The sequence below is a fragment of the Coffea arabica genome, chromosome 7e (genome assembly GCF_036785885.1).
Source record: "Coffea arabica cultivar ET-39 chromosome 7e, Coffea Arabica ET-39 HiFi, whole genome shotgun sequence".
Lineage (NCBI taxonomy): Eukaryota > Viridiplantae > Streptophyta > Magnoliopsida > Gentianales > Rubiaceae > Coffea > Coffea arabica.
In genome coordinates this window covers 23,660,637-23,732,725 of record NC_092323.1, presented here as the reverse complement: position 1 = coordinate 23,732,725, position 72,089 = coordinate 23,660,637, and the positions used below count along the sequence as shown (strand labels likewise).

Here is a 72,089-nt window from a genome sequence, read left to right as displayed (position 1 = left end):
TTGGCGGGAGGTCCACTGAGGGCGCTGAAGCTTGATTCGAATGAATGATAGTTTATCTATCTCATTGAACTAAACTCTTTAGTCTTGGCTTCATTTTCCTTTCCTTTGATTATGTTTGCTCGGATTTGAAAGAGAAATTGACCAAATTCGTCCCTAAACTTTTTACTAATGCTGATTTAGTTTCTAATTTTTATTTCTGGCCAATTTGATAAGTGAATATATATTGTGGTTCTAATTAAGGACTTTTGCGGCGGCGTCACCACATAAAGCACTCGAACCTTTAATTGAATAGCTAAATAGGGGTATTTTGGGAACTTCAAGTATAGATGTTAATATAACCAAGTAATCGGAAAAAAAATCATTGGTTTTTGTGGTATTTTAATATTTAGAACTTTTTTGAGGTATTTTTAAAACTTTTATTTTAATTTCTTTCCTCTTCGCTTACCTTACCTCTCCCCCGTCCCTATCATCGTCACCACTCTCCTCTCTGCCACCGCCACTATCCTCATCTATTCCCTTTTCTCTTTCTTTACTACTCTCCATCTATCTCCTTGCTAATACTGCATCTCTTGATCTCGTTCCATCAAAGAAAAGTTCAAAAGATAAAAAGCCAAAGTTCCCAGATTAAAGGTAGAGAGAAAAGCTTTCAGAACTAGATCTTGCAAAAAAATCCCAAATTCAAGGAAGAGAGAAAAGCTTTCCATTCGAGCTCACTTCATAGGATAGGATTTCTATTCCAAAACTAGATCTTGCAATTCAAATAATTAAAAAGGTGACTACATAGAACATTTTGAAAGACCCAAGTTCAATATTAGAAGTTTTTGACTTTTCTCCTATGTTTCTAGACTCGAATCGAGTATCAACTTGGTCGATCTCAGCGGTCAAGGGTTAATGGGTTTGATCGGGATTGAACCGAATGAGGTCATAAATAAAAATTATTTAAAAATTAAAATATTGTATGTAAAATACCTAAGAACATGTTAATATTAATAAAGGTTTATTCATATATATTTAATGTTTCAAATATATTTAACAAGAAAACACAAAGAAATTAGAACAATCAAGTAGCAATTTATATTATTTAATGAACATTAACAAGTTTAGAATTAAAAGTATGGACTTGATTAAAAAATAACACCAAACTTTAGGACAACATTTATAAAGTATGACAGATTTGAGGTATATTGAAAATTTTTAACAACCTAGGGGTCAAAACATAATATTAAAAATGCTTTGACCTTTTAAAAAAAAAGAACTTTGACAGTTCTTCAGTTTTTTCCGATCAAATCCGGTCAAACCCGGTTTTTGACCTGATTTGACCTAGTTTTTATTTGTCCGGTTTTAATGATACTGGAACCGGACACTTGGTCGGTTCCCAATTCGAGCGGTCGAACCGGTTGATCTGGACCGAGTTTAAAAGCATAGCTTTTCTCCTCAGTTCACTAAACTCTTTCTCAATCTCAATGTAGTGGGATTTGTTGTTCATAGTATACTTCCAGTTATCTTTCTCATTGCTAGATTTCCTGATTGTCATCAAGTTGCATCATTTCCTCGGGCAATTGTCCTTCAAAAGAAAATTTTACTACTACTGCACTTCACTTCTCATGTCCCAAGGGAGAGGTGGGTGGCAAACAATGGAGTTTGGTGGTGGAGGAAGAAGATAACCCAAAAAAATCAAAGTACCCTTGTTTGTTCGGTCTATTAAGAACTAAATCGATGTTCTTGGTGGCGTTGTTGCCGAGGTCCTTAATTAGAGCCGCAATATAAGTTCACGTATCAAATTGGTCAGAAATAAAAATTCGGAACTAAACAGCACTAGAAAAAAGTTTAGAGATGAATTTGGCCATTTTCTCGATTTGAAATTATGAGTTGTTTTGGTGCTTACCAGGGCATCGGAGTTGTGGGATTATCTTAATTTAGCACTTAATATATACTTGTACCATTGTGGAAATTAAATTTTATCCATATCGGTTACTTTGGTGCTTTCATGCTGAACAAATATATGAATCCATATATACCATTGTGCCAAAATCCAGTGTTTCAAAGCAAATGCTTAGGATGAAGATTAGGATGGTTGAATGTGTTTGAGAAGAAATTTGACAGACTGTACTCGTGTCTAACCTCAAGATACTACATGTGAAAAACCCACGTTTTTTGCACCGGTGTTATTATTTTATTTTTCCAATTAATTAAAAAGATAAAATTACTAGGTAAAAGAAAAAAATAAAATAAAATAACCGTAGGATGGGATAAGGGTTCCTAATAAACTAAAACTCTTATCCAAACCACCTACTAGTGGGTAGTGCTAGGTTTAGGATTTTGTTGAAACCCTAGAAAGAAAAATAACACCACCCTTACCTTTCTTTCGTCTGCCTCCCTAGAGCAAGAGCCATCAGAGAGTAGAGAAGGAGAAGCACGTGACACCGTCAATCGATCAGACGACTAGACACCTAAACCTGTAAGTCCCGAGTTTACGCAAAACTTCTCTTTTAAAATTTAGTAGTTGCATTAATTGTCCTAGGGATTTTACGGATATGTATTGTTGCTATATATGTAGCTATATGTTTTTAGGAAGATTCATATGTGGATTCGTAGAAATAGGGTGTTAGATTTTAATCTTTGGTTAAGTAGGTTGCCCAAATCTGTTGGAGGAAAAAAAATATAAGAGAAGAGTAGCGGCTGCCGCTTTGTTTTGGCTAGGCATTGCAGAAGCAACTGCAACGCCACACAAAAAAAAAAAAAAGAAGGGAAGAGTGGGGGCCACCATCTTTTGCGGCAGAGAAAGGATTTGCAAAGGTTGGCCGAACCGAAATGAAATTTAAAAAAAAAATTTTGAAAGATGATGTCGCCAGCACTTGCTGGTGACAATGGACAAAAGTCATGGTTGGCCTTTTGGCCAATCAATGGAAACAAAGGGTTGCCAGACTTGCTGGCGACCATGGTCAAACAACTAGTTGGCCTTTTTGGCCAACCACGGGTTCAACCCGAGGACGGAGAAAATTTGACAATTATATTGGGACCAAAATATAATATAAAATGTAGTAAATGTTTAATAAATAAGTTTTAAGTATAATTTATAGTGTATCATGGGTGTTAAAATTTAGGACCCAATCTAAAGTAGTAGCTAGAATTGAAGGGTTAGTTATTTGAAATTTTACTTAATTGATTAAGTCTAAAGTACCTAAATAGAAATTTAAAACATCTTAATCTAACCTTATTAGGTTAATTTAGACAATGTAAGATAAATTCTAAGTTGTTAAACGAGATGCTTAAAATAATAATAATAATAATAGTAGTAGTAGCAGTAGTAAATAATAATACAGACGATAACACTAATAATAATAATAATAGTAAATAATAATTAATAAAACAATGATAGTAAGAATAATAATAATATGGACATGGAGGAAATAAATTAAGAATATAAACAAAAATAAAATATAAATACGAGTGAAACGAACTAAGACAATAACTATAATAAGTCAATATATATATATAGATGTATAAGTGTACATAAACGATAATAACACCTACACATGCATAAAAGTAGAAATAAGGTGAAAGATAATAGTAACCAATTACAAAGATGTATAAATGGTATAAAATAAGGTAGCGATAACAGAAACGATATTAATGATAATGAATAATTATAAATTATATATATGTAAAATAAGATAATGGTCAAGATAATAAACATGATTAGGAATAATTACTTTCTATTAAAATTATGAAACGTTACAAATAGTCAAACTTTCCAAATTAAAGAAACTTTCTAAAAATAGAAACTTTCCAATTTAGGAAACTTTCTAAAAATAGAAATCGTTCAATTTAGGAAAAGGCTGCTAGGGTTCATATAATTGTTTAGACATGAATTTTCGACTCGTTTAGAGTTTGTATATTTATGTATCTATAGAAAATATCAACTAATTAGGAAACCTGTGTATTTGATAGGTACGATACAAGTTTAAAAGACCTAAGGTAGCCCTACTCGAGCAACCAGACAAAAGTAGGTGGTACTTACCCTTCTGAAATTTCAAAGGTGCAAAATGAAATTTTTGTTGTCAATCCTATTTTGTTGTGTTGATTCAAAATGTATTTGATTAAATGCTTTACTTGGATATTTATGAAAGTTATATTTTTACTATACAAAAATGGACCATGTGACTTATTTGAAATGTTTTGATATGTTATTATATACCAAACGAGCTGAATCTTTTATGAAATCAAAGATCTATGTATGTGACATGTGGAATGAATTTTGACAAGTAAAGCTGAAAACGGTCATCGAATAGACGGTAGGGGCTATAGTCCTGTCTAATTGTCATGCTAGCCTGGTATAAAGTCCTGCCGATTGACAAGGTCATGACAGCCTGGTATAGAATTCGACTGATTGACAAGGTCATGGTAGTCTGGTATAACGTCCGGCCGATTGACCCATATATGAAAAGAGACCAATCAGTAGTCATAAAACCTATTGGTCGCCCACCTAGAAGGGGTTTAATCTCTTGGCTGAGTACTCAGTAACCGATCATTACATGCACTTGTTATGAGCTAATATGAAATGATTTATGAGTTAATATGGAATGATTTATGAACTGATCTGAAATGAGACATACGAATTGATTTATGAATTGATTTATGAGTAGATATGAAGAGACTTGTGAATTGAGATGAAATGATTTATGACTTTATGATTTTCCATGTTCATTTATCAATAAGGTGCTTTTAAATTGCTTGCCACTTGTTACTACTGATTGTTTTATAAACGACGTTACTTTCAAAATTACAGTTGTGATCGATGCGCAAATGGTTTGATTTGATTCTATATATATGTATCTGTAAAATTACGAGTACATGGTCCAACAGAGGGGTAGATATTACCTACTGAGCGTTTTGTCGCTCAACCCACTTTTTACCATCTTTGCAGATTTTGAGGAGTATGAGTTGGTTTACGTAGAAGACCCTGAGGACGACTTTTACTAGTTTTAAATGAATAGAAGTTGACAGGCTAGCTACTTCTAGTTGTTAGTCTTATTCATTTTCGTTTCCGCTGTTTCCATTAGAAAATAAATGTACGAACGTATTGGATATTCGTAGACTATCTTTTATATGAGATTTGTACCGCACTTTATTTTAGTTATATTATTTCGTACTTTTGAAGTTTAAACTAGTTAAATGTTGCCTTGTATTCTTGAGCGGTATTTGAGAATACGGCGGATGCCACGTGACGGGTACGTGCGGGCTCGGGGCGTAACAACATGTGTGCTACACTCTAGACTTTAGATAGCACCTAAAGATGCTAGTGGCTGGCTATTTAGCTTGACATGTAGAAAGAGAACTTTTAACTACCATAATCTCAAACCATATTGTTGAGGTAAAAGTTTTAATGCATGCTTAAACAATTACATCACCGAGGTTTTAAACTGATGGAAGTTGAAGTTTGTAAAACTGACTCTACAATTTTGTTTTCTGTTTTCAATTTTACCTGCTGATGTTTAGCAAATGTCGCATTGACAAAAAGCAGAAAAACCAGATGTATATAGTTTGGTAGGTACTTTTAATTTGAGATATAGGATTAGAACACGGCTGCTGTGGAGTTGAGTAACAGGAACTAATACTATTAGACATTAATTGCGCTGGTCTTCACTAATATAAAAAGGTTAATGAATCTATACAGAAGATTACGCTCATAAACGTGAGGTTAGCTTCCCTGAGCTGATAGAGAAGTCCAACGGGAAATTGGAAAAAGTAAAAGAATAAATCTTATATACACTCTTAGTGTATATACTATTACGGTTAGATAAATGACACGTGTCAAATTCAAAATTTACACTCTCAAATTCAAAATTTACACACGTTTCATATATTTAACAATGACAGTGTATATACTGAAAGTGTATACAAGATTAATCCAAAGAAAAATGGACATATAATGTAATCTTTCCTTGACTACCATCTTAATTTCAATAAGAATCATTGAATGACTTTTCATTCATCTCCAACTAAAACGAAGGCAGAATTCTCCGACGTTGGCCAGGAGTCTTTCTGATGAGAATATAGAGACCAAGGCCCATTCCATTCAAGCACATGGGGAATTGAAAGATTCAAGTAAAGACTAGTTCGCGGAGTACTAGCTTGTTAATTAGGTTTTTAGTTATCATTATTAGTTGTTTGTTAGCATTAAATAATTTCGGTCAATAACACTTTACCTTTGGCCGAATTCTGAGTCTTAGATTAGTTAATTAGTTGTTAGATATTTTCACCCTTAATGAAGGGCAAGGTCGTCCATTGGATCTTCTAGGGTTTGAGTCATGTAAGGCTATATATAGCCTAGGTTTTCATTCATTAGACGGTTTTCAGATTTTATAAAACATATGTGAGTTTATTCACTCTCTCTTGTCTCAAGAGAATTTCCTTTGAATACTTGAGAATTAATCTCAAGTTGTTCAACGAACTTATCAATCAAGTAGTCTCCTTGATTGTGGCGTTCTTCTATCTATACTTTTGGTTCACTAAAGTGGCTAGTCGTGGGTTAAGGAATCTCCTTAGTTCGTGGCTCGTGATTCTAGAAGGGTCAAAGTTCCGCAAAACATCCCAACTTGGTGTTCGTCTAGATCCGTCTCACATCAGTTGGTAATCAGAGCTAGTCGACAACCACCAGGTTATATCCTTCTTTTCTTTTGTGTTTCGAGTCACATACTCTTGTTCCAAATCAGTTTGTGTGTCAATTCAAAAAAAAAAAAAAAAAGGTACTGTAGCATCATACTGTTCATCGCTACTGTTCACCGCGCGGTACTGTAGCGATACTGTTCATCGCTACTGTAGCGACACTGTTCATCCCGAAAAAAAAATTGATTTTTCCATAACTTGTGTTTCTTTCTTATTTTGGTGTCTTGTTATATTGTTCTTGAAGTTTTGTGTTGGTTTATAAGAAAAAAAAAAAAAATCCAGCCGCTAGGGTTTTGTGCCGTCGTTGTGTTTCCTTGGGCGCAAGTTTCTTGCCAAATCTGTCCAAACTTTAGTTATTCCACCAAGTCGTTTTCATTAATTTCCTAAACTGATTTTTGTGGTTAAACTTGTTTGGGGTTGGAATCTTGAAGAGGGACTACCATAATCTAGGGTTTCATGAGTTTCTTGAAATTAATCTTGAAGTCTTGAAACTTTGATACATGTCTTGATCATTATTGGAGGATTGAAGGAGAGCATCGGTTTGACATTAGATTCTGGAATTTTTACCCAAAAACAGCGGAGTAATTGTGTGTTCTTAGAGTCAAAAAAAAAAACAGAAAAAAAAGGAAAAGAGAAAGGGCATTCGGGTAGCAAACAACAAAGAAGGAAGCCGCACTTTTATTTGCCAATTCTGTCTTGTTGCAATTGTTCCAACAAACCAGAAAATTACATCAAGAAAAGACTACTCAAAAGTTTTGACCAACCTCCTCTTGAAAATCTTGCACACCTTGAGCCTTGATCACTTGTATCACCCGTTGAGTTTTTTGAGGATCTTGACCATCTTGATTCTTGAAGATTTGCACCTCCCTACGTATAAACAGTTTCTTGTACGTCCTTGCATCCATACGGGGCTTTCTTGGCTTAGGAGTAAAACCTCTTGGGAGTTTCTTGAGCAGGCCGCTTGGGGTATTCTTGGGTGACGTTGCTTGTGTCATCTTGTGAAGCCATTGTTTAGCACCAAGCGTCAAAACTGTCCTTGTGTGGAGCAAAGAGGGGAGGGCCGAATTGTTGTTCTTGAGGGAGAGTAAGGGACGAAAATTTTGAGGGGATTCAAGAAGACAAGAAATCTGGAAATTTTTAAGCTACCAAATTCTGTTTTGCAGCCGACTTTGGAAGGTTTAAAAGGAGCAGAAATCTGGAAATTTTTTTTAGCTACCAACTTCTGATTTGTTATAGCCGACTTTAGGAAGGTTTTTGGAGAGGGAATCTGAAAAAAATTTTGGAAGGTTTTTGGAGAGGGAATCTGGAAAAAATTTTGGTAATAATTCTGTTGGTTAGCCGACCTTAAGGAAATTTCCAAATAAGTCCAACACCTAACTTGTTTCCAAAAAAATCAATTGAGCAATTAAGTAAAGCACTTGGGAACTCCATCATCGTACTTGGACTTTCTTTTTCTTTGTACATCAATTATTTCCTCTTCCATTCCTTATTCATTACTTGAGCTTTCCATTTCTACTTTTTGTTTCCTTGTTCCTTTGATACAGTTGGGAGCTACTTGATTCAAGTTTGATTGAATTTCCTTGAGAAATTTCTGAGTTCTTCAAAGGAAACAATCAATTGGCTTGAGGAGTGAATTGGTAAGAGCATTAGAGTGACATAAACACTTGAGTGAAAACACGAGAGGAGTGAAACACTTAAGGGAGCCAGTGAGACATTTTCTACTAACAATTTGTCAAGTTTTGCAGGTTTCACCATGTCTCAGGAAAATGAACTTACCATTGCTCAATTGTCACTTAAAATGGATAATATGTGGAAGGACATGCAGAGGAGATTTGACCAAAGGTTGGAAACAATCCATGAGCAAATTGATCAACTAAGTTCATCTAGGGCTTCTTCTAGGAAATCTAGGGGAAAATCCACCCTGGGGGAATCTAGTGACTCCAATGCCGATTCGGAACATGAGGCATACGAGCAAAGAAGACCAAAGCGACACTCAAGAGCAATCGGTGATGCCATCAAGGGGATTAAGATGAAGATTCCTCCTTTCCAAGGCAAATCTGATCCGGATACATACCTTGAATGGGAGAGTCGAGTAGAGTTAGTATTTGATTGTAACGACTACACCGATGCACAAAAATTGAGACTTGTCGTAGTAGAATTCACCGACTATGCCATAGTGTGGTGGGAACAAGTGGCTACAAGCAGGAGAAGGTGTGGAGACCCACCTATAACCACTTGGACTGAGCTCAAGAGACTGATGAAGAAGCGATTTGTACCAAGTCACTACCATAGAGACTTGTACCACAAACTTCAAACCTTGACACAAGGTCAACGCTCAGTCGAGGACTACTACAAGGACATGGAAATCTCCATGTTGAGAGCTGACATTCAAGAAGATAGAGAGGCTACAATGGCAAGATTTCTCAATGGTTTGAGGGTCGAAATAGCCGATCAACTGGAGCTTCAATACTATGTGGAGATCGAAGATATGGTGGAGAAGGCTATCAAGATTGAGCAAAGGCTCAAGAGGAGGGGTACAACCAGAAATTATACCCCTCATCCACAAACATTTACTCGACCATTCCAGCCTAGAAGGGAAGAGAGAGGTTCGAATGCTTGGACCACTCCAAAGCCGAAGCAAGATCAAGGGTCAAGCTCACGGCCACCTTTTACCAAAACCGACTCCAAGGTTGTTTCAAAGCCAACAATTGAAACTTCAAAACCTAGGAATCGTGACACCAAATGTTGGAGGTGTCAAGGAGTTGGGCATATTGCAAGCCAATGTCCTAATCCAATGACCATGCTTGTCCTACCAAATGGAGACATTGTCACTGATGATGAAGAGGAGGATTACAAAGACATGCCTCCCTTGGTTGAAGAGGAAGATGAAATAGTGGAAGTTCCAACTCAAGACAAGGTTGGATTGGTAGCAAGAAGGGCACTAGCTACTCAAGCTAGTAAAGATGAGCTTCAGCATGACAACATCTTTTACACTAGATGCCATGTGACCAACAAGGTATGCAGCTTGGTGATTGACCCCGGAAGTTGCACTAATGTTGCTAGTGCATTGATGGTGGAGAAACTTAAATTGCCAACTAGTGAGCACCCCCGTCCCTACAAGCTTCAGTGGTTAAACAACAGTGGAGAGGTACGTGTTGTTAAACAAGTTTTGATTACTTTTCGCATTGGTAGGTATGAAGATGATGTTATGTGTGATGTAGTACCAATGCAAGCTGCACATATACTCTTAGGGCGTCCTTGGCAATTTGACAAAAGAGTCACTTTTGATGGTTTCTTGAACACATACTCTTTTATGCATAATTGTAAAAAAACTACACTTGCACCTCTTACACCTCAACAAGTGCATGAGGATCAAGTTAGTCTACAAAAAGAGTATGACTTGCATGCTACCACCAAGAAGGACAACGGCAAAACTAAGAAATTAGTGTTGGCCGACCCTTCTTCAAGCAAGTTGGACCACTCTCATTCGGTCTTCGAGGCCGCACAGGAGAGAAAACCCAGCATGCTTGCCAAGGTAAAAGATGTGAGAAAGGCCTTGCATTCTAATCAGGTTTTATTTATTTTATTTGGCAAGGAATCCTTACTCACTAATGTTCTTGATGCTTCTTTGCCTAGTGTTATTACTAACCTCTTACAGGAGTATCAAGACGTCTTTCCTGAGGATATACCTAATGGATTGCCTCCATTAAGGGGAATTGAACATCAAATTGATTTCATTCCTGGATCTTCCTTTCCAAACAAGGCACCATATAGGACCAATCTTGAGGAAACCAAGGAGCAACAACGACAAGTGGCGGAGTTGCTTAGTACGGGATGGATTAAAGAGAGTCTAAGCCCTTATGCTGTACCAGTTCTACTTGCTCCAACCAGCACTAGTCGGGTTACAATGGCTTTAGATGCCGTTTTTGCACGTCTTGATGCGTACAACGCGCAGCCCAACCAAACCTTGGTTCACCGGGCGTCCGCTCACGGTCCACCCATAGACTTGAGACGTCACTTGTGTTCCCATTATCATGGAACTCTTGCTGTCCGCAACATGTATCTACCACCACCACGAGTTTTCCTGGTGTCTCACAAGGGTGTCCTGATCTTTCTTCGCTTGAGGAGGCAGCATGCAAGCTGCTTGGTGACTATACACATGCTCTCATCACTTTTGTTTTGTAAGAAGAGTCCTGATTTGGGGACAAATCGCCTTTAAGAGGAGAGGAATGATGAGAATATAGAGACCAAGGCCCATTCCATTCAAGCACATGGGGAATTGAAAGATTCAAGTAAAGACTAGTTCGCGGAGTACTAGCTTGTTAATTAGGTTTTTAGTTATCATTATTAGTTGTTTGTTAGCATTAAATAATTTCGGTCAATAACACTTTACCTTTGGCCGAATTCTGAGTCTTAGATTAGTTAATTAGTTGTTAGATATTTTCACCCTTAATGAAGGGCAAGGTCGTCCATTGGATCTTCTAGGGTTTGAGTCATGTAAGGCTATATATAGCCTAGGTTTTCATTCATTAGACGGTTTTCAGATTTTATAAAACATATGTGAGTTTATTCACTCTCTCTTGTCTCAAGAGAATTTCCTTTGAATACTTGAGAATTAATCTCAAGTTGTTCAACGAACTTATCAATCAAGTAGTCTCCTTGATTGTGGCGTTCTTCTATCTATACTTTTGGTTCACTAAAGTGGCTAGTCGTGGGTTAAGGAATCTCCTTAGTTCGTGGCTCGTGATTCTAGAAGGGTCAAAGTTCCGCAAAACATCCCAACTTGGTGTTCGTCTAGATCCGTCTCACATCACTTTCTCCTTGCAGACATTTTCTCATACGGGATGAGAGGTCTGGTAGAACCATCTTGGATGCTGCCCGCATTTTTACCCTCCCTCCGTGATCTTAGCTCGTTGACTATGGAGCTCCATCCTTCAGATGACTGCCTCAGGCAGTGTTTATGGCGAGTAATCCCCTTAGCTATCTGTAAGATCCAAGCAAAATAAATCACGCATGAAGAGTGATAAAAATTGAGTAACAGATCCGTAAAAAATCAACCTTGACTCTGCAATGACAAGATAATCTTTAATCAACTCTTACTAAGAAGCGCATTAAATTCAAAAAGTGCTTTTTCAATGTCTTTTTCAATATGAGAAATGGTAGAGATTCTTGCTCGTATACAGGTCACAAAGTTCCATAGACTTGTATTACTAGTTCCATCCATTTTCAATGCATTTTTTCCATTTGGGAGGTCTAACTAATCTCTTTTTCTTTTCATTTTTTTGAGGTACTAGGTTCCAGTATATTTATGTTTATATTCATGTAGATTGATAATTATGTTGAGTAATTCCAACTATAAAATGCACATTCTATTTGAAACTCTATTCATAAACAATTGAAATATAAAAAAGGAAAACAAAAAATCATTGTTCAATCAACTTAATTTACATATCGTATATGTTGTTTAAGTTCTAAAATGATATTTAATTGAGTATACAATTACCAATATAAGTAAAAAAATGATGAAACCCATAATCATTCAAGTGTCCACATGAGTAGACGTACAAATGTACCCATTTCCATTCTCGTATTTTAGACTACAAGTCAAAAAAAAGGACAATGTTACGGATTTGCCAAGAACATTATATTTATTGCTAAGAAAAGCATAAATTTATAGACTTGAGGGGGATGGTGGGCCCTCTCCCCAAGTTCCGTCAAGCTCCCTCATATCTAGTAGGTTAATTTACTCACTCACAAACAAGAACCCAAATCCAGATTTTCTATGGAAAATGGCCTAACAGAAGAGAGAGCAGAAACTGATGCCTTCCTAGGAACCTCATTATCCCATTTGAGTTGCTTTGCTTTCTGAACCAGAAGAAGTAACACATATCTTGAGTCCTATCCATAAAAAACGTGACCATCCTCTTATTCATCTTGTGCCTGATTACAAGTCGACCTCATGATTTGCAGCACATTAAGACAATTTCAGCTTCAAGCCAAACTACTGAAGCAGAATGAGCAAGCACTGATAGACTTGCAAAAACAAAAATATAAAACCAACCAAAAAGAATTGGAAAAGATTTCTTATCAAATTTTAATGAATTGATGATGCCACCAGGAAGGGGGCTTTTTTAACACAATGTGGATTCACTGACCTCCACCTATCTAGTAACTGATAAACAGAATCATTCGCTTCTTATCCTGCATGTAAGAGTCAAGAAGCTTCAAGCAAGCCATGATATTTTAAGATGTCTTCATTTACTAAATGGAAACAAGACGTCAAATTCCTGCTGGTGAGGCTTTTTTCGATTATACTTCCCACATGAGATGCAAGCACCTGAGGGTCAATTATATGAAACTGGCATCTTTAGGAAGAAGGGAGGAGGAAGGGCCAAAGGAAACGTTTGTTTGACTCTTTATGAAAGAAAAGATTCATCCTAAAACTGCTTTTATAATTGGAGAAACTTGCTTGGATGGTTGACAGTTGTCTCACCAAAATAAGGACTTTGCTTCTTCGTTTTCAATTCTGGGTATTTAACTTTTTAAATTCATTGGCTCATTTCTATTTAGTTAGTAAAATCAAGATATGGATAAAGAGGAAGCTTCACTGTTTGCTAAGAGATTGTATAACTGGTATGAATACATTACCTGTTGCCTCCACTACAAGTGCAGCCACAGACCAATCTTGACTTGAAGGATATCCATAGTATGTGATTCTGCCAGAAAACTAAACTCAGACGTGCTTCATATGTGACATAATTACGTTGAACTGCAACAAATTTGTTTTACATTTCCTTTATGAAATTGTAGACCTACCTGCATATTTCTTGTCCCCTGATGCAAATTTTTGTATTAACATTGTGCATACTGGCCTTTCTGACTGCAAGATGAAACATACAAAGTAGCAAGAATATGATGAAGGAACAAGACAAAAGAATAAGAAATGAAACAGGCATACCTTCTTGGCAGTTCCTTGCTTCAGGGATAAAAACAAAACCTGTGAAACACAAAAATCGCTGAGGAAGAATGCAAGAAAAACTTCTTTCAGCTTATCATGGTTTATAAATATCAAGGAACAAAAAGAAAAGTTAAAAAAAAAATATAAAAACACTATGATAAAAGTTACCTTTAATCATTTATGCTTTAAACAGTAGTGGTCTCAAAGAATGACAAACCGGGATCCACCCGGCAGTAGCAATGTGTAATTCAAAAGGATGAATGCATTGGCTTGTTATGCATTTAGTTCAGCTGTGCAGACAAATCGATCTAAATGACTTCAATCCGGGATCCACCCGGCAGCAGCAATGTGTAATTCAAAAGGATGAATGCATTGGCTTGTTATGCATTTAGTTCAGCTGTGCAGACAAATCGATCTAAATGACTTCAATCATCATGATTTGATGTTGGATCCGCTTTCATCAGGAAATCTTTTGCCAAGTATCCAACAAAATCCATGCCAAACCAAGATATTGATCTGAAAATTTCCTTCTAAGAGGAAGGAAAGGACGCATTCTTAAGCAATTTATTAGTCCAACCAATCATTGAGACGATTTACCCACTCCGGTGCAAGAGTTAAAAATTACCAGGTGTGCTACTTTCAGAAATTCAAGTTTTGGCAGGGACAGAATAATCAGCAGATGCTCAAAGACCCACACTAAGCTGGATGTGAGTATCTTTAGGACAATAATAAGGCACATTACCCAAGTATTCCATATTAATGTCCAAATCAATAGAGTTTTCTTCAAGTTTGATTTTGTTTGTTAATTCTCTCAATAACTGGCACATTTCTCTGCACTGGGGGTATGAATGATCTTCAGCATTCAAAGAATGCACTTCATTACTTTCCATCCAACTCCAACCTGGTACCTTTTCTACTCGTCTCTCCCTCGTGAGTTTCTTAACAGTAGCTATCTCGTCCCACTTCTCAAAATGTCCATACATATCAGAGAGAAGAATATAAGTACAATGCTCTTTGGGCTCTAATTCCAGTAGATGACTTGCCACTTCAATTGCTTGCCATCTCAATGTCACCACATTTCCTACAGGCACCTAGTAGAGTTTTCCACATCATTGCATCAGGCTGAAAAGGCATCTCTTTGACCAGCTCTTTTGCTTCCTCTATACGCCCAGCCCTCCCAAGCAGGTCAATGGCACACAAGCATAGTGTTCCATTAGTGGTGGAATACCATATGTCGATTCCATTGATTTTAGAAATTTTTTACCTTCCTCTACTAAGCCACTATGGCTGCATGCAGTTAGAACTGCATCCAAGCTTATATGATCCAGTTTTACATTTTTCTTTATCATTTGAAAGAAGAGGTCAAGTGCAACTTTACCTGGCCCATGTTGAGCATATGCAAACATAATTGAGTTCCATGTGATTAAACTGTCTCCAGGTGACTCAGTAAAGGACTTCCAGGCATCCTCAAGACTCCCACTTTTAGAGTACATAAATATCAAAGCAATAGTTACATAGTCATCTTTCTCAAAGCCTGATTTTATTGTGAACACATGAATTTGCTTAACCAATTGCAAAGTTGTCAAATCTGAGCAAAATCTAAGAGTGGCAGAAAAAGTGTAGTGATCAATCTCCAGGTTGTGGTAGGGCATATTCTGAAAAGTTTTCAATGAATTTTTGCTGAACCTTTCTCTGATAGGCCTGTCAAAATTGAATTCCATGAAACAGTCTTTTAACTCAGTACAGTCAAATACTTTTATTGCATCTTCCATTCCTCTGTTATTTGATTTCAAATACATGGCAATTAATGAACTAGATACAGCTGTTACTCTCTTTCTAGCCCTCTTTTTATTACCAACGCATGCAATGATTTCCCTTTAGCCTGTTCTGCATCTCCAGAACAAGCACTTATCATACAAGTATAAGTATATAGATCTGAATCCAACCCCAGCAGTTCCATTTCCAAGAAGAGCTTAAATGCAAGCTCTATGCGATCATGTTGTAAATAAGCTGCTAGCGTGGAATTCCACGTGACTAGATCCCGGTAGCCACTAGCACTACTGAAAACTCTTTTTGCATCTTTGTCAGACCCACATCATGAATAAGAAGTAATCCTAGCATTTAGCACGGTATTTTGAATCCACAACCCCAGTTTTAAAACTTTGGCATGGATCTGCATTGTTAGTTCGTAATATTCACTGTCATCAAGCAATGTCAGAACTAGAGCGAATGTCCCATCCTCAAGCCCCACACCTTCATTATCCATCCATTTCAGCAACTAAAAACAGTTTTCATGGTCACCTATTTCTGCATAACCAGCAATCAAAGCCTTCCAGGACCACGAATTGCGTTCTGGCATGTATTGAAACACCCTATCTGCATCTTCAACTCTACCACACTTTGCACACACGTCTTTTTTATTTTTTTTTGGTAATAAAAGGGACCTTTGCACACATGTCTGCAAGAGCACTCCCACAATAAACATTCCCTCCGTATCCCCACTTAACAACATCTGAATGCAGTTGCTGTCCAAAGAATATCCCACCATTTGTCGCCACACCCTTGAGTATGTTCCCAAATGCATACACATCAACCCCAACCCCATTAAGCTTCATATGCTTAAAAAAGTCCCAAGCATTAAAGAATTCTCTGGAATTCACATAGCCAGCGATCATTGTGTTCCAAGAAACAGTGTCTCTCTCAGGCATTTCATCAAACAGCTTGACAGCAATGTCCAGACGTCCGCAATTTATGTAACCATTCATGATGTTATTGGCTGTGGACACATTACCAACAACTCCAGCTTTGATAGCATGACAATGGGTTGCTACAACTTTAGATAAATTGGCCACTGAGCTTTCAACCAGTGGCTGCAGTGCCACTGAAAAAGAAATTTTCAAGGATAACCAGACATGAAACTACATCCAAGATGCCCGTTATGCTTGAAAAGAATAAAGTTCACTTTTTTGGATCAATCACAAGAAGTCCCTAAGGTTTGATTTATTTTGTACTTTACCCGCTAATTTTTTATTTTCTAACTTTATCTGCTCTGTCGATCCACCTTAACAAATGAATAGTTAAAATATTGTAGTTGACAAAAATACCCCTTTTTTAATTGTTAAATTTAGGGTTAAATGCAAAAAACCGCCCACAAACTATATACCCAGTTGCAGTTTATCCTCTAAATTATAATAATAGGCATTTTGCCCCATTGAATGATATGTTTGGACAATGCTACCCCTACTATCTTAAACCCTTTTTTTTTTTTTCTCTATTAGCTTTTTTCATTTTTTTCCTTTTATTTTCTTTTTGTTCTCCTTCTCTCTTGGAACTAACCAACATCTCTCTCCGATGTGAAAAGACTTACATCAAAAATTTTAATATTTTTTAAACTGCTTTTTTAATTTATTTATTTGTTAAATTCATTCTTAATAATTTGTCATAAACTCTTTGTTATTACAAAATATATGTAGCTTATATTGTAAAATGTATTAATCTAGTAATTCAACAATTTAAGTACCTATAAACTAATTAAGAGTTCACAGTTACTCAACTACTTATAACAAAAGTAACATAGTATATATCACATAAAAAAGAAAAGTTAACAATTGTTATTTGTAGTGAAATAAAAAATAAGAATAAACAACAATAGTAGTTCATCTTTTTTGTTATTGATACTACTAATAATTGATTAATCAATTTCTCTATTTTGTTATTATATATTTGAAAAGTTCAATTTCTTAAATGACATTGACTTCACCATTTGGAAAAAAAAATCTTGTATTCCATAGATTTTTTTTTATAAAATATTGACATACGAAATTAAGAAATAAACAAATTTTGACTAATCTAGTCTAATTATTCAAACAACGTTTAAAGAAAAATAAGAAAGAATTTAAAAAGAAAATGGTAGGGAAAAAAGAAAAATAATAATGCTTAAAATAAAAGGGGTAGATTTGTCCAAACACATCATTCAAGGGGGAAAAATGCCTATTATTATAGTTTAGAGGGTAAACTGCAACTCAGTATATAGTTTGTAGTGATTTTTTGCATTTAACCCTTAAATTTATTATGAATGTTGCACTTTTCATATCCTATAAAGAAACAACTTTAGAAATTCTCTAATATGTTTTAAGCATTCATCACATTAAAAAAAATCTCTCCTACATCCGCAACATTGGCAACTAAAATAGGAAAAAAATGTCCCCAAGTTTTTCCAAATTTATTTCCTTGCTCTTCTTCTAGATGTTATTCATCACGCCATATGGAAGAACCAATCCAAGAAACTTGTGGATGTCATGAAATAGCACCTTTAAAAAGATCTTGGACACGAAAAAATTCTAAAAGTATATATCTTGGATATTCAAATTACAAGGTTTGATTTTTACGATAGACTAATTATTTTTTTTGTACTTTTTGGAAGAATAATTTGAAATACGAACATTTCTTTTATCTAGAATCGTTATCCATGTGATTACTTCAAATGGACAAGTCTGGAACTTTGTGCAAAGGAAAAGAAATATGTGCTATGTTTGACTCAAACATGTCAGCATTTATGTTTGTTCATTAATTTTTTAGAGATAGCATTGTCCTTTTATTGTCAACTATCAGCATCATTACTAAATACCTGCTTTGACTACCAGTTAAGGGGATCAAGTGAGAAAAATTAAACCTTAGCAAGTAAACTGCAAAAATACACAAAATCTTAGGGGGTGGTTTCTTGTGATTAACCCCAATTTTATAATCTTTTCTTCTTGGTCTGATAACATCTAGAAAGATGAAAATAGCTCTAGATTCTCCCCTGATTTTAGCATAATTAGCACACATAACAATAACAGGGTAGTTTTTTGAATCTTATTTTAGCATTGTTGTTAAACTCAGATTGGATAGTGACTTGGAAGTTTCAGAAATATTGAAATTAAGTTCTTGGTTATATTCGGCCAATCATACAAAATGTTCCAAAAATATTACATTTGTAATCAAATATACACCTAATAATTATTTATAAAAATGTAAATTTATGATTAAAATATGTCCATTTTCCAAAACTACTTGAAAAACTAAATTAAACAAATTAATGCAAGTTGGAATTAATGATGCTAAATTGATGAGATGATAAGGATCAAACATCTTGATTTAGAGATCATTCAATAAAGTTAGTGATTTTAGTATTTACACTAATTGTGTGGCGTTTTCATACTCCTATTAATAAATGAGAGTGTTATAATTTATGTAACTCAAATTATTCTTGGGAAAAACAAGAGGAAAAAAGTTTGAAAATCGGGCTAACTAGCAAATCAGGTCACTAGTTTAGCCGGTTTTGATCGATTTTTTACCAAAGTGATTTTGTACTACAAACCAGTTTGAAAAAAAAAATGATTCACGATCAGACCGATCAAATCGATCAGTCCGGTTTGGATCTAACAACACTGTAATTTAGAGGAAACCTGCTCCAAAAATTGGATGATATCATAACTCGAGACCCCTAACAAAATATCTATTCTCTAACGTTAATGTTTCTACTGTTCCACACATTTTAGACACTGTTTTTAAAATAGTTTTTTGGATGGAGAACTAGTGAAGATAATGGAACACTTTCTTGTAATTAAGTAGGTACAATGGAACAATTACTAAACCCGACTGGATTGGAAACTAGTGAAAGAAAGCTGACTAACGCTTTCAAGGTGATTAGATAAAGCTTTTTTAAAAGATACAATGGGACATTGTTATTAAACCCAGTTGGATGAGGAACCGGTGAAGATAGTGTGGGTCGACTAGGGTCACCGAATTTACTTGTTGAGTTATAAGATGTTTTGGGCTAATTACTCGAAATATTGATCAAAAAAGAAAAATCGGACATGTATTGATCTGACAATGAGCTTGTCTAAAACTATTGCTACCAGGCTGACACAACCCGCAGCAAAAGCGGAATATATATTTTTTTAAAAGGCAGCACTTAAAAATTTTTTAAAAAAAATTGACTACAGCCCAGCCGCCAGTGGTGTCAGTGTTGCCGGCCTTTAGACAGCCCGGCAGCATCTGGAAAAAGTTAAAAAAGCAGCCAGTCAATTTTAAGTGCAACCAGTAAGTTAACTACCGGAGTTCTACAATGCAAGAAACTAATTTTTCAGGGGAAAAAAAATACAAGTAAGCTGAAGAGTTACCTGCTTTCCCCATTCCAATGCATGGTCAACCAAGTATGAGTACTCCAAATCTTCAAAGCATTTCTGCAATGAAGATAGTGGCTCATTGAAGTAAACTGGAAGGCAGACTCCAGACAGATCCTTTCCAATATTATCTTTGATTATTGACCATAACCCAACTGGCTTTTCTTTCTCCTTAGGTTCTAGCAAATTATTCCGTCTTCTGACATATGGATATTCAATTGCCTTAATTTCTATGTCAACTTCCCTCGGACGATCAGAAAAGAATGAGCCGTTTTCATTTGTAAAAGAGCTACACACATTTTCTGTATTCTCTCTGCTTCGATAAGAAGCACTTCTCAAAGAATCAGCAGGCATAAAACCATTCGTGTCAAAATACATGCCTGCTTCATCGGTTTTAATATCTCCTCCATCTCAGCTTTCATTATCGGCATCAGAGTCACTTGCACTCCCCTCCGACAAGATGGAATAAAAATCTGCAAAGTCTCCAAAGATGATGATATGTTTTTCAACACAGATAATTCTACTTTTGAGACTTAAAAGAAGGAGCTGCAAAGTGGTACAAATTTATCATTCAATGGAGACTTCCTACAAAAATTTCAATGATACAATTGTGAGTTGAAAAAAAAAAGCCATGGGTTGTACAAGTGTTAACTTTTTTCCATATAATGCCCTGGCAGCACTGGCACTACTGGCACTACTGTCAGTCGGCAGCCAATCAATTTTTTTTTTAATTTTTAAGTGTTGTCGAGCCCACCTTTAAAAAAAATATTTCGCTTTTGCTGCCGGGTTGATAGTTTTAGACAAGCTCCTTGTCAAACCAATACATGTTCAATTTTTCTTTTTTTTTTATCAATATTCCGAGTAATTAGCCGAAGTTTTGCTGCTCTTTCTAATATTCAATTGTAAAGTCAATGTAACTCCTTACTTAAGAAGTAATGCTCGTCATTCTAATATTCAAGCGTCATCATTCCCACTACGTTCACCTTTAACCATAGGATTTGGGGCAAGGACGGTCATCAGACGGACCGTCCCTGAGCAGTCATCTCACAAAAGGAAATGAAAGAACTGCAATGGACCACGTCATGAAGGCTTCAGCAGGGGCTAGAACGACGCCGTGTTGAGGAGAAACGGGAAAAATAAAAAGAAAAAGAGTTGACGGACCGTTTCATGAAGTGTTAGTCTGTTACCGCCCAAATGAATCCTCAAAACGAAAAGCTAAGTCGCACTCCCTCCAAAATAATTGTCCATATTCATTGATACAAAATTCTACAAAACAGAGCAAGAAAGAAAAGCAAAGGGAAAATAACATTGCAGAATTGGAAATTGCTAGGTAATATACAAGGGATAGCAAGAAGTAGTAGAAATAGAGTGGCTACGAAGGAAAATCACGGCGAGGAGAAGCAATAAGTAGTGGCAGAAGGAGAGAGCTTAGGATTGGTACTCAAATATCAAAGGGATTAAGAAAGGTGAACGGGAATTGTGGAGTACAAGGTTGGGAGATCCGGAGAAGAGATAAAGCAGAAGAAACACAGGTAAGAAAATATCAATGGTATCAGATAAATTGTGGATCGATTTGACTTGTAGTTATCTTTTGTTGTATACATCGTTGTGAACAAATGGGCTGATTATACTTGTTGCAGTTTTGGTTGAAGTAATTGTTTAATACTGTGAAAATGGATAATACATTGAAACCTTCGGTTGCACATAATAGGTATTATAATTACCAACATGGGGAAAGAAAGGTATTGAAAATTTTGTACACCAAGTGCTTGCAAAATTGCGTGCATGAGATGGGGATTGTTATGGTTATTGTGCATGAAGTTGGTGTAGGTTTTGTTACATAACAGTGGCTGAGTGGAGATTAAACATGATATGGGCTTCTAAGATGGTACATACTGTTGAGGGAGACATACAAAGTGAAGTGAAATGGTTACAAGATATTTCATTTAAGGGTGCCGTAGGAGAGAAGATTATAATGCGCTAAGTAGGAGAGAAGGTTATAATTTGACAATGGCAGGTAGAAAGTATGCCAAACTGCTCAATGTGGAAACAAGTTTATAAGTCTTGATAGGTATTATGTTTGCACATCAAGTTGGACAAATCGTTTATGCAATGAGTCACTAGTGACACCTTCAGAATGGTGTGTAAAATTGCTCCAACAAATGATGAAATTGCAAGAATGTGATTGTCACTCCACTGGAATTGTATACTAGCACAGTGCTTAGATAGACAAATTTATTGCATGAAACTGAATAAGTGGAAGAGTAGGTTATAATTTGACAATGTGTGACAGAATAAATAACAAATTATGAAGTTTGGCATACTCAGTGTGGGAAAATGATTACGAATCTTATTAGTTATTGTGAGTGCACATCATGTTGGATAATTGTTACACGCAATGATTCAGTAGTGACAGTATTAGAAGTGTTGTGTAAAATTGGCTGAACATACATTGAAATTGTTCCACGAGTTTGTTACTTCATTCGCATTGTTGAATACCGTGATAAATGAAGGAGAAGTTGATTGCATCGAACTTGATAGGTAGAAGAATAGATTATGATATGACTAAATTTGGCATAATTAACAAGAAACTTTGCACGGTGACAAACAAATTGTGAAAAGAAGATTACTAGTACAGTAATTATTGTGGTTGGAAACCATGTTTGATAGTTGTTACACATAGTAGACCAGAAGTGACAGTAATAAAACTGCTCTGTAAAATTACATCAACATACTGTAAAATTGCTTGCCCCCATGTGCTACTTCATTGGTATTGTACAATAGCATGATAAACAAAAGAAAAGGTCGATCCCAAGCAAAACCTGATAGGTAGGACAACAGATTATGTTGATTAGTGCTAGTTGGAATAAATAAAAAATTGTGAAGAATAACTTACTCAATGTGAAAAAAAAGTTACAAGTTGTACTATAACTAGTGTGACTAATAGTTGAAACCCATATATTATGCTTAACAATACTTCATCATATATTATGCGTGTGGTTGGAAATAAAATTTCGGAACTGAAGTGCAATTTATTTGTAAAAAATATTAGTTTACATGGCAATAACGTGATCAAGAAGCTTACATCAGAAAGCAGAGATAGAAGAACTAGCTGAAACAATTGGTGAAACAAAACACGAGATACCACACAAATCATTGAATAGGTAAGTGGTCAGTACTTGTGTATGTTCATGACAGGTTGGATTTGTCATCATTATAATACATTAGAATGTTAATAATGCAGGGGCTGGATGGGAAGGAAAAGAGCCAATAAAAGGAATGATTGTTTAGGTGGAGAGGAAGAAATACTGACAGCAGGAACAAGCGAGATCGCAGAACCAGTCCCACCATTGAATTCATGGATGAAGTTCAGGTAAGATCATTGAATTTGAGGAAAAAATAATGTTACTAAATAACACAAATAACTTTGGAGTTTTGAATGTGGACAGGAAAGAGTATCAACGCATGGTTTTCGGCGAAGGGTGTTAAGATGACAGAGGTATGCTAGCCTATCAAAATAAAAACTACAATCATTCAACTGATGGCCAGGCTAAAAAAAAAAAGTGAAACGAGCAATTGTTTTGGGTTTAGTTTAATGTGCATTTTGACTTTGTTTATTCAATACAGTACAATGACATTGCCCGTGTAGCATACAATAAATTGAGTGAGGAAGATGTGAGGGACCGAAAGGAGGAGTATTTGAAAGAGAAAGAAGAGTACGAGAAAGAAATGAAACGTCTTGGACAGCCGATAGTGTGAAAAGCACGGATTCAGATTAAAATAAATACACGTCATGATTCGTCAAACACTTCATGAAACTCTATTCGTGTCTAATGCATATATCTAAAAAATGGTGTAGAATCAAGACTCATGCATCTCCTTGCAAGCTGCAGTGGCTGTGTAATTTTATCTATATGACTAATACTAATTTGCCTATAAGCACCTTACACGAAGTGATTTATGAGGTATAATCAGTTTACAAGAATGTATATTATGTTAGATGTTAGTTGCTTAACCGTGTATATCTATAAAAGGTAGTGCAATGGTACGCATAAATTTAGAATGGTTATTTAGCCATTTGATCAATTTGTACATCTTTCTATAGTAGATGTGTAATTTTACTTGTATGAGTAGTCATTATTTGTTTGTGAATACTTTATACGGGATGATCTATGAGATACAATCCGTTTACAAAAATGTACATCATGTTAGGTGTTAGTTACTTGATTATATATGTATGTAAAAGGGAGATTAGATATAGTGCAGAAGAAGTAGTTACGTGAGTTGAAATAGTTCCATCATATCTCATGATCGCAAACTCCACAAATATCCCTGCATCTTGTTATCTCAATATAACCATAGCTGTTGACTCGCCATATTCATTTTGGAATGAATGAATACGGTTGGTGAATACGTCTCTACTGCATGCACAAGCATAACTGTTTACCTCAAACCTACTGTAACAGCCCCACCTCACCCTCAGGCGAACCAAAGGGTTCAGCGGACCGGCTGCCCCCAACTCTCGCCAGGACTACGGAGTCGAATCATACAAATCCGATATTACGCGAGATAGGACCCAAAAGAAATGAACGATTGAAGACCGCCAAGCTTAAACATGGGGAAAACGCTTTCATATATACATGTCGCTAGGTTTACAATTCAAATGGAACCAGTGAAACGAAATACATTTAGAGTTTGCTCATTCTCGAGGAGTTATACAAAAGAACAAAAGATTTTTTTAACTAGCTCAACTCGCTTCTCAAAATCATGATTTCCAAAAGAGGTTCCTGTAATGAAAACAAAGATAACGAGGAGGGGGTGAGCTTACGCCCAATGAGATACCAAACATGTAGCAGAAAAATCAGGTATTTCACGTTATACAAACCAGATACACATGCTCGCTATAAAGTAAGACAGGTAAACACAAGAACTCAAATAGGAAGGATACAGGTGGCTCTCAGGAGCCAGCTTTCCAGCGCAGTACTTGATCCAAGTCGGTTGACTCTCCGTCAACGTATATAGAACCAACACGTCCGTAGACCCCACTTTACACCAAATTCCGTCCACCAAACACCCCTTTACCGGGCCCGCTCACCTCAACAGAAACAGAAATGGTAATATTCGAGTATACCGGAATCAAGGGTCTCAATACCCAAAGATCCCAAAACAGACTACCGTGGTTCGTTATCTAATCGTCCAGACCCTTACCGGCCCGACTCGAATAACTTAGCCACAGGATTTGAGCTCATAGGTCACAGAAAGGTCATTGGTTTACGTCCGAACAGATACAGATACAGATACAGATACAGATTCAGATTGACACCAAAATTGGCATATGAACAGACAAGAGAACGAGTGTGATAAAGTACACCCTCGTCTCAAACAAATTAAACAGATTGCAGAGCAGAAATCAAATTAAACAGCAATGGAGGGGAGTGGTACACTCACCGGCTCAACTTCAAAAGTTTTCACTTCAGATTGGCCTTAATCGCCAAGAAACCCTAAAAGAATCAAAATAAACCAATTGAAGGTTTCCTATCCAAAATCGAGTAAACGGAGTGCAAAAGTGAGGCTCGACTACACGTCGTACGCCTTGCCAAATAAATACTAATGCAAGGGTGGAAAACATGATTTTCTTGGAAACGAAAAGGTAACATGAAGACCTAGGCGCAAACAACCCAAAAGCCCTTAGCTCAAATCGCAAGTAAATCCAACTAGCCTTCAAGTAAAAATTTCGGCAGCATATCCCTTGTGTTTACCTATTTTCCAGCCATCATGGCTTCATTATTTCCTCAAATCAGTCCCAACATCTTGTACAAAAATTATCTCATTCCCAAAAGCCGTTCACTAGGTTTAATGGCATTCAAGTACAAAATTTAGCTAGGAAATAACCGGATATGAAAATCAAGCCCTAAACTATTCAAATGAACACAATAAGATTCGATTACAAGTCATAAACCAATTCTATATACTACCAAAACAGGGTTCTCTAAGCATACACAAACATTAAAGGAAACCAGAAATTTCGGAAATGTAACTAGCTTTGGCCCTGAAAAAAAAAACAGTTTTTGTCCTCATTTTGCGGTAATGGCACCAATTTCACTACGATTATCGGATAAGGGTACAAGACCCACCATCTCGAAGCTAAAAAACAGGGCTACAACATCACAGAAGGTCACTCATCCCAGTTTTGAGTGCAAACAGGTCAAAAATGCAAGATACTATATCAAAAACGTAAAACAGATTCACCAAAATGCATTCTAGCGGAAACATCATAACTCAGGCTCTACAAGTCCAAATCCAGAAATTCCAAAACTATCTGAAAGCTAAGAAACAGGGATAAATTTCATCAGAAGGCCTCAACAACCAATTCGGCAGCAATTCCAGCCAAAACAACCAATTACAGGCGCAGTTCTCAATTTCGGGTAAAACCAGAACAGCAATAGTAATTTCGACTTATCTCATTCTACACTACTCCGATTGACCTGAAATTTTGCAGGCACCTCTAAAATGTCATTCCCTACAACTTTTATGTTTTGAGCTAAGGCCAATTCGGCCTCTATCTAGGACCTAAAAATTCGGACAGAATGCTCCCTTAAGAACCCTAGGTTTTTCAATTTTCTTCCAAAACAGAAATTGGTTGCAATTAATCACTTTTTCCACCTCCTAGAGTCATTATATACCATTTCCAATCATCATAGATAGCCACACAATCATGCTTATATTAAAACAGAAAAATCCCCAAAAATAATAAAATTTCATCATTTCAACCACAAATCAAGAACTAACCCATAACTTTGCATCTCATACAACCACTAAGCATGATTTAAGCATCAATTAAAGGAGGAGGGTGGTTCTTCACAACTTACCTTTAAAACAAGAGAGAGAGAGCTATTGGTCACCTTAACTTTCCAAACAACTTCACCAATCTCTTCAAAATCACCAAGTGGAGGAGTTTTGTGGAGCAAAACCAAAATTAAACGGTAGGAGTGGAAGATTGAGCAAGTTTGGATCAAATTTTTGGAGAGCTTTTCTTTTCTTTTCTCTCTAATGAGGGCCGGCTATGAGCTTGATATTTGTGGGGATTTTTGGGTCAAATTTTTGAGTTATTTTGGTAAAATAGTAAAAGCATGAATAGTAAGTCAAAAGTAGGATTTAATCTCTAAGTGACACATGTCACTTGCATTAATTGTTTGCCTAACTTTTTTCTCTCTTATACCAATCCACTTAACACCCTCTACTTATCTCTTAACACCCGGTAAATTAATTCCAGTATTCAAAACTTAATCTAGTTGGCCAAATTTTTCTGAACTTTTCGCACTAGTGGGTCCCACGTCCGGTATACGCTCTTAATTTCTCAAAACCTATTCGATACTAGAAAAATCATCTAAAAACTATATTTACTCATAAAAATTATCTAGAAAATTTTTCAGATACAAAAAGTGCAAAAAACAAGCCATTGAAGATAAGAAAACCTAGAAAGATAATAAAACCTAGAAAATGAAAAAGTTACGGGTTCTCACACCTACCATGGGGAGCTTTTGCCTCATTTCATATTTTGCGATGAGTTCATTATGTCTATTTTCATCAACCACCCGATTGAAATGTCTAAAGAACTGCACAAGGTTGTGATCCAGTTACAAATGATTTTTATTTGCTGCATTTAGGATTTCGCTAAATTGGGTGTTTTGCATTCCCGCGGTCCATCTTTCTTTTATCATGCATCTTGCCCATTTATCACGAATTCGATACAGCCCTAAAAGCCATTCATTATTTTCAAAATTGTGTTTCTTCACTATCGCCTCCCACACCTGTTGAATTGTTCCACTTCTTCAATCTCATACATGCAGGCACCAAACATGTATGGAAGGTCACTATTTTCTTTGTAATGATTGTCAAGATGTTTCGTAAATTACGCCTTCTGTAAAACGTACATAGACCGTGACACGTTTGGGGCATGACAAGTGAAAAAGCGGCTGCCATGGAAAACAACATTTCTTTTGGGGCATGTACAACTTTGTACGTTCTTAGTTACAACGTTCAAAGTTTGAGATCTAAGAAAATCCACTTTCAAATTACTATCCCGTGGAGAACAGCATGAAATGACATAGGAAGCAATTGTTAAAATTGATACTACAAACCATTTACTATGCATGGTCATAAACAGGTGCTACGTTAAAAATTTCTTCTCATTATCTGCCAATAAATCTATACTTCTTTGGTATCTCATCCCTATCTACTTTGGCAGTAGATCTTTCCTTTCATCCAATCTAAAAGCAGTAGGTGTTAGCATAGTCATGTAACCCACAAACAAAGGATCTCATACAAGCTTACAATCAAAGGTTTGGCAAAAAAGACGAAAAGTATCGTTTACTCCAACAAATGCCCTAAGGAGGTACGAAACACCAGACGGGAGGATTTTATATGGTACCAAACGTGATTTCAGGATTGCTTCACTTAACGTCAACAATTCTCTGGGATTAACTGACCACATTTTTAAAGATAGTGTCCACGATCATCTACCCTCTGGTTATTACGTTATGGACTATGAACCCATGTAGGAGTCTGTTCGCGAGCGAAGAATGGAATTAGAGGTATTTTATCGCAATTTTCTGCCGACTTTATAATTTTCTACAATTTTATACAACCCAATACACACTATTGATGACTACTAACACAGGACGTGATTACAATTGTAACCCACTTGTCTAATTTTGAAAAGAGTGAAACATCAATAGTGCCTGTACAACCTCCTGAATAAGTTGTAACAGATTATTAATAGTTAGTAACTGAATATATGCAGCATTCCCAAGTTGGGTCAACCAACTTAATGTGTCGTTAAAAAATTATAGGTACACATCATTCATCAACCTGCTCCTCGGGGGAGGCGACGTCAACAGTTAGTTGTAATCCATGGGTGTTATTTCTTTCCTGAAAGAAACAATGATGCAAAATCATCTAATATAGTTAATGGAACATACGGTTAATGATATATGATATCCAACTTTTCAATTAACAATACTACATAAACATGTGTTGTAATGATAGAAGTTTGTCACCTAGGGTGATGATGAAAATACATGATATGCATCAATATCACAGTGCGTTGAAATTGCCGCACGCTCCTGTTTCATTATATAATATAAATATTAACTGTAAATAAATTATTAAAAATGCCTATATTGCTCAATTACAAAGCTAAATTGGACTACACATTATAACAAAAATGATATATCAGATCATTAATATATCTCTGACAGAGTTATGCTTGAAAAAATATAAAATTTGGAATGCATCCATTCTGTAGGGATAGTAGCAGGAGGCTCCTGATTAGCCAAATGATGGACATTCGGATAATACAAAATAATATGTCATTAAATCGAGCATACGTTAATTATATATATGTATACATTGGAAGCGCTCGGATCCCCACTATTACAATAAGCAAAAAAGTAGATGTGATTGGGAACAACAAAGTCTTTATTTTTTCTACTAAATGTATGCATACCATTTCACTTTACTCGATTTCGGAAGCAACAGTGTTTGGAGGGCTATTCACTGATTGACTCATTGAATGCGTCTAAGAGTTTTGAAAAGTCAAACAATTATATAAGAAGACAAAATAGGTATATGAGAATGGAAAATCAAGCGTAACAAATTTATCACATAATGTAACATCAATGTAACTAATTATTCTATTAGAAACATTCAAATATGAGCTAAATCCATGACCATTTTATACTAACCAAACTCGAGTCAGTAGATGAACGGCATCCCATAAACATGTGTTCATCAAATGAAATCGATGTTGGTTCTGATTCTAAGACCTGTATTATTAACACAACAATAACGTTATTTCATAGTGAATAGTACCTAAACTTTAGTTAACAGTACAATTATAACATTATTTTAGCATAAATGTTTACTATCATAAAATTGGATCCATACCATAGTCTGTGTAGTCCTTGACAATCGAGATTTTCTTTTTAATCTATCAAATTTATCGACCCAGTTTTGAAAATAATTCAGCATGCTACCTGCTTCTCCATATTTCAAACTCCTTTCCCGTCTCGTACAAAGATATTGTTTAAGGTCATTCCGAGTATATCCCACATTACCCATCCCATCTGCCTCCTTTCCCATAAGCTCATAGCTCTGTTTCAATGAAAATCCAGTATTCTCGCTTATTTCAGTTTGAAATCCTTGAGCCCTACTCACTTTTCTTTGTGATAGCATTATGTGCGAATATTGAGTAATGTGTAACTCATAGTTATGCTCTAAGACAAGGTCATGCACACGGTACTTCATTGCCCCTCTAAGCAACACGATAATCATTTTAGCTCCGCACTCTGTTTTCATCGACGCTCATGTTCTCTTCGGCATCACATCACCTTCGTACTCGCATTTCACATCTTCCTTGCACAACTATATCTTCTAGACATGGTCACACCGTCTTTGTCATTATTTAGCTAGTCTTTCCGTACGCTAAAACCTATTTTAAAGGCATATGTATTGTAAAACTTGTAAGTATCCTCTTCACTGATTAACTCCATTCCTAATTCAGGAGTCCCATCTTTTACTAATTTGCTGCAATTCAGTACTTCTGCTCCTACCAATTTTGCATCAAACACCTTAATTTGCAACAGTTCATGAATAGTATGTGCATAAACGACAACATAAATGTATATTATCATTCACAATGTTTTATGTCACACACATTACTCGTATACCAAATCCTATTATTACGCTTATCAATATAATTAATGATTCATATCATTTTATTTTTACTCTAAGACAATAATATTATCTATGTACAAATACAACTCCATGTACACTAAGTTGTACGGACTGTAATGTGTTAGTCACACGATGTAAGTATATTTTAACTGTATGTACATCCACTCTGACGATTATATTTAGGTTCAAGGTACTTTGTTTCATTGGACCTTATGTCATTCGTTACTGATACCCGCCTAAACCAACTCCGTATTTTATACTATTTTTTACATTTTGAGGCCAAACAAGCATTTTCTACTCATTGTAATATATTTTTTACATCATGTAATTTACTTACAACACCAAGTACACCCATTTATTATTCACATATATGTCTTTTCCTTTGTTTCACCTTATTTAACTCTACACCTTTATTTTATACATACTGCATGATCAACAGAAGGACAAACTAAGATTGCGTTATGAGTATGGACCAATTAATGGATGTACAATGATTCATATCAATTGTAATACGGTGGCTATAACATGTAACTTATTTACAATAGGATGTACATTCATTCACTTGTTAAATGTGACTTTGTTTCTCTCCTCTTTTTCTCATTCCGCTCGACGCATTACTCGATGTAATACCCCTACGTCTTTGGATAACTACTCTAGCATTATAATCCATCACTGAAAAGCTGCACGCTCACACATACACATACAGTACAATTTCACTATTCTTCCATCATTTTCATTTTATGTCTTTACTAAATCTAACATTCAGAAAGTTGCTGGTATAAGATTCACAAAGTTGCTGACATAGTTCAATCATATTACCTTGGCCCATTGAGCGCTTTATGTTTCATTGAACTCAGACAGCGCAGTTGCTTCTGCTATTAAGTTGCACGAAAAATGGTGGGCAACGTGAGATAATGAATTCCCTTTTTAATTCATTTCTACCTTGCCGCCTACTTTGCACGCATTGCTCATAAAATTTCCTACCAACTTTGGTCTTCTTTTATTGCACTCTTATTGCACTGTTTGCCTTCTTCCTTCTTCTTCTGATGGCATACCCCAACTCTTCTTCTGATATCAGCAGAGTACATTCGCATACCAAGCCCGCTTTCTTCTCTCTATTTTGTTTTGTGCGGCCAATTCAAATTTTTAACTCGTTTTCAAAATTTCAATTCTTCTGTTTCTTCTAAACGGAGTCCGTTAAGGATATATTTTTGCTTTGGTGGAACGGTGACATTTTTTGCCATTAACACAAGCATTTGATGTGGCTTATTATGCTCCATTTGGTGGGTCTTGTGAGGGGACCGTTCAATAGCGGTCCATCTGATGACCGTTCCTGCCCCGTATCCTTAACCATATAGGAGACTGAATTTCCTTTTACCTTAAAAAATGCTCCGAATCGTATTGAACTTTAAAGGCATGCACATTAGTGCCATTGTTTGGTGACTAAACTCCATATCACCAATGAATATTCAGTGTCACTTCAAATGACTCGTTCATTTCTTGTCTCTTGCAGTTTTCTTCCAAAGAAGATTTTACAGTATATGAAAGAACATCTAATGGAGATGGGAAGATTCAAGTAAATTTCTATTCATTTATCTTGACCTCACAAGCTGTAGAAGGAAGTCAATATATGTACAAGATAGCTTAAATATAGAAACTTTTAACCTTATATAGAGTATCAACATACCTCGCTCTTGACCCCTAAAGAGGAAGAAGTGAACTAAGGGTCTATTTATTTCGATTGAAAATATTTTCCAAAAAATTTTTCCCTGATTTTATTTGTTTGGTTCACTTAACATGTAGGAAGAAGTTTTTTCAAAGAAAATGTTTTACAGTAGCGGATTGAAAATAACTTATCTTGAGAAGTTATGGAAATTAATTTCCTATAAACATGCATCTACCTCTCTTTTTTTAGCACATCTCAAAACTTCATGGCTACTTGCCTAATTCTTTACTTTCCACATAGCAAAGGAGGAGAATCTAACCTACTGGCTATCGTTGATTATTGGCTAAGAAAACACCATAGAAAAAAACTATTGTAACATGATGTTGACTATCTTGTTGATTGCCTATCCACTATTTGGTCACCGACAATCTTTTTCTGATAATACATATTCAGATTATCTTCACTTTCAATTGCAAGGTTATGAGTTGGAAGTCTGTTTCTTTTTAAAAAAATTTTTTGTATCAATTGAATTATACACCAGATGAGAGTCAGCCTTCAAGTAACAAAATTGCTTTCTACCGAGATGTCTTGAAGGAGCAGTGATGGGTTTTAGTTTCTATCAAGAATTCTTCTTCGATCGCTTACAAAACACCAGAAAATTAGGGCTGGAATAAATAATCTTTTATACAACGACAATGTATACATTTTCATTATTAGATGCATGACACATAATTCGAATTTGAATTTGAAACCCAAATTTTACATGTGTGTAATGCATTTTGTCGCGCCCCACTTTTTGAGATGTGAAAGTAGTGTGTATGTGAACGTGTGTGAAGATGAAAATAAAAGGCCGTGGGATTGTGAAATGCGACGGTTTGGCCAAACAAAATTCAAAAAGGGTTTTTGAATGGAAAATGGAGTCGCCACTTGGTATAGAGTTAGGGTGTACCAAGTCACCCAAAAAAAGTGATTTTTTGGAAAGAAAAGCAAACAAACCCTTTTTAAAGAATTTTTTAGGTCTACGTAACCAAAAAAAGGGATCGGGGGTCATATTTGATAAGGGAGAAGGCAAAGGCAAAACCTAAGGCACTTCCTTACCCTAGCCAAAGCTAGTTGCGTGACTTAGCCCTTCTTTTCCTAATTCTTCTACCCAAAGTATGTTTTGCATGTTGGATATGACTAATGGATGCGAAAAAAATGCAATCCTAAATCTAAAATGTCTCTTATGAGGCTTTTTGATCCCAATCACATGAGTTGTGATGGCCAATAAGGAAAACTCTCATAGAGGTCACGGGTAATGCAAATGAAGACCCAAATATGAATGCAAGTGTGAAAATGTAAGAGGAATGCAAAATAAAATAAAAATACAAAGGTAAGTGCAAGTGTGCAAATGAAAGAAAAGTGCATGTGTGCAAATGTAAGAAAAGTGCATGTGTGCCAATTGAGAAAATAAAGGTGTTTGTGTGCAAGTGGATGAAAATATGGTATAATAGTAGTAAATGCATCTAAGTACAATTGGGTGCAATTTGTGAGGTAGAAAATAAATAAGTGATAGGGAAAGAAGAGAAATGTGTGAACATGACATGTGGAGTGAGAAAAATATAAGTAGTGAGAAAATATAGATAAAAAAAATGAAAAAGTGATATGGTAAAATGGAGGTGCATGAACCTAGAGGAGTGCATCAAGTCGGGTACGGGAATGACTCCTAACTTCACGATTTTTAATTTTCCCTTTGATTAGAAGGAAGAACTAGCGTGCTAAGGCTATTTTGTAGCCACACTCGCTCGTTTCCCTTACCGAAAGGAGACTCTCAAGCAAATGTACCCTATAACTAGCACGAGGATGCAAAAACCTAAAATGAAGGGGAAATGATTGGAGGATCATGCCAAATGCTAGAAAACTAAGAAAAATGTATGAAATGTAGTGAAACATGCAAGTATGTACTAGCGAGAGGGGACGGCCTATTGGGTCTAGCATTGGACTAGCTCTTTTCTAATGCTCTCTCACAAGCATTGGACTTGTAAGAGCTCGAAGAGACAACCATGACTAGCATTGGACTAGCCACGGTTACGTGCATTTGCATCCATCGTACACATATATAAGTAATGTGCATAACTAAAGCAAGTAGACATGTGAGCACGTAATTCACATAACACATAAGCATGGTATCTAGATGCAAGACCCTAAGAAAGCAAGTAACACGTAGCAACAAAAGCAAGCAATCAAGCTAATGAACCTATTACATTTGCTAACTAAAACAAATGGGGAAGAGGAAAAATGAATAAAAATGCTTTCCAAGCCCTATCTATTACAAGCCAAGAGGTGTACACATACCCCATAAAAGAATAACTTAATAAAAGCAACAGTAAATGAAATAAATGAAGGGAATTAAGGAAAAACAAGGAAAGCAAAGTAGTCATGCAATTCTCACTTAGCACGTTGGAGCACGTAGGAAAAATAAACTTGAGGAGATAGAGGTTACCTCCCTTGTAATGGTAATGAAATGAAGGGAATATTAGCTTCAAAACAATAAAAAGGTCAAGGTACCACTTTAATTAAGAGAAATTAAAAGGAACGTGCAAAACAAATCTCACTTGATCATAAAGCTCGTAAGATCATGAATTAAGTGCAATTCAAACAAAGCATGGTAGCTAATTGAATCAAACAAGCAATTAAAAATGGTAAAATTAGAGCTGTCAAGGACCAAATTGAGGAAATCATTCAATTGATTGGGTCCTAGTAGCATTAAGGACAAGCCAAGGGGTCAAAGTGAAATTATTTAAAGCTATTTTTGCATGCAAATGCATGTGAAGCTACGAAACATTGCCTGCAACATAAAAAATTCTGATAAAAGCTTCCTGCAATTCGGCACTTCACAAAACCAGTTTTCAAACATAACCAAATCCAAACACAACTATCACACAATCTTCCCACTTTGCATCATGAAGCTTGTAGATTTAAAACTCCAAGAACCGGACAAAAGGCATGCAAATCTGGACAGCTCAAGCAACTTCATACAAAGCTTACGAAACATCTCTGCAACAATAAGAGATCCTCGGAAGCCAGCCGAAGCTTTGGGAACTTCAGCAGCCTTACGCGGCAAACAAAAGATTTCAACCAAGAAGAAAATCCAACTTCCTAGCACCCACTAAAGGTCGTAAACTCATTCTCAAAAACGCTGTTTTATGCATACAAAGGACAAAGAGAAATTTGGAATGAAAAGCAAGCCAGCGACTCTAGATTTGTTCAAGAAAACTCTCCCACTATTTCAGAATTTTTAGGGAAATCTGTCTTACTTAACCAGCATTCAAACTAGTTTATGTTTCCTTGGATTCAAAGAATGCAAACTCAACACCAAACACTTCGTTTTTCCTTCAATATAAAACTAAACAGCAATGTGAGCAGAGAGGAAACAGCAAGACTTTTCTGCAATGTGAGCCGCGGCTTTCCTTTTATTTCCCACACAAAGATTCAAGAAAACCATGCAAATCTGGAAATAGAACTGCAACTTCCAACTATAGCATTCAGGACATACGCAGCCAACAAAATTCAAGCAAACGGCAATGACAAACCCCATGAACTCTCACGAACCCCATCAGCTAAACCCAAACCATGAAAACAAATAAGATACTCAGAACACAGCTCACCACACACAAATCATACGCATTCAGTTTCATAGCAGGAAAACCACACGAAAGTTGACAGCTTTTTGGTTCACAAGTCTTCAGCCACACAAATTCCAAAACACAGCTTTTAATTCATAAGTTTTTCGCAAACGAAAAGTCAAATTCCCAATGAACGTGAAGCAGGAGTGAAGGAACAATAAGCAACGAAAACAATCGTCCTAAGCAAACTCAGAGAATCCACGCTTGGAAAGCTTCAAAAATCTGAACTTTAAAAGGAAATTGAAATTTAAAGGGAAAGGAGAGCTCACGATGCTTTCTTTCAGTAAGGATTCGCAGGTGATGGTGGATTGGGGTGATTCCAAATCTGGTTCCTCCTCTGCTTTTCATTTCCGCCAAACCTTCCTAGATTCCGTTGCTTTTCCTTCTTGTTTTGCAGCTCACGGTCTCCCCTCTTGCTCTCTTTTCTGCTCAGTCGAGAGCTCTCTCTCTCTTGGTACCGTAGCTTCTTCTTCCTTTTCTTTCCTTAGCCTAAGCTCTCTCTCTCTCTCTCAAAGTTTCGCTTTTTTGTCCTCCAAAACCCCAGCCGCCACTCGATGCCCCCCTCCTTTTTTTTTCCCCCCCTACCTCAGCCGTCATTAGCTCCTTTATATAGGCGTCCGAAATCCCCCCATAACCTAAGACCAAGGAACCAGATTTGGAGTTGCATTTTGGCTCTTCCTATCAAGACCATCAGATGGCATTGTGCATGAAACTTGCTTCTTCTTTTTTTTCTTAAACAGCCCAAAACCCGCTATCGGGTTTCCCTTTTTTTTTTTTTTTGATAATAATGAACTAAATAAATAAAGAAAAATAACAATTTAAAATAAATTCAGATAAAATGAACAAAACTATGAATAAAAGATAAAAACAAAATGCTAATAATTTTTCTTCTTTTCTTTCTTTTTTTTTCCGAAAAATTCTATGCTAAAATGACTTAAAACAAAATAAAAGACTAAAAGTAAATAAAAACTAACATGAAAAATAAAATAAAAAAGTAATAGCAAATAAAAATACACTAAAAATTTGGTGTCTACAGTTTGCCCCTCTTTGTCTGAGTTTTGGAAAAACTTGAGACAAAGAAGTAGACACCAAATGCTTACCTGTGTCATTCGGTTGCCACTACTCGGAGGACTGACCTAAACAAGAAATTTTAAACATGGGACTGGCCCGAATAAAATCTAAAATTATGGGACTGACCCGAATAAAATTTAAAATCATGGGACTGACCCGAATAAAATTTAAAATCATGAGACTGACCCGAATAAAATCTAAAATCATGGTGTGCACACTAGTGGGACTGACCCATGTTTAGTGGCAAAGAAAATAAAATGCACGCTAGTGGGACTGACCCATGTTTAGCGGCAATGAAACATGAAATGCACGTTAGTGGGACTGACCCATATTTAACGGCAATGAAAATGAAACGCGCGCTAGTGGGACTGATCCATGTTTAGCGGCAAAGAAAACAAAATGCACACTAGTGGGACTAACCCATGTTTAGTGGCAATGAAACATGAAATGCACGTTAGTGGGACTGACCCATGTTTAACGGCAATGAAAATGAAACGCGCGCTAGTGGGACTGACCCATGTTTAGCGGCGAAGAAAACAAAATGCACACTAGTGGGACTAACCCATGTTTAGTGGCAATGGAACATGAAATGCGCGTTAGTGGGACTGACCCATGTTTAACGGCAATGAAAATGAAACGCGCGCTAGTGGGACTAACCCATGTTTAGCGGCGAAGTAAACAAAATGCACACTAGTGGGACTAACCCACGACTAGTGGCGATGCACAATAAAAATGCTCACTAGTGGGACTGACCCACGGCCAGGCACGGATTTAAGGGGGGGCTGGTGGGGGCTTAAGCCCCCCCCCAAGCCGCCGGAAAACCCCCTATATATAGGGGATTCCGGCGGCCAGCCCAGCCCCCCCACGGTGATCCAGATCTACCATCCTCCATGGCTCCATGAATGCTGCAGAGGAAGTGAAGAAGAGCTGGAAAGCCGCTGCCGTGCTGACTGCTGAGGAAGAAGATGACCCATTTCATTTTGAAATTTTTTTTTTGCCCTCTAAATACAAAACGACGTCGTTTCACTTTTAGTGGAACGACGTCGTTTTGTATAATGAGGGGAAAAAAAATACATCAAATGAAGCCCTAAGGCTTCATCTGATGCAAAAGCACGCCGCCAGTGCCAAAGGGCAAATAAGACTCCAACTCCAAGAAGAAGACGCCAGGCTCCAAGAACTCCAAGAAGCTTCAGTTGAGATTCTACCATCCTGCTTCAAGCCTTCAATTCAAGACTCCAGCCTCCAAGACTCCAACTCTCCACCATTCCATTCCATTCACATAAATCTTTTAGGTTGGTTTTTTGGTTTAAATTACAATATTCATCTTTATATTTTTGTTAATTATATGTTTAAATTATTTTTGAATTTTGAGTATCTTGATATTAATTTGATTAAGATTAATTTTTATTTAGTTTATGTTAATGTAATTTAAGAATTTGAAAGATTACATTAAAAAATTTAATGATATTAAATTTAAATTAGAAATTAGTTTAGAAATTGTATAGATTTTAGGTTGTATTTAGTTTTTAAAATTTTGTTAGTTTTATATTTGAAATTTTAAGAATTAATTATGTGAATTAGAAATTTTGAATGTAAATATAAATTCAAAATTTTATGAGATTGAATTAGAGATTATATAGGTATTTAGTTGTACCTTATTTTAACTTTTTGATAATTTTATATAATGAATTTTATAAATTGAGAAATATAAGTAATATGAATTTATTATTAAATTAAAGAATTATTTATATGAATTTTAAATTAATTGATTATTGAATTGCATAATTTTATTGAATTTAACCACAATTATTTAATTGTGACAGAAAATGGAGAGATTCTTTAAACCTAAACGAGTCCATAGTGGTGAATCTTCAAATGAGCCTAATATTAGTGAACCAGTTCAAAATCAATCTTGTGTGGAATTGAATTTAAATGATATTGTTAGTGATCCGGGATTACGAAAATCAGTTGAGAAATTTGATATTTCTCTTCGAGACCATGTCCGAAGAGAGTATTTGACTAGGGGACCTTGCCAACCGATTGGCCATATGTATCCAAAAACATCATTTGGTAAACAACATAGAAGTTTCCAAAATAGTTGGTATCAAAAGTTTGTATGGTTAGAGTATAGCATATCGAAAGATGCGGCGTTTTGCTTTTGGTGCTTTCTTTTCAAAACACAAAATAAGGGAGGTCGATATGCAGACTGCTTCTGTTGAAAGAGTATTTTCTGCAATGAATATTGTCAAGACTGATTTGCGCAACAAAATGGGAGACGAGTGGATGAATGACTGTCTGGTTGTATACATCGAGAAGGATATTTTTGCAACAATTGAAAATGAGCAAATATTGCAGCGTTTTCAACGGATGAAGACTCGCAGAATGGAATTGCCTCCTCTTCGTTATTCGAGTGCAACAACTACCAATACTTCAAGTGTTAATCAATAACAAATTTTTGGGTATGTATAATTATATGTTTTTATTATTTTTATAATTATTGATTCTAAATTTTACTTATTAAATATATTTATTTCGTCACAAAAAAAAATTTTTAATACACTTCAGCCCCCCCAAAAATAAATTTCTGGCTCCGTCCCTGGTTGGTTGTATAAGGGGTTGGGAAAGTTGGGTTGTGAGGTTGCTCAAGTGAAAGTTACTCTCTAGGAGGAGTAAAACCTTGGTGAAGGTGAATCTATCACTTGGAGTGGTAAAACCTTGATAAAGGTTGCCTCACTTGTATAAAGTAATTCTTAATTGAATGGGTAAGCTTTCAATTGTAGTTAGTTGAGGGTTTACTTGGAGAGTAGTAAAATTCCTTTACTCAACCAAAGTATGTTTGGGGTGAGGAAGGAGTGAGCCTTCACTTGTACAAGTTGGTTAGCACTACCATCAATTGAAGAAGCTATTTGGTGGATTCAACTCCAAGTTTGAAAGAAACTTGGGAGTTTGATTGGTTTGAATTTCTTTTACTTTATTGTTACTCTATTTTTGTGTTTTAAAATTGCTTATATTCTTTGTCATTATATTTACTTGACTACTTGTCTGGTTGAGTATTTTGGTTGTATTTTGGTTGCATCGGGGCTAACAAAAGTAAATAAAAACTAACATGAAAAAAAAAAAGTAATAGCAAATAAAAATACACTAAAAATTTGGTGTCTACACATTCAATCGTGATAGTATATAAAGTGTTAGTGAATAGATGATTTAGGGTCTGTTTGGTTGGAAGTAAAATGTTTTCCTTGGGAAAATATTTTCCGTGGAAGTAATTTTCCATGAAAATCATTTCCCTTTCGTCATTTTCAGGTGTTTGGTTAATTTATTGAAAATATTTTCTTACTTCATTTTTCTGGTGTTTGTTTAACTTTTGAAATATTTTTACTTTTATCTCTATCTTTACTTTCTACACATTATAACTACATACTTCTTCCCATGCAAAATAAGAAAATTTATCTCATTGTTTAACTTTAAAAAATCTTGGAGAAATGTATATATGAATAAAAAATATCTCCTTAAACAATAAACAAATTGCTGGTCATTTAGTGTCAAATATCAATCACATGCAATGCTTATTGTGACATATATCTTGCACTCTCACTGCTGAAAGTTTCTCTAGAAAAGAATGTCCCTATTATACATAATTAATTATTAGTATAGGATGAGCACGATGAGTTTTTTTTTTATTTTGAATATACTAGGGGGAGGGTTGGGTTGGGTTGGGTGGTACGGGGGAGGGAGTGTAAGGAAGAGGTTTTGGGTTCGAATCTTCCTGTTTACACTAAAAAAAAAAAAGAACATACTACAAGATGTTTTCAGTAAGTTTGGAACATACTACAGGCGGGATGCATGCATTTCGGAAAACAACTTCAGTAAGTTTGGAAGGGAAGTTGTTTTCCATAAGATGAGTGAAAATATTTTACATAGGAAAATGTTTTCAATAACTTTTGTGCAACCAAACACGGGAAATTAGGAAAATATTTTCCTGGAAAACATTTTCACTCGAAACAAACGGACCCTTACTCAAATAATTTTTCGGGAAAAGATTTTCCTAAAGAAAACCTTTTACACCATACCAAACGGACCCTATGTCTTTTATTAGTTAATCTGACACTGTCGTTGCTTATTTTAACTTAGTATCAAACGGTGTAGCAAACAGTCCGTAAGGAGTTGTTGCCAAAGTCATCCATTAAGTCGCTGGTAATCCGGAGGTTCAGCTCCCGGAGAAACCATTAATTTCCTCGGGAGCCACGGGTAACGTGAGTTCCGGTAGGTGTTGCAGCCGGAGATCGGCTGCCATGGCCGCCACCGGAAAACCCATCTCTACATCCTCTGCCTCTTCTTCCCTGGCTGCTAAACCTTTCTTCGACTTCTCACCGGATTCGGTGCCGGCAAAGCTAGTTCTTTCTCCGGATGAACTCCGTTACTCTTCCGAAGCTCTTCAGGCTTTCAAGGACAAGCTTTTCAAGTCACCTCAAACAATACGGCAGGAGTTCCTCACCTTGCAGGTAACACATAATTTTTTCTCTCTCTTTTTTTTTTTTGCTGCAGATTATCTTTTCATTGCTTGATTCTTTGAAAAGGCATATAGAATAATTTATTTGGAATTATTGTTGTTATTATGGATTGTTTTTATGTAAAGGGGGCTGCAGATTGGGGCACTTGGGGAAAATGAGGTAGGGGATTGGATGGCGTTCCTGAGAAAAGATGATTCTCTAGGGTTTACTGGTGTCTATGGTCTAGCCGTATGTGTTTCTATGGAAAATATACGTGAAAACAGCTGGGATTCAAGATGTGATGAAAAGGACATGATCAGCTGGTTAAGAAACATGGGGGCGGGTGGCTCAGCAATTGCCGAGGCAGTTTTGTGAAATGATTTATGGTGGAGATTTCCCTTCTAGATTTCGTTTATTGGATATTGAGATTTGGAGAAAATTTGAAAATGTTACAGGTTCAGTAGATGAACTGTACTGACTATAGCCATTTACTGTTTTAGTGCCTGCATTAGCTGATTTGTTGAATTGCCTCAAGCAATTGGTAGTAGGCCCTGGATCCATGGTATATCATTGTATTCATGGAAAAGTAGAAATAGGTTTTGAAAGATTGGTAAGGTTCTGATCCTCTGGATGTAGATTGGAAAGAATTGCTTTGCCACTTGGGCGATTCCTTCTTCTGGGAACCCTATTTGCTTTAACAGGGAAGTAAATGAATAAATTGACAAATTTTTTGTACTTCTGGTGTTTATGTTTTTTGGTGGTGGTATAACTGAAGCACAATCAAAAGGAACTGTGTGCCACCATTATCTCTGATTACTTGCGATTTTTTTTCTACTACATGGTTGAAGCATTCAAGCTCAGTTATCTACTCTGTTCCTGTACTTCAGGCAAAAAGGATGAGCCGTTCGGATATGATGAGTAGATGCACAGTGGCTTTTGATAGTGTGAACCGTGACAAAAATCGTTACAGTGACGTCCTGCCATGTATGTCTGTTGGTTACATGTATATTTTGTCCCTTTTTACATTGCAATTTGTATCTTTATCTTTGGAGTAACATGTTAATCATCCATCTTTCAGTTGACAGTAACAGGGTTGTTTTGAACCCATGCAAGGATTACAGACCATCAGCAAGGGGATATATTAATGCAAGCTTCATTGAGGTGTGTCCTATTTGTTTGGCGTGCTAAGCAGTGACCATGTCACTTCCTTTTTGATCATGTTACATTTGCTTCAAACTATTAGTGAAAAATTCTGGAGAAATGTTGTGAAGCTTCTTTAGTTGTAGACATCTGACAAGGTGTCTTGATTTATTGCAAGCCTCTTTTGGTGATTGATGAATGCTTCTTTTGATTGTAGACATCTGACAAGGTGTCTCGCTTTATTGCAACACAAGGTCCTTTACCACATACCTTTGAAGATTTCTGGGAGATGATACTCCAGAATCATTGTCCTGTGATAGTTATGCTTACACGATTGGTAGACAATTACAAGGTACTCAACTGTTTGGAGTACAAGGTAAATTGTATCAATATTTTGTAACAATTTTCCTTGTACATATTTATGTCATGTTCTTTCCTATGAATTTTCCTGTGTAAGTGTAACTGTTTCTTCCATGATTTGCTCTGAACCCAAATACCTATGTCTGGATTTGCTACAGTGACTCATGTTCTAGTGCCTAAAGCATTTACAAGCCAGACACCTAGACATGTATCTGTGCTCTGTACTGACAAAATTATTGTGTAGCTTTATTTATTCTGTAGCTTTTGCTTACTGTCTTACCCTCTGTGGCCTTCTCTGTTTTTGAGGAGCCAGGAGTGAGAATCAAAAGTGAGTAAAAGCTGGACCTTATTTTGCTCTGGTGCCATATAAGTACAATGTTGTTGTTGAAGTTCAGCAAGACGGAAAAAGGGTGTAGGTTATGAAGAGAAATTATAATAGCAAGGGAAGTAGAATATAGGCTAGGTTTAGGAAAACCAAAACAAGCTGAATATAATTTTTTTTTCCCGATGGAATGAGGAAAGATCCATACTGCAGGAGACTAATATACAACTTCTGCACAACAATTTGATTGTCCATAATTGACAGAGACCAAAATAACCATTGTGGATTGCATGCCCAAGAATATGTGCTTGTCATTAACAAATACCATGTCTAAAGTACTGTGGATCTTGTCACCTATAACATTTGAAGACTCCTGTATCTTATAAATCTTCATCGTGACTAGGTGGAGTCTTCTCTACTTCTGGATTTGCAAAATGCTTAGAAGTCAAGCATGATAAACTATTGTGTATTGGTCTAGATGGATTACTTCTTATTCAACTCATTCTAAAAGGAATATTTTTTTCCTGTCATATTTTCACCGTCCTGTAAGTGATATGAGTTAAATTATTAAAAACTCTCCATTCTTTTCTCATTTTTTTTGTCTGTTTTCCTGTTTTGGGATGCCAAAAAAATTTTGTGCTTTCGTCTGTTGTAGATGCATGGATTTGCATCTCTGAAGTGCCAATAATTTTTGAGTTAATATCGGAGGAAATGTAATTTCTAAAAGAATGTTTTGTCAACAGATAAGCATTTTGCTTGCAGTTGGTGCGTCTATTGGTTTCCCATAAATGTTTGAATGTAATATGTAGAAAAGTTATGCAATTAAGAGGGATTGTTAGAAGCTAAAAGGGATTTTTGTTATGTATGAATGCAATTGTGACGTAGACAATTTGAGTGTGTTTAGATAGGAGATCATTTGAAATATTATTTGGATAGCACTTTTTGCAAAGTGATGTTTGTGAGGTAACAAGGTGGTTGGAAAGATAAAAAGTTGATTGAAAAACATGTTTGCCATGCAAGCATATTAATATTTGGAAAAATTTTAGTATCCAAACGCACTCATTGCTTTTAATTTTGATTGGCCATCTCACTTTCTGTTTGCGTAAAATTTTCAATTTATAGTTGAGCTTTTGTTTATCTTCCCGTTTTCTCAAGTATATTGCCTCTGATTTTTTCTTTTACTTGATTGAAAATGTTTTATCATGAATAGCGACCTAAACTGCATTTTGTTTTCTTTTAAAGAGATCGTAGTTGATCTTGGACTGAGTGGTAGTTTCTTAACAATTTAAGCTTGTTAACAATTTAAGCTTGGGCAAATTGATTCACCCCTTGAAGTTTATTGTAATTTGCACAGACATCTCCTCTTATGCTTGAAATTCTGTGAAGTTCCCTTAAAATTTATATCAAGTTGCACAAACCATTCCCCAGTTGTTGACATCTTCAAGAATAAATTTTTTGTGATTGGAAAATAATCCGTCTTATATAGTGGAAGTCAACAAAGTAAAAAATAGGGCAAAGATTGCATTTCCTAGTTGTTGACATCGTCACAATCAGTTTTTTCTATTGGAAAATTATCTGTCTCATATTAAGGGGATGTCTACAGCAGTAAACAATATGGGAAGCTTTGTAAAATTGTATTTTTTTTTCTAATTGGAAGTCCTGTCAAATGAGATTGTTGAAATTTTTGGAAATGAAGGACAGGATCAATTAAAAAATGTAGCTGCTTCTTTAACTTTATTTTCTCCTTTCCAATTGGTAAGGGGAACAACTTTAATACATATATATTTTTCTATAACTACTGTTACCAGAAGTTTATATATTTTTCTATGTAATTGTGGGTATGTGCTATGTTTGGACTCTAAATCAATTTAGATGGATAACATAACTCATGGCCGGTTGTTTGTGAAGCATTTGATTTAACAATATGGTACTTTGTCTAAGAATCTTGTCCTTAACAAAATAAGGGATTTCTTTAAAGCAGAGTTACTGGAAACAGCCATTTCAAATTACTGAAATTATTCCAATGACAGAAAGTTTCATGGTATTGGTTAGCATAACAGAGCAGTTCCAACATTTTAAAGTGCTCATTGAAGAAACCAATTCAAGATGCCAGTTTGGAGTGCTTTGTGTTCAGTGTTATGTAACTTGTATCAAGTGAAAAGTGTGTATTTCTGAATTATCTTGTAATTGTTGTATAGAATTGATATGTGTCTGTACATTTATGTTTATGTGCAACAATTTATTTTGTCCAGTTCTTCTGTTTATATTATAAAATGTTTCCTTCTGAAATTTTTTATTTCCTTTTCTCCACTTACAATGAAATTCTATGCAGTTGATGAAATGTGGAGACTACTTCCAGGCAGAGGATGGGCCTAGAGAATTTGGCAATATATGCATTGTCACAAAGTGGATTAAAACAACTGATACTTCATTGGTCTTGCGATGTTTAGAGGTGAAATACAAAGAGGTAAGGTAACGTCAACTTGGACGCTTTTGCTTGTGGAAGTTGCATGTACCTAATTTTTCTATTAATCTGCTGGTAGCTTGGGATTGTCAAGGTTGCATACAGCCATTATTTTGGAAGCGTGGAGTATCTAACCCTCTTTTTGAGCATTTAAGATGCACTTTCAATGGCTATCTTTTATACCTGAGCAACTTCTGTTAGTGCTCTGTGTACTGTTTCTTCTTGTTTTCTTGGGACATAATTCCTAGTTATAGGATAGGTCTCCACCATGTGGTGGATTGTAGTACTCCCTTTGCCCCATAAAGATAGGCCTTCTTCTACAGATTAAGTTTCAGTGAATATAGTCAAAGCAATCATTTTTAATTAATACTTTCCGCATGTATCCCTCCTTTAATACTAGATGACTCATTTAAAGTAAGATGGTTCATGTTACTAAATTATTCTTGAAACTTAGTGCTCTTTAGTTTTTCAATTCAAGACTCAACCTAGTCAAAGCTACAAACTTGATTAAAATGGATAACAAATTGAAATTGTTGATAACAATATATTAAATATGGGCATATTGGTAATTTGACAAAATAACTACCGTTTTAAAAAAGGAAATAGGCCTATAATTTTGGACAAACAGAAAAAGAAAGTGTCTATTCTTATGGGATGGATGGAATAATATGAATTCTTTGATTCAGATCAGTTAATAATGTGAGATAGTATGTATTTGAACAAATTTGTAGTTGAGAAATAACTTTTTTTATTAACAGAAATCAAATTTGGTGGCCCTTGTTCTATGCCACATTGATTCATCAATGTTTTACATGATGTTTTAATTTGTTGTTGAGTATGATATCCACTTTCCTTGTTCTATTTGAATAATTGATGGGATTGTCCCCATGCCCTTCTAAATTTCAACCTTTTGCCTGGTGGCTAACCTATCTTTTGAGTCCCTTTCTTCACCCTTCCTTCTTGCCAGTGGTGTAGGCAGAGGACTTTGTTTATGACTGACTCTATTTCATAAGATGAGATGTATGAAGACAAGGAAAAAAAGACATTCTTTCCTATTTACTATAGCAGAACTACTTACTATAGAATAGGTAGCTGCGTCTCCTGGTTTTGCTGCCTGCGTCACTTGGTAGAATCTCTCATTTTCTTTCTTTGTTTCCTTTGAGGTTACAGAATCTAATTTATATGTTAATGAAGTTTGCATTTTAAGTTTCAAAATGAAAGTACTCCCTCCGTCCTATAAAGATGGGCTCACTTTCTTTCGTGTTTGTACCAAATTTTAGGCCTACTTTCTTTTTTAAAGGGTAGTTACTCATCAGTTTATTCATATGGCCATAGTTAATTACAGCAATTTCAATTTTGTTGTCCATTTTAATCAAGTTTGTAGCTTTTACTAGGTTTTGTTCCAAGAATGGTTTTTTAATATGAGCCATCCACTTCGAATGAGTCATCTAATTTTAAAGGAGGGGTACATATGGAAAATATTGAGGAAAAAATAATTGCTTTAACTATATTAACTAACACTTCTTAATATATATGAAAATGGAAGTAGGCCTATCTTTATGGGACAGAAGGAGTAGTTTTTTTTTTTTTAATAATTGACTGGCTGGTACTTTATGTAGCCAGAATTGATGCTTATTGCAACAGTATTGCAGCTACCTGCAGGGGATTATGTTTCAAGTCTCAATCAATTGTACTTAGATTTTGAGGAATTAATTGATTGGAATTTCAGGATCTAAGCAGATGAAACCTAGTGAGGGAGGGGAGGCTTTTGTGACTGGTCAATGGGGTTGCAAGACCAGTTGAGGCAATTTGGAACATCGATCTCCTCTGACTTGACTTGGCTCAAATACTGTAATAGCAGTTGAGCTTTTGAGCTCAACTTATTTGAAATGCCAGACTTGAACTCAACTTGACCAAGTAAAAGGAGGACTAAAGATTGACTTGATCCCCCTTACCAAAGCAGTCCTAATATTGTCTCATGAAGTTAAACTGCAATAAAGGCATTAATAAAAGTATTAAAGCAACCTAGTCCGGTATCATGAGTGTGGCATGTTTTCTAGATCCCTGAACTGTAATATCTGATAGTTTGAAGTGTCTGCAAAACAAAATTAGTGAACCTGCTGTCCAGAAGTAACAGAGCCAAAGGTCAAACAACTAAGGCATCCTAACAATAAGATGGTAGAATTTTATGGTTAGAACATTGGCATTTTTTAGGCATCCATGAGTGCGAAATCTGGCAAAACAGGCAAATGCTTTTGGAGTCCCATAGTGGAATTTAGACCCTCCAAGTTCCCAGCATATATAGGATCGCTTCTGTTGGACTTTAGTTTTTTTTTTTTTTTTTAATGGAAAAATGCAACTGAATGAGTGAAGAGGTATTGCTAATAATGGAAGAGTTTAGATCCACATTTTCTGATCATACCCACCCACCCCAAAGATGGGGAGTGAAGAGGAGATTAGTGTGTTAAGATAAAGAGTAGCCTCTAGGTGCACTAGCTTACTTCACTTCCCTTTTGAGATTGACCCTAATGAATTTCTGTATTTGAGTTGCCTGTCTTGGAGGTGAAGTTTCATATTTGAACCAGCACTTTCATCCCTTTCCAAACTAAGCTCAGCATGGTTGTTTAAAAGTTAATCTCCTAGTTTGGGTGCCCTTTTTTATATTGCATAATGGTATTTTCCAGGCACCCTTGTAAATGTCTTGGGATTAATTCTTTTTCTCCTGTGGATTATAAGCCTGTTGGTGGTTTTTGAGCCTTATATTTGCTCTTTGATATTGATGCAGTCAGAAGAACCACCTTTAAATGTATTGCACATCCAGTATCCTGAATGGCCTGATCATGGAGTTCCTAGGGATACCCTTGCTGTGCGTGAAATTCTCAAAAGATTATATGATGTACCACCTAGTCTTGGACCAATTGTGGTGCATTGCAGGTTCAGATCATGCTATTATTTTACTGTGGATTCTTCATATTTCTTGAAGTAATTTATCCATTTGCAGCTGACACTTAATATTTTTGGAGCAGCGCAGGCATTGGTAGAACTGGGACATATTGCACAATCCAGAATACCATCCAAAGGATTCTAGTTGGAGACATGTCTGCTTTGGATCTTGTTAAGACTATAACCCTTTTTAGGTCACAGCGAATTGGGATGGTTCAGACATTGGTACAGTGTCTTCTTTGGTTATTCTTTATTTTCCATTTTTTATGATATATTCTCTAGTATTTGGAACGTTTTCTCTAGAGATGGGAACCAGTTAGTTTAGAAAAATGATATGGACCATTTTGAAATCGATTAAATAAGGTGTCCCTGAGGCTTTGTTTTTTTATACCATGACCACTGGATAAGCAGATAGGAGTTGGTAGGAGACCCCATATATCCATAAGATGAAACTAGTTTGTTTGTTTGCATGAGCATGCACACAGATACATGTACATGTCTTGCAATAGTGTGCATATGCATAGAAATAGTGTAAAAGCATATACAGATGCATAAAATTAGTGCAAAAGCATGTAGAAATTGATAAATATCTAATTGGAGAGCAGTTTGGTTGACACTGACATGGTCGCATTGGCTTCTTGGACTTTCCATTTATATATTTCCTCTTTTCTGACGTGCTAGAGGTTGCTATATGTGAGATGGCCTGCTGTTTAGCTGTTGGCTTTGTATAAATGAAGATGAAATCATGCATATCGTGGTTTATTTCACGTCACTTTCTTCTCTTGAAATTTATTGTTAATTGTCTTCTATGACAAGTTTCCTGTTCTATGCTTTTGCTGCCTGTGCTTTGGTTCTTTTATATAAATATGAGCTTTTTGAATACAAAGATCAAGCTGTATAATAAATCATACATTATTCTTGACATAAATTATTATTATTATTATTATTTTCAAGAGTAAGACTCATCTAAATTTCTCGTGTTAATTCATCCGATTGGGAACCGAAGAAATTTGTTTAAGTTGCTGCTTGTGTGTAGGTCAAGGGGTTAGTATCATTGCCTCGGTTAAAAGAATTACTGATCTGGTGCAAGTTGTAGTTTCTGAATGTCCAATTCCATCTTGTATGGCCTTCTTAGTTAGAAACCAGCCTTCTTAGCTAGAAACCAGATTTTTGACATTCTAATCTAAGGCATTTGGTTCATGTATTGGAATTGGAAAAGGAAATGGGATAATGGATAGAAAATCAGTATGGGTTTGAACTGGTGCTATCATTCCCACAGCCAATTATTGGTGTGGGATGGGTATTAAAATTTATTTTTGCTTCTTTTGTTTCTCCTTTGGACTTTTTGTCTTCTTGGCTTGCTGCCTCACCACCGCTAACTTTACCAGACCAACACCAATCAAAACTTCTTCTTTTGTGCTTCATTTTGCAATTACCAATAAAAAATCCATGTCTGAAATAGAAGATCTGGCACATAGTTTCTTTTTATTTTTCGTTGTTCTGAAATTGGCAAATGGAACTTTAATTAAACAAATCCCAAAATGAAATGGCGAATTCCATCCCAATCCTTTGAAATCTGTTTGCAAGCACCACTGAAATCCACCTATCGCCACCAGCCTTTTTGCCATTAAACATCAGTTTTGCTTTCCACAAGGAGAAGAGAGAGGTTGGGTTGACTGCTGAGGGGGACTATTTGATAGTGAAAGAGGAATTTAGCGGGTCCACTGGGGTGAGGGGGAAGTGGTTAGCGGCAAGAAAGGAGGGGGAATATTTCTTAAATGTCCTGGAGAAAGCAGTGGTTGGAGGCAAGGGGGTGGAGGGTCAATGATGAGGAGAGGGGGGAGAGGATAATTGATGGAGAAGAGGAAACAATTTTGCCACAAGTTTTTTTGTTTTTTAATCTTATTTAATCCTTCATGTGTTCACTTTTGGAATTAAAATGAGGGTTTTGGTCAATTCCTCCCAATTTGGTCGGGAATCATGAATGGCCAAATTTTAAGACATGATTCCGCATTTCAATTCCCATTGCACTGGACCAAATATGCAGTATTGGAATTATTGTAATTCCAAGTGGCAAAACCCCTAAATCAAGCGGCTCCTAAGATCCTTTGGGTGTCTACGAGGATCATAAGAACTTTCGAGTTAAAGGTGCAATTCTGTAGAAACAAAAGAAATATTTATGTTTTAGATTCCTTATTTTGCTTTACTAATTTCTCGTTATCTTCATAAAAAATGAGTCTTAGAGATTCCGAAATAATTCCCATATGGCTATAGCACTGTTGTTGTATGTGAGTTGTTAAATTGGAACATATAACCAGTTTTAAGGAGCAGTTCTGCTTCCATTTACTGCACTACGTTAGCTAATTTTTCTATGCAATTAAACTATTTCAGGAGCAATATCTCTTCTGTTATGATGCTATTGTTGATGAGCTTGAAGACCTGATCTCGGATGGCAGTGGCCAAAGGAGCTCATATTAGTGTATTTACCACCGAAAGTTTTGGAGGACAAGTAAAAGTTGAATGTCTTGCTTTGCTGGATAAAACCAGAATCACCCATCATCTGTTTAATGCTCAGTCAGAGATATCTTTTTCATTTCTCCTCTTTATACAACTGATGCATCACCCTCATGCAAGTGTTCACTAATGTAGAAGTGAAATTGAATGAGCTGGCTAAATTTACCTTTAGGAGCTAAACTTTCAGCATATTGCAGAGAGCATAATTATTTGGCTGTACGTAATGTAGTCATATTTCCTTAGTACTAGATGTTGTATTCTGTAGTGGTCAATACTCGTTCTTTCGAATCAGAGATTTATGACAATCTATATAATGTCAATGTTTTTGGCACTCTATTTTTTTTTTTTTTGGAGAGAAGAAAAAAGGGGGGGGGGGGGGGGGGGGGGGAGGGGATTAGGTGGTACGGGGAGAGTAGGTGAGAGGTCTCAAATTCGAGACCCTTGCTTGCACTTAAAAAAGTGTCCTCTTATAAAGCTTAGGATACTTTTAACTACTGTTTTGGAATTGAGTACTATATTTTCCATGTTTTATTTATGTGATGGATCTCCAGAAGATGAATTTTGTAAAATTTTATGAATAGTTAATAGGCTACATAATATTTAAGCTAATTTTAATTTCTCCTACAAAATGTTTCTATAATTCTGTAAATAAATCAAAGCTCTACTTTCATCATGTATCGATGTATTGTATGACTAACATGGCTCTAGAACATAGAGGTTCTGGATTCTAATCAAAACTCTACTTTCATCATGTGTCGTCTCTCTCTGCTTTCTAAATTTAAGAAAAAAAAATTAAATCAAGAATTATGGCACGAAGAAATAATAATTTAAACTTGTAGTTCACAAGGACAAAAATACATGTTTATCCATGTTATGTAATAAAGCATAAGATTGTAGTATCACTAAAATCTATAAACTACTTATAGTTTTGTTTTATAAGATGTTTTGAGTGATACGATCTAAGATACAAAATGTACTTCATTGTTGTTTTATTGAATTTTAGGAAAGGCCAATTATTTTGATGCCGACACCATCAGCTTATTAAGATGTAAATAGTAGGTGAATTGTCAACATATACAAAATGTACTTTATAAGAGGCAATCTACTTTCACCTTTCCTCCGACTTTGGCCAAATTTACAAATCAAACCTTGATATTTGGCTAGAGAACACTAGCCTTAAAAGTTTCGGAGCTACTTCAATGGAAAGGTCCCAAATGCATATGGTGCAGCAAAAAATTTTCAATTATTTATTCAGATGTAAGCTTTCTAATGCATTGATGCGCTCCGCCCGCGGAGCGGAGGGGGGCGGGGGGTTCGGTCGAACAAAAGAACACAAGTTTTCTAAACCAATGTTGCAAATAACAATTGAGGATTTGCATATAAAGCTGATAAGGAACAATCAAATTGATTTTGACTCTGTGAAAGTTCGTTTGAATTTTAGTTCCTCATTTAATTAATCCGAGTAAAATTCAAGTCCTCAACTTTCAAACCTTTCGTTAACCTCTAATTAATTGGGCCCGTGAGTATAAATTTTCTATATAAAAAAATCTAAGGTACTAATTGAGTTCACTCTAATAAAACTTTATTTGGTTTTTTTTTAACATATAAACAAGCTGTCAAACCTTAATTCAACCTAGTTCAAGTAATTAAAGCAATTTCAAAATTTAATTGTTCCACTTAGTTAGACTCATTTTCAAACCTAATTGTATGATTATTAGTTGTTATAACTATAGTTCAGGAACATTATAATCGTGCGAAATTTTTCAGAAACACACATTTTGAAATGTGCGGTGATGTTTTCCGGGATATACAATGCCTAAACTGGCAAAATGAGGCATTAATATGCCAAAAATATTCACACTTTGTCAATCGTTCCATAAATTTGGCCCTGCTGCTCATTGGTACATCTCTTTCTAGCAAATTTTCCAAAGGAAAAAGAAATAAAATTAGACTACAACTAAACGAATCAAGTGATAAAAACAAAGAGGAAGATGCTCCATATTCCATACTATTGGCTTTGGGATTTGGTGTTTGATGTTTCAAGTAGTATAGCAATGCCGTTTTCCAAGTTGATTCATCAATTGATTAGACCCCAGATCTTTGCCATGACGCAGCCAAAACATCTTAGATGATGTCAGATGTTTCAAAATGAGGACATTGGAAATCACCTACCTGTTACGGGTCATATAGACATGCTTTGATTCAAAGCCTTCCAACAGAACCAAGCTTGAAGTTTCAGTATTCTGTAAAACATAGAATACTATGCCAGCTTTACTTGAAAGCAACACATGAAAACCATTCAAACTTGTATAAAGTATGCCCAATTCTCATCTCTCATTCCCATCTTCACAACATCAAAATAATCTTACTTTTAACTCTCAAAGCAACTATGGCTTTCGCCTCATATGCTAAGTTGATAATTCTTTTATTTTCTTTGTCATTCTTAGCTAGTACCACATTTTGTCGCGATTTCTCGATCGTTGGCTATACACCGGATGATTTAACTTGCATTGACAAGCTCATCAATCTATTCGAGTCATGGATCCAAAAACACGGAAAAATCTACGAAAGCATCGAAGAGAAGTTGCACAGGTTCGAGATTTTCAAAGATAATTTGAAGCATATTGATGAGAGGAACAAAGACATTGCCAACTACTGGCTTGGCTTGAATGAGTTTGCTGATTTGAGTCATGAAGAATTTAAAAAGATGTATCTTGGATTGAATGGTGAGTTGGCTACTAAGAGACAATCGCCGGAAGAAGAATTTACGTACGGAAATGTTATGGACATTCCAAAGTCAGTGGACTGGAGAAAGAAAGGAGCTGTCACACCTGTCAAGAACCAAGGATCATGTGGTATGCAACACAATTTAATAATTCATACAGGCTTTTTTCTTTTCTTTTTTTTGGATAAAAATCTATAAATTATATTTCAAAAAAAATTTCCTTATAATACATTGAAATTCACTTTCTTTTTGGTTTGAAAAGCATATTTTCTGCAAATAAATTATGATTAACAAGATTGGAAATTAGCCTCCAAAAATCTCGTAAGACTTAAACTGTCATTAAGAAACGGTCGTAACTCCCAATTCTCAAACACTGCCCACTCTCTAGTAAGATTATCAATGACTGATGGCACTGATTCACAGCGTGATAATAAGCCAATTTTTTGCTTGACATATGTTTGTCAATGTGCAGGAAGTTGTTGGGCATTCTCCACAGTAGCTGCAGTTGAGGGCATAAACCAAATTGTTACTGGAAATTTGACTTCATTATCTGAGCAAGAGCTCATTGACTGTGACACTACATACAATAATGGCTGCAATGGAGGTCTTATGGACTATGCATTTGCCTTCATAGCCTCCAATGGTGGACTTCACAGAGAGGAAGACTACCCTTACCTTATGGAGGAAGGCACTTGTGATGAGAAGAGGGTAAAATGACAGTTGACAACTGAGTATTACCATCTCTGAATCCCTTTGTTTTTCTTATTTTCTCCATTTTTGTACTTGTGATGTCTCAGGATGAATCAGAGCTGGTCCAAATCAGTGGTTACCATGATGTTCCCCAGAACAGTGAGCAGAGTCTTCTTAAAGCACTTGCACACCAGCCCCTAAGCATAGCTATTGAGGCTTCTGGGAGAGATTTCCAGTTCTATAGTGGGGTATGCAACTTGTTGGTTTTCTGCCATTTTCCACTCTTTTGTCTTTTTACCAATAGCCCTTAAAAACAGATCCACATTTTTGACGGTGTCAATAAGGTCTTAACCTAGATGTTGGGCGAAAAAAGAAAAAGAAAACAAAACCATGGTCTAGCCTAAGTGTGAATCATCCGAACTTTTGAGTAACTAACAATCCCATCATTATTAAGTTGGAAAATATGAATGTTGAGTTTCAAAATGGAAAACTATTCTTAATCATTAATTCTTGTCCTAAATTTAGACACTTCCACGAAATGCATAAAATCTCGTGTGATAAAAAATAATAATTGAAAGAGTTTTATACCAATGTATAAAAATTGTCTGCGATGCCATTATAATCCTATTAAGTTATAATCTCCCCATTACATGTCTGATTATCAATTTTTTATGATAAAAATGCATAGAGTTTACTTAGGGCTGATCATTTGGTTCATTGACTACATTAAGTGTGTTAATTATCCTAGTTTTCATTCACTTTAAAGGCTCTAAGATCCATAGCAATTTGGTATAGGGTGTATTTGACGGGCATTGTGGAACTCAAGTTGATCATGGCGTGGCGGCTGTGGGATATGGTTCAACAAAGGGTCTCGATTACATCATTGTGAAGAACTCGTGGGGTTCAAAGTGGGGAGAGAAGGGATACATAAGGATGAAAAGAAACACAGGGAAGCCAGAAGGACTTTGTGGCATCAACAAAATGGCTTCATATCCAACCAAAAATAAATAAATCACTCGATCATTTTCTGGTGCCAATCATCTGATAATCTTCTGGTGGATTTGTTAATTTCAGTCTGGTTGAATTGTAACTGTTGTAACAACGTGTACTTGTTCTGACAACTTGTTTGATCTATCTTGAAATAATCTCTCTTTTTTATTGTCAAACAATGTTTTTGTTGGGTTAATCTCCTATTCAGTATAAAGATCATTAAAAAAACAAAACCGATCTCAAGTATAATATGAAATTTGAATGCAGATTATATTTTATATCCTTAGACCTGTTAGCGTATAAAAAAAAGTGCACACGATGTTGTATTGATTAGTCCATTTTTTCTATGGAAAGATGGTTCAACCCCTCTTCATTACTAGACCATGATTCAAAATCGAAAACCGAAATCAAAATAATCAGTCACCCTGGCCTGGCATACTCGTGGGTGAGGCTAGGCTGCAAATGAATTAAGCCACTCGCAATTGAATCTGAGCTCGACTCTAGTTCGATCAATATCGAGTTCGAGCTGATCAAGTCAAACTTGAACTCGAATTCGAGTTCAAAAATATTAAACTCATTGGCTCGCAAGTCGACTCGATCTCGATTATATATATATATATATTTATTTATTTTAATAGTAAAATTACATATATATCCCTAATATTTTATTATTTATTAAAGGGATAATTTCAGAAACCTCCCCTGAGGTTTCTGACACTTTCACTGACATCCCCTGAGGTTCTCAAAATTTCACTTACCTCCCTTGATAAAAAATTGGGCCCCTTTTCTGACGTCATCAGGGCCAAAATTACAGATATATCCCAAGTAGTTGGGGTTAATTACTACCGTTTAGTTACATAATGGCATCTGATATGATTAATTAAGCTTAACAACAATAATAGAAACTTGATTCCTGATACATGAATTAATCCAGTCATTTTGGGAGTAAGGCGCCAATTGAGCTGCAATATTGGCGCCATTTTTTGTGCCTGGTGTGATTTGACAAGAGGAAATAACAAGATCACATATAAGATCACTTATATGTGGTCTTATACGACATTCTGGATATAGGAAAAGAAACAGAGGAAATAACAAGAACAAAAATGGAAAGGAAATTGTGATCAAACCAGTGGTCCTAATATGCACTGGAGTAGCGGCAACAAAGTGAAGAATTAATTGTTACTAAGCTCCACCGCCAACCCTCCATTTCGAAAAAAAAAAAGACAAAAGCAAAACAAAAGCAAACACACGAAGCGCAGAATAACGTTGAAACCCGCAAGCGGGATTCTGTGTTTTTTCTATTTCAAGGTTAGCTCGCATGCGGGTTAATGTTATATTTGAGCGCGAGAAGAAAAAATTGGTAATTAGGCTCTTTGGGCATTATAAGTAAATATTTAAATTAATGGCAGTTTTATTACACCAATATTATTGTATTATCATTATTATGATTATTGTATTATTTCTTATGCAAATATAACATTTAATTATCCAAGCAGTTTGATTTTATTTTTACAATTTATAAAATTTTTATCACTTATATAATATTTTTAAAACCCTAATACATCTAAATTTGATTTTATTTTTCAAATTTATAAGATTTTTATTTAAAAAAATGGGATACGGATAAGATATCCGGTTGGTTCGATTTGCATAGGTGCATATGAGAATATCCGAATACTCCTGAAACCCGCAAGCGGGATTCTGTGTTTTTTCTATTTCAAGGTTAGCTCGCATGCGGGTTAATGTTATATTTGAGCGCGAGAAGAAAAAATTGGTAATTAGGCTCTTTGGGCATTATAAGTAAATATTTAAATTAATGGCAGTTTTATTACACCAATATTATTGTATTATCATTATTATGATTATTGTATTATTTCTTATGCAAATATAACATTTAATTATCCAAGCAGTTTGATTTTATTTTTACAATTTATAAAATTTTTATCACTTATATAATATTTTTAAAACCCTAATACATCTAAATTTGAATCTAATTTTCTACAAGTCATACTTATAAATGCGAAATCTAACAAAAAAGTTAAATACAATTTTTGCAGGTCAAATTTAACAAATGCGAGCTATTTGCAAAATTTTAAATATTTGCAACATTTTTTAAAACAAAAATTAGAAGCTTTCTGCAAATAATTCCCTACCTCTCAAAAAATACCAAAATAAAAAAGATAAGAGCTCGCATTTGCTTCCTAGAAATAATTCCCTAGCTCTTAAAAAAGGAAAAAAAAAATTGAGAAGAGCTCGCATTCGTGGAATGCGAGCTCAATAACCAGAGCTCGCATTCCACGAATGCGAGCTCTTGTAAGCTCGCATTTGTGAAATTCACAAATGCGAAGACCCCCCTGACGGAAATTAAACCCAAAATCACCCCTTTTGTAGAATTTTTTTAAAATTCATCACAAAGTTGGAAATTTCTCAATAGAAATACAACTTGTCTGGATTCCTTTCACTCTCTGATATCATTACGGTTGCTTTGCGATTACAGCGGCAAAACCTGTTTTTAATGGAGAAAGATGTAGGTGAATTCCATGATTCTCCCCTATGGCTTGAAGAGGCCATGGTTGCAGCTAAAACTTTTTACTCAGAGCTCTAATTGTAGCACAGCAAATGCACTTGTTATCACTCCAAATTAGTAGCAAAGAATGTTAATAGCTTGAAACCTCAGAGGTAGTTAAGTTGCTTTGCTTTATATGCTATTGCTACTGAAACAGCAAACCTTCTGGCCGTTGCAATTTGCAGCTAGCCGTTGCAAAATCTGCCAAATAACTGTTGCATGGCACATCTGGTGCATGCAATTTTTTGTATTGCACTTACCCCCCCTCAACTTTACTAATTAGTCCAAATCATTTATTCTTCTTTGAATCTTCTACTAATACAACTTCTGCAAAGGGTAGCTATGGAATAAAAATACCTTCTCACACATGAAAATAATATTTTAATCTGATTTGGACTGGATTGTTACCACAAAATCAAAAGCAAGGGAGGTAAGTGAAATTTTGAGAACCTCAGGGGATGTCAGTGAAAGTGTCAGAAACCTCAGGGGAGGTTTCTGAAATTATCCCTTTATTAAAAAAGTATTATTTTATTTATTTTTTAAAAATAAATTAATTATTTTTAAAATTTTTTTAAGATCGAGCTTGAGTTCGAACTTGACATTTTGAAGTTGTTGACCTCGAGATCGAGTTCGAGTTTCGTAAAATTATGTTGAGACTCGGATCGATTAGGCCGAAACTCGACTCGATTCGACTCGTTTATATCCCTCGATGAGGCTTGAACTGAAGAAAGCCATGTTGTGTAGATCAATCTATGGCGCTCCCGATGAAAGACCAAAATCTATTTTTTAAGAGTTTTGTGGAAAAATGTAGTATAGCAATTTGATATATGCAAGATAAAAATAATTTAAAAATGTATTCACAAAAAAGGTAAAAATTTTTGCAAAAAATCGCAACCCAAGCAAGGCTGATGTAGACACCAAAATTTTGTCAAAATTTTAACATTTTCTTGAATTTTTTCTATTTAGTAATTTATTTATTTTCTTACATTTTAATGTGCATTGTTCTTATTTTTTGCAAGTTTGTTTGGAAAAAAAAACACACAAACAAAAAAAAAACATAAGCAAAAAAAAAGAGAGAAGAGAAAATAAAAAAAATCATCACAATCATTTTCCCTACCAAAACAACTATTAACCCATTCCACAGTCAATGGCCATGCACCTTTCTTTTCATTAGCTAAGAAATCATCATTTTGGTAAATCCAACACACAAACTCCTCTTTTTCTCTCCCAATACTCACTCTCTCGGCTCTCTCGGGGCTAAAAAACGGAACAGACAAGAAAAAAAAAAGTACTCTAGCTCCCAGACAACTCTCGGCTCTCGGCTCTCGGCTCTCTCTCAATAGACCACACACAAAACACTCCACTCTTCCTCCCTCTCAATATACATCTCTCGGCCCTTTCTTTGACTCCCACCAGAAAACACACAAGAACAAAGCTCCCCATTTTGGCTTCCTTAAGCTCTCAACGGACAGAAAAGGCAAGACGAAAGAAACTTTGGGAGCCAGGGAGATACGCTCAAGGTGTGGAAATTGTATCAAACATTTTGGTCAAGGAACTACCACCTACATTGAGGTATTTTCTAGTTTTCTTTCTATCATATTACAATCCATGTTCCAATGTCTAATTTCTCTTGCTTTTGCTGTTTTTTTTTTTTTAATTATTGTTGTGGTTGTATATTAATTTCTCTTGTTTGCTGGTTTTTATTGTTGTTGTTGCATTGCTGAAATTTGGGAAATGGCATGAACAAGATGAAGGAAAAGGAAATGTTTCTCATGCATGCATATTAACCGTTTGAAAAAATGCCAAAATAACAAACGAATTAAAAAGTTTAACATTGTACATGTTTTTCTTGTCAAATAGGTGACCGTTTGCTAGTGTAGGTCTGAAAATGTGTGGTTATTCAAAAAAATTTTGGAGTTTTGAGTGTTAAAAGTTTTGAAGGATTTTTGTTATTTTTCGGACTGTTTTGGTTTAATTTTGTCATATCTGTTGTTACTTTTATTGATTTTAGTTGATAGTTAGGTTGTAAAAATCACAAGGAGTGTTGTAGTATAAATTTTATATTTTTTGGTGAAGATTTGGGTGTTTTAAAAAAATAAAAACTGGACTGTATTTTGACATTTTGGCCACTTTCGGATAATCTTTTGTAAAAACTAAATCCGGAAATGGAATCTACGCGAAAAATGGAGTGTGGAGGTGTATTTTGAGAAATTTTGGCGATCGGAGAGGTCGCCGGCGCCCAGCGGTCCGGCGGTGGTACCGCCGGCGGCCGCCATGGCCGCCAGCTGAAGCTTCTTCAGCAGAAGAAGGGAAGGAAACGGCTGGAAGTGGAGGAAGAAGAAAGAAAGAAAAGAAAAGAAAAGAAAAAAAAGAAAAGAAAGGAAAGAAAAGAAAAGGGAAAGTGGTTTGGGCTATTTTTTTTTTTTTTTTTTTAGTGGGCTTGTTTCTTAGTTTCGGTTGGGCTAGAAGGTCAGACCCATGCTTTATTTTTTGTTGGGTTTGAGTGATAGAAGGCCGGCTGGCCTGTGTGTTCTGGCTTGGACTTTCGGCTGGGCTTAGGTAGTGTTCGGCCTAAAGAAATAAAATGATGGCTCAGGGACCTGTTTTCTTAAGAAGATCTGCTAGCGAATTTGCACTTTAGCCCCTGATCTTTGGAGTAGTTTCACTACGGCTCAGAACATTTTAAATTTCTTTCATGTAGGTCCTTAAATTAATTGTACTTTGTCCCTGAATTTTATTTTTTATTTAATTTTGACCTCTAAACTTTGGAAAAATATAATTGTTATCCCCAAAAGTTTTTCATTTTTTGCAATTCAGTCCCTGATGAATTTTGACTCTCTTTATTATGATTGTTTCTTTTCTTTAATAGCTAATTATGCTACTTTTGAATATACTTAACTTGTAATTTTTAGATTTTCTTAAATTTCTTTACGTTTGACATATTAGTGTGAATTTAGTACTTTTATTATTATTTTTTTTCAATTAAATTGGTGCCATGATTCTTTTGTTCATTGTGAGTATAAATAGGACAATTTGACTCCATTTAGTCACCACTTCAAATGGAAGGTACTCCTATTTTTATTATTTCAATGTCAATTCCGTGCTCTTATGTGCTCCTATGTGTTCCTATGTGTTTATATATTTTTATATGCTTTATTTATTGGATTTAAATGTTCATTTAAATTTTCTTATATTATATTTGTTTAGTCAATTTTTATAATTATTCGAGAGTCATTTAAATATCTCAAAAATGTAATAGATAGGATAACTATTTTTTTTTATTTTATTTTCCCATTTTAGATTGTAGTTAGATTCCCCGATGTAATAGATAGGTTGCATGTTTATGTGGCTTATGTGTTATGTGTTTTATCCGTTTTTCTTAGGATTTTGGCATCTAGATATTATGTTTACGTGTTATGTGCTACGTGCTCTTATGTGTTTATTTGTTTTAATTTATGCTTTATTTGTTTCACTATGAATTATTAATGCTTGACGTCACCACACTAGTCCAACGCTAGTTGTGGTTTCTCCCTCCGCTTACTTGCTAGTCCAACGCTAGCAAGAATTTTTAGAAATGGACTAGTCCAATGCTAGACCTTTTAGATCGTCTTGCGCTAGATTCATCTTTGTGTGTTATTCACTACATTTTCATGCATATTTTTATTTTTAAGATCTTTTCTCATTTGCATGATATTCCCTATTATATTATCCCCTACCCTCTATAGGTGCTAATCATGTCATTTAGAATTGCATCTCATTTAAGCTAGTTCATTTGCTTGTTCATGTTAGGATAATTATTTTTCAAACATGGGAAATGAGTGATTATAAATTTTTAGTTTAAATACCCTATTAATCCATGTATAAGAAAATTATGTCACAAGTTTTTGCCTCCCGTACCCTTTATGTTGTATTCCCTTTTTCTTTGATCACTTATATATATGTATATAATTTATTTTATTTTATTTTATTTTAATTTCATCATTCGCATACTCGTGATACTTTCAAGGAATCATTTTGGCTTTCGCAATTAATGCGATTGGTTCGATTAAACCCTTGAATGGATATTTTGTCCCTTTCGATATTTTATAAATTTAGATTTGCATCCACATAGGAAACATCCAAATAAGATAAAATTAAGGGTTAGATTAGGAAAATTTTGACTAAACCTCGCAACTAGTTTAGACTAGGTTGAAAGGGTGCCTAAGGTTTGAGTTAATCGAACCTTTGCCTTCCCTTTCTTCAACCATGATTCTCGAACCCATTTTCTCTTGTTTTTCAAAGATCTGGAGTTGTCAAAAAGGGTTTTTTGTTATTTTATTTCTCTCAACAGAAATATATATTTTTGGGGTGACTTGGTACACCCAAACTCAATACCAAGTGGCGACTCCTTTTTTTCTTAAAAACCCCTTTTAGACCAAATTTTTGGACCCAAATTGTCGCATTTTTTTAAAGTCCCATCCTTGGTCCTTTTTTCACTTATTTTTAAGTAAAATTACATCTTTTATAAATCACCTTTATTCTATTTCGCCATCGCGAAAAAATGGGGCGCGACAGCTGAGGGGGCACAAATAATTAAATATATATAACAATATTCTAGCAAATAAAGCATAATAAAATCAAAATATTCTTTGTTTCTCTTAAGGGTTCCTAATGAGAATATTCTATTTTTCTAGGAGTTCCTGATGAGATTTTTGTATTGTTTTTTCCCCCATTTAGTTATTATTAAATTCAAGTCTGGTTGTCAAGATCAAGAAGTTTTTTAGATCTCAATTCTATTTCTAACTAGCTCTAGGATGGATTTTTTTTTTTTTGAAATTTGGGTCTTTCTCGACAAATCTTATTTTCATTATTAGAGTTTAAAACCATTGATTAGTATATCTAACTATTATAACATGCACAGAAAGATGCTGAGCAATTTTTCTTATTAGAAAATAATTTTAAAATTTCTTGTTTTTTATTTGTTCATAGTTTTTTAGATCTATTGTACTTGTTATAGTGCATATTTTACCTGGAATTAGGACAGTGACATAAATCAAATCATGCTGAATGGTTTCTAGCAATTTATTACTGAAATTTACTTTTTATCAAAAAGAAATCAAAATCAAACTTCAACCAATAGGTAACTAGCAATTCTATGTATCAACCAATAAAAATAGTCATGATTCACTTATAATCAAATCCATGTGACGAACTACTAAATTAGCTAACAGCTAATTTATTAGGGTAAACTACAAAAAAGCCCCATGTGATAAATTTAATATACAAAAAAGTCCCCCATGGTTTCAAAATATACAACACGAAACTCCATACTTTGAACTAAATTGTAAAGGTGACGGAATCCGTTAAACTTAACAGAAATGACTTATTGGAATCTAAAAAAAAATTTTTATACCTAATTTTTAACAAATATATCTGTTTTACCCCTTAATCCTCAATTCTTTCTATCTAGAAAATAAAACAAATGATTTTTTTGAACTGTCCTTTGCTTAATTATATTAGGGCATTTTGGTCATTTCGTCCATTTCCGTTAAGTTTATCGGATTCCGTCACCTTTACAATTTAGTTCAAAGTACGGGGTGTCGTGTTGTATATTTTGAAATCACAGGGGGCTTTTCTATATATTAGGTTACCACAGGGGGTTTTTTTGTTTTTTACCCAATTTATTAATATAACTGGGTGTGTTTATTTTTGTCATGTATTATTACAAAGTGGCAATTTATATAATAAATTTAGGAAAATATTATTTGCACTCCATATTTTGTTATTTATACTCTCACCATTTGTTATATCATATAGTCTAATTAATGAGAAATATATAATAAAAATGATAATGGGAGTCTAAATAACAAAAAAGAGAGTGTAAAAAACATTTCCCTAAGTCTAAAGCACGCACTTAGAACAAAATAATTGTCTAAATAATTGATAAGATACAAATTATAGTAGAAAAAAATTCTAAACACAAAAGGAAGCCATGTCTCTTGATTTCTTTTTTTTTTTTTTCCCTACTATTCCTCCTCTTTCCTTTGTATTTTTTTGAGTCCAACTCAATTAAGCATAGATAGAATCTTGAATGTCTTTTTGGGTTGCCTTTTGTTTCCTTTTTTTGTAGTGTTTCCATAGTTGAGACTTTAAATTTTAATGTTATACTAAGGGTTATTATTAGCTTAACCTATAATGTTATTTTTTTAATTACTTTACCTTCAAAGTTAAGTCAACTCAACATGTTGAAATTTTGACATAAATACCCTTCTCTCTCATAGCACAAGTATAGAGTTATTATGACTTTACCCCCATAAACTGCAGTTTTAATATCAATTTACCCCTAAACATTATCTTAGGTATTTTAAAGCGTTATTAAGCCGATTCAGTGTGTTAATGATTTTTCAACGAAAACACCGTCCCTTTAGATATACTTAAAAATTAAAAATTTGGAATTGTTATTTTTTTTCACTATAATAGTACCTTGAAAATAAAAGTAAAAGGGCTTTTCTTTTCTTTTCTTTTAACTCAATTAATACCAACCAAAAAAAAAAGAAGAAGAAAGAGATCGAAGAGGGAGATATAAAATTCAATTTTGGAAACTGAGAAAATAAGGAATAATCCAATATTATCATTACTTTATATTCGTCAGAGTTGGAATTAGGTAATTGGTGGAGGAGCAAAGATTGATATTAAAATAATGAGAAAATTGGATTCTTTTTTTTTATCCTCTCTTTTTTTTCTGGAAAGTTGATTTCTTTTCCTTTTTCTCTCTCTTGTTTTAGTATTTATAAGAGCGTAAAAAAAGGGGAGATGAAAATTTTTGATCTACTTCTTTTTTGTTAGCATCAAAAAGGGAGAAAAAAGATGACTAAAACCATTCCACATTTTCTTTAAAGGGAAAATTGTTCAAAATGTCCCTCACATTTTGCAAAATAAGTTTTTTCATCCCCCACTTTTAAAGGTGTAATTTTACATCCCTTACAAATTCACATTGATCAAACTTGGTCCCTACCTAAGTTTCCAACTAGTTTTTGATCGGAATTCATCACATGCCTTGCACATGATCATTTTTAAGGGCAAAATTGTCAAATTAAATTTTACATAAGTCAATTCATAGTCTCTCACATTTCACAAAATGAATTTTTTCATCCCTCACATTTCACAAAATGAATTTTTTTCATTCTTCACATTTTTTAAAATGGATTTTTTTATCCCTCATTGATCATGTATGTGAATAATTTTTTTTAAATCCACGTATATATCTATTGAATTTTACCTGAGTAGTACGAATAGCATATAATATATCTCTATTTGACTTCACCCGACGAATCAAATAGAGATATATTATATGCTATTCAGATGAAATCAAATAGATACATATATAGGAATTTAAAAGAAATTGATAGTTTTTCACTCATATTCATTTCCTTTTACTCAAAAATTGAAAACAAAGAAGACATTTAATCCTAAATATTGTCGCATGTTTATATCGAATTAAATTTGGACAGAAAAAATAAATAAAATAAAACTATGACAAAAAGAAGTAAATGATTGACACTTTCAAATTTTAAGACAATCACAAGATAAGTGATTCAATTGTTATTCTTAAAAGTGGTGAGTAGAAATTCAGATTTAAATTGCAATTTATTAGCAAAATTATAGAATTCGATTTAGAACCTATTAATTAGATGGTCTTTTTATACAACTCAATAAATAAATTATTACCAAAAGAGAAAAGCCATAAATGTTGAATAGGTACACATGGTGAAATTATATAGATATATACATGGGTTTAAAATAAAATTATTAGTTTTAAACCCCTGTATATATTTATTGAATAACATGTGCACAACTACGAATAGCCTGTTTAGATGAAATCAAATTGAAATATATTACATACTATTTATATTGTTTAGATGAAATCAAATATATATATATATATATGGGTTTAAAGAAAAAAAAAACTAATTGTGCACATGATCAATGAGGGATGAAAAAATTCATTCTGTGAAATGTGAGGGTCGAAACAATTCATTTTGTAAAATATTAGGGACAAAAAAATTTATTTTGTGAAATGTGAGAGATTATGAATTGAATTATGTAAAATTTGATTTGACAATTTTACCCTTAAAAATAATCACGTGCGAGGCACGTGATGAATTCCGATAAAAAACTAATCGAAAACCTAGGTAGGGACCAAATTTGATCAATGTAAATTTGTAAGGGACGTAAAATTACACTTTCAAAAGTGAGAGACGAAAAAAGTCATTTTACAAAATATAAGGAACGTTTTAAATGATTTTCTCTTCTTTAAATATACAAGGAATATACTTTAGTTTAAAGTCTTAGTTAAAATCTTGATCGAGATGAGTTGAAGAAATCTTGATCTAGTGACTGAAATTGAGGTCCAAGATTCTAATCCCTTTCTCCCTCCTAGCTTCTCAAATCTCAAACCCTCTCTAGTGCTTCAATGGCGGAGCCCCTCTGGTTGAGGGGGATTCTAATCCCCATCTGGTTATCTGGAAATCCTACTTTTTGAATTTTTAGCAAGCTTTCTTCAATGGGGGCCCTTCAGCCATTGACTGGAGGCCATCCGGCAAATCTGCCTTCACCAGAAAAAACCTCTTCAGAAGTGTTTTCAGATTCTACTCCTCCACTTGTTACCCTTAAATAGGTTGCTTCACTTAGAGGAGAATCAGCGAACTCTCTTTTCCAAGGAGGATATTTAGAAATTGTCTGCTCCTTTAAAATTTGTCCCTAGTTCGTAAGTTCATGGATCGTAGACCAAAGACTGATGATGTTCCAAAACTTCTTCAAGCTCCTGATTTGAAGAATGCCTTTACAATCGGTCATTCATTGTCATGATGCTGGGGTTTGTGGAAAGTTGGGAACAACTCTCCAATGAGGGGTGTTTCGCTGGAGTCCCAAGATTTCATGCTGCTCTTGAATCCTTTTTGTTGGTTTTTTGGAGCATACACTAAGAAACAACACCTTAGTGTTGCAAAAAAAAAAAAAAAAAAAAACTTATAAGAAACTTGTATTGAAAGTGAAAAATGAGCTTATGTTCTACATTCATCAACTCAGTATTTATAGTGATTACATGAAACAAACTAGCAAAATATCCCACTAATAATTATCCTAAAAATCTCAACAAAATATAATCTTTTTCTACTAGCAAATCTTAGCTAATATATTTGTTAACAAACCAACATGATCTTTGGTTAACAAATATCCTTATTTTTCTAATAACTAAATTATTTCGATATCAAACATAATCTATGTGACAGCCCCACCTTCCCCTAAGGCGAACCAAAGGGGTTGGCGGACTGCCTGCCCAACTCTCGCCAGGACTAACGGTGCAGTTTAGAGCGATCTATTGTGTTCCGGAACTTATAACGCGCGTAAACAAGTCAAAAGGGCAAAATAACCAAAAAAAAAATGAAATCCGGAGTCGGCCCTGAATAGTAACCGACCCGTCAGAACCCAATCAAACATCAAAATACATATACAACATAACATTTAGCATTTACAAGCCAAAATGGCATACAAAAGTGATACAAGAGCTACTACATGTAAGGTTTGCTAAAATCAAAAGTGAAACGGCCCTAAAGGTACATTTAGGGTTTCGATTCATATACAATACAAAAGAGATATTCATCTAGTTCTTTCAGCAACCATCTATCAAGATTCATTCCATAAAAAGAGTCATATTCCTGTAAGGAAAACAAAAGGAACGATGTGAGCTAATTGCCCAGTGAGATACTATCACTTAAGCATAAAGATTTTCATTTCAATTCACCAAAAGTAAACAAAGGCACACATTAATGGTGGTGATAAAAGGATACGGATGGCTCTCAAGAGCCATTTTCCCTCGTCATTGACGGACGTCATTGACTCTCCGTCAATGTTCAAAAATAACCAACCGTAGACTCCACTTTACTTCCATTCCTTCCACCTAACATTCTCCTACCGGGCCCGAAATCCAAACACTTGCATTGTGGTATTACTCGAGTAAACCGGAATCGAGAGTCTCTCATACTACAAGATTCCATATAACACTTTCCCAAGGCACATTAATTGGCACGACCAAGCCCTCTCCGGCTCGATTCAATCAACGACCCATGGAGTTGAACTCAAGGATAACAATTGTAGTCGTTGGATGCTCGTCCAAACGACACCAAGCCATGTACTTTCATTTCATGTAGCATTTCATATAACATTCCAATAACATGATAAACAATAAGTGAGAGTGATAAAGTACACTTTCACTTCAAGCAATTAACATTCAAAGTACCAAGTTCAAGTATCACAGCCATATATTAACACACAAGTGAGTAGTACACTCACCAAGCTTGCAAATGGTGTTTCATGCACTTCCGTCAAAAGAACGTCGTGAACCCCTGTCACGCCCTAAAACATGCAAACAAGTACAATGAGACTCGATAATGAGTCATAAATCAATGCCAAATACGACCCCAATAAGGTTCCATAAGCATGTATAAGCATTACAGGAAACCAGAAAATCCATAAATGGAAATAAGCTTTAACCCAAGAAAACAGTTTTTGACGTCATTTTACGGTTTTGGTGCCAATGGCACTATAATTATCGGATGAAGGTGAAAGACCCACTGTTTTGAAGCTAAAGGACAGGGCTACAATATTGTAGAAGGTCACTCAGTCCAATTCCTATAGCAACCAGGTCAAAAATACCATAGACTACACTAGAATCGCAAAAACAGGTTTACAAAATGCATCCTGGCGTAAACATCATAAATCAAGCTACCGAAGTCCAAATCCAGTAATTCCAAAGCCATCCGAAAACTTAGAAACAGGGATACATTTCATCAGAAGACCACAACAACCAATTCTGAAGCATTCCTAACCAAAATAGCCAATTACAGACGCAATTCTCCAATTTGGGTAAAACCAGGACAGCAAGGGTAAGTTTGACTTTTCTCATGCTACGCTACTCCAATTGACTTGAAATTTTGCAGGCACCTCTAAAATGTCATTCCCTACAACTTTCATGTTTTAAGCTAAGGCCAATTCGGCCTCTAACTAGGAGCTACAAAACCGGACAGAATGTTCTTCACAAAAACCCTAACTTGTCAATTTTTCTTCCAAACAGAAATTGGTTGCAATTAATCACTTTTTCCACCTCCTAGAGTCATTACATACCATTTCCAATCATCATAGATAGCCACACAATCATGTTCATATTAAAACAGAAAAATCACCAATAAATAGAAAATTTCACTAATTCAACCACAAATCAAGATGTAATCCATAATATTGCACCTTATACTACCACTAATCACAAATTAAGCATCATTAGAGGAAGGAATGTGGTTCTTCACAACTTACCTTAGAAACAAGAGAGAGGGAGCAATAGGTCCTCTTAGCTTTCCAAATAACCCCAGAAATCAACTCACTATCACTAATTGAAGAGATTTTATGGAGAAATTTCAAGTTTCAATGGTTGGTTGGATGGATTTGAGCTAAATGGAAGCAAAACTTGAAGAGTTTCTTTCTTTCTTTTTGAGAGAGAAAGCCGGCCACAAGAGAAGAGAAAATGGAGAAATTTTGGTAGTTTTTGATTTATTTAGTCACTTGGTAAGACCATGAATAGTGGTCTTAAGGTAAACCCACTCAAATGGTGACACTTGTCACCTTTTATTAAATGCTTACCTAACTTGTCTCTCTTATACCAATCCACTTAGTATCCTCTAATTATCTCTTCACACCCGGTAAATTACATCCAATATCCAAAATTTAATCTAGTTGGTCGAATTTTTTCGAAGTTTTCGCACTAGTGGGTCCCACGTCCGGTACACGCTCTTAATTTCTCAAAACCTATTTGATACTAGAAAAATCATCTAAAAATTATATCTGCTCCTTTAAAATATCTAGAATTTTTCCTACTCACGAAAATGCAGAAAACAAGCCATGAAAGATAATAAAACCTGGAAAATGGGAAAAATTACAGGTTCTCACACTCTCTTCCTCTTAAAAGAATTTCGCTCTCTAAATTTCTTACCTTAACTCACGAAAAGTTCAGGGTACTTCTTTCGCATTTCTTCTTCCACTTCCCAGGTAGCTTCCTCTACCCCATGATTTCTCCACAGTATCTTAACCAACGGAATCTGCTTATTTCTCAGCTCCTTGACTTTCCGGTCAAGCACTTGGATAGATTTTTCTTCGTAAGCAAGGGACTCGTCTACGTCGATCTCTTCTGGTTGCAAGATATGGGATGGGTCGGGATAGTATTTCTTGAGCATTGAGACGTGGAAAACGTCGTGAATTCGAGAGAGACTGGACGGCAGCTCTAATCGATACGCTACCGCTCCTACCCTCTGGAGGATCTTGTACGGTCCAACGAACCTCGGTTGTAATTTCTTTTCTTTACCCGTCGTGACGCTCCGTAACGGTGTAACCTTGAGGAAAACACGGTCTCCAACTTCGAACTTCAAGTCTTTCCTTCGATTGTCCGCATAGCTCTTTTGTCGGCTTTGAGCTGTTTGGAGTTGTTGCCGTATCAACTTGACATTTTCTCGCGCCTCCTCCATCCATGGAATAGTTGTTGGATCTAGTGCCTTTTTCTTGCCAACTTCGTCCCAGTAGATCGGTGACCGACATTTTCGTCCATATAGTGCCTCGTATGGGGCCATTTGAATCGACGAATGGTAGTTGTTGTTGTACGCAAACTCTACTAAGGTCATGTGTTGACCTCAGTTGCCTCCAAAATCCAGAATGCAAGTCCGTAGCATGTCCTCGAGAGTTTGGATTGTTCGCTCCGATTGTCCATCCGTCTGAGGGTGATAGGTGGTGCTTAAATTGAGTTTAGTCCCTAAAGTCTCCTGGAACTTCTGCCAAAACCGAGATATGAAACGTGGGTCTCGATCGGAGACGATGCTCACCGGAACACCGTGCAGCTTTACAATCTCCTCCATGTACAGTTGGGCCAACTTGTCCATGGAATATACTTCATATTCACTGGCAGGAAGTGGGCCGATTTGGTTAACCGGTCGACGATTACCCAAACGGCATCGTGCCCTCTTTGCGTCCGCGGCAAACCTGAGACGAAATCCATGGTGATGTTTTCCCACTTCCATTCAGGTATCTCAAGGGGTTGTAACAAGCCCGATGGTTTTTGATGCTCCGCTTTCACCTGTTGGCAAACGAGACATTTTTGCAGGTATAGCGCATTTCCTTCTTCATATTGTCCCACCAATATGTTCCTTTCAGGTCTTGATACATCTTGCTACTACCCGGATGGATTGTATACTTGGACCGATGGGCTTCCTCTAGAATCTCCGTTTTCAATGATTCATCTTTCGGCATCACTATTCGGTTTCGGTATTTTAAAATACCCTCAGGACCAAAATTGAAATCAGTTGCTTCTCTTTTTTCCATTTTCTCTCCCCATTTCTGCACCAGTGAATCTTCCTTTTGAGCTTCTTTAATCCTTTCCAAAAGGGTGGAAGTCACTTTAATATTGTCAAAAATCACCTTATGGCTCCCCAGGCTGGGTTTCCACTCACAAACCGACTCAAGCAAATTCCACTCTTTAATCATTAAGCTTGCGACCTAAGCTTTGCGACTTAGGGCATCGGCCACTACGTTTGCTTTTCCTGGATGGTAGTTGATGGTACAGTCATAATCCTCCAGAAATTCCATCCACCGTCGCTGCCTCGTGTTTAATTCCTTCTGTGAGAAGAGATACCTCAGGCTTTTGTGATCGGAGTAAATCTCAAAGGTTACCCCATATAGATAATGTCTCCACTTTTTAAGAGCGAAAACAACGGCAGCTAGCTCCAGATCATGGGTTGGGTAATTCTGCTCGTGGGGTTTTAATTTTCTCGAGGCAAAAGATATCACATTTCGATTTTGCATTAATACACAACCCAGGCCTTCTCGTGACGCGTCAGTGTACACAGCAAACCCGTCACCTCCGTTAGGTAAGACTAGAA

At 35.5% G+C, this 72,089-nt stretch overlaps 2 protein-coding genes and 2 pseudogenes across 5 annotated transcripts; 3 read left to right on the top strand and 1 right to left on the bottom strand.

The window, feature by feature from the left end:
* LOC140011313 (uncharacterized) overlaps positions 1-35 on the top strand; it is a 10,131-nt pseudogene extending 10,096 nt beyond the window's left edge.
* Positions 36-11,479: 11,444 nt separating this feature from the next.
* Positions 11,480-20,172, bottom strand: LOC113700751 (putative pentatricopeptide repeat-containing protein At3g25970; annotated as a pseudogene).
* Positions 20,173-41,065: 20,893 nt separating this feature from the next.
* Positions 41,066-51,497, top strand: LOC113702374 (protein-tyrosine-phosphatase PTP1-like). Of its 4 annotated transcripts, none has more exons than XM_027223555.2 (8): positions 41,066-41,435; positions 42,311-42,407; positions 42,502-42,584; positions 42,781-42,939; positions 45,578-45,712; positions 48,495-48,643; positions 48,736-48,877; positions 51,044-51,497. In XM_027223555.2, exons 1-8 carry the CDS (start codon positions 41,226-41,228, stop codon positions 51,128-51,130), a joined length of 1,062 nt encoding a protein of 353 aa, XP_027079356.1. In that variant the 5' UTR covers positions 41,066-41,225; the 3' UTR covers positions 51,131-51,497. The 4 variants fall into 4 exon arrangements, 2 of the variants coding, with proteins under 2 accessions (XP_027079356.1, XP_027079357.1); XM_027223556.2 differs by having other exon boundaries at positions 41,070-41,435; positions 42,781-42,915; XR_003451115.2 differs by having other exon boundaries at positions 41,087-41,435; positions 42,781-42,915; positions 48,741-48,877; positions 51,044-51,355.
* A 2,017-nt stretch (positions 51,498-53,514) lies between these two features.
* On the top strand, positions 53,515-55,750 carry LOC113700355 (cysteine protease XCP1). Its single transcript, XM_027220786.2, has 4 exons — positions 53,515-54,021; positions 54,364-54,599; positions 54,689-54,829; positions 55,377-55,750. Exons 1-4 carry the CDS (start codon positions 53,556-53,558, stop codon positions 55,590-55,592), a joined length of 1,059 nt encoding a protein of 352 aa, XP_027076587.1. The 5' UTR covers positions 53,515-53,555; the 3' UTR covers positions 55,593-55,750.
* Positions 55,751-72,089: the final 16,339 nt, after the last annotated feature.

What these genes read in the sequence shown, in the direction of transcription:
- LOC113702374 (XM_027223555.2), top strand. Translation starts at nt 41,226, where the DNA reads ATGGCCGCCACCGGAAAACCCATCTCTACATCCTCTGCCTCTTCTTCC. An exon ending in TCAACTGTTTGGAGTACAAG is followed by an intron (nt 42,940 to 45,577) that starts GTAAATTGTATC and finishes AATTCTATGCAG; the next exon opens with TTGATGAAATGTGGAGACTA. An exon ending in CCAATTGTGGTGCATTGCAG is followed by an intron (nt 48,644 to 48,735) that starts GTTCAGATCATG and finishes TTTTTGGAGCAG; the next exon opens with CGCAGGCATTGGTAGAACTG.
- LOC113700355 (XM_027220786.2), top strand. Translation starts at nt 53,556, where the DNA reads ATGGCTTTCGCCTCATATGCTAAGTTGATAATTCTTTTATTTTCTTTG. An exon ending in CAAGAACCAAGGATCATGTG is followed by an intron (nt 54,022 to 54,363) that starts GTATGCAACACA and finishes GTCAATGTGCAG; the next exon opens with GAAGTTGTTGGGCATTCTCC. An exon ending in GCACTTGTGATGAGAAGAGG is followed by an intron (nt 54,600 to 54,688) that starts GTAAAATGACAG and finishes GTGATGTCTCAG; the next exon opens with GATGAATCAGAGCTGGTCCA.